The sequence below is a fragment of the Gouania willdenowi genome, chromosome 19, assembly GCF_900634775.1.
Source record: "Gouania willdenowi chromosome 19, fGouWil2.1, whole genome shotgun sequence".
Classification (NCBI taxonomy): Eukaryota; Metazoa; Chordata; class Actinopteri; order Blenniiformes; family Gobiesocidae; genus Gouania; species Gouania willdenowi.
The window spans coordinates 23,136,313-23,203,747 of NC_041062.1; the positions used below are offsets into that span (position 1 = coordinate 23,136,313).

The 67,435-nt window shown below is 41.3% G+C and overlaps 4 protein-coding genes across 5 annotated transcripts; 3 read left to right on the forward strand and 1 right to left on the reverse strand.

Moving 5' to 3' along the window:
- The first annotated feature begins 1,486 nt into the window (after positions 1–1,486).
- On the forward strand, positions 1,487–27,543 carry tdrkh (tudor and KH domain containing). 2 transcript variants are annotated; one of them, XM_028475443.1, is made up of 14 exons: positions 1,487–1,549; positions 5,661–5,791; positions 5,869–5,960; positions 14,682–14,883; positions 15,084–15,223; positions 20,249–20,579; positions 20,724–20,890; positions 20,988–21,163; positions 23,741–23,805; positions 23,905–24,059; positions 24,140–24,250; positions 26,096–26,150; positions 26,931–27,010; positions 27,077–27,543. In XM_028475443.1, exons 2-13 carry the CDS (start codon positions 5,680–5,682, stop codon positions 26,984–26,986), a joined length of 1,662 nt encoding a protein of 553 aa, XP_028331244.1. In that variant the 5' UTR covers positions 1,487–1,549; positions 5,661–5,679; the 3' UTR covers positions 26,987–27,010; positions 27,077–27,543. The 2 variants fall into 2 exon arrangements, with proteins under 2 accessions (XP_028331244.1, XP_028331245.1); XM_028475444.1 differs by lacking the exon at positions 1,487–1,549 and having other exon boundaries at positions 5,660–5,795.
- A 5,153-nt stretch (positions 27,544–32,696) lies between these two features.
- Positions 32,697–36,600, reverse strand: LOC114481082 (nuclear RNA export factor 1-like). The gene is made up of 5 exons (XM_028475455.1): positions 36,480–36,600; positions 36,260–36,367; positions 36,113–36,171; positions 32,877–32,936; positions 32,697–32,742 (listed from the first exon to the last, which is right to left on the reverse strand). Exons 1-5 carry the CDS (start codon positions 36,581–36,583, stop codon positions 32,714–32,716), a joined length of 360 nt encoding a protein of 119 aa, XP_028331256.1. The 5' UTR covers positions 36,584–36,600; the 3' UTR covers positions 32,697–32,713.
- Positions 36,601–45,892: 9,292 nt separating this feature from the next.
- Positions 45,893–47,124, forward strand: LOC114481885 (forkhead box protein J1-B-like). The gene is made up of 3 exons (XM_028476946.1): positions 45,893–45,921; positions 46,066–46,540; positions 46,660–47,124. The coding sequence occupies exons 1-3, from the start codon at positions 45,893–45,895 to the stop codon at positions 47,122–47,124; spliced, it is 969 nt and encodes a 322-aa protein (XP_028332747.1).
- A 3,589-nt stretch (positions 47,125–50,713) lies between these two features.
- Positions 50,714–53,308, forward strand: LOC114481886 (forkhead box protein J1-B-like). Its single transcript, XM_028476948.1, has 3 exons — positions 50,714–50,808; positions 52,155–52,724; positions 52,844–53,308. The coding sequence occupies exons 1-3, from the start codon at positions 50,791–50,793 to the stop codon at positions 53,306–53,308; spliced, it is 1,053 nt and encodes a 350-aa protein (XP_028332749.1). The 5' UTR covers positions 50,714–50,790.
- The last annotated feature ends 14,127 nt before the right edge of the window (positions 53,309–67,435 follow it).

The following is a 67,435-nucleotide window of genomic DNA, read 5'->3' on the forward strand; positions in this document are numbered from 1 at the left end:
ATATTTTGTATTTTTAAAAGTCTTTATGTTCAAGCCTTTTGACAGACTTGTTTGTGTATTGAGTCGTATCAATAAATATGATTTTATTTATAATGCTATTGTGTCAAATTACAATCTTTCAAAATAAGGGTTCATGAAGTTCCAATATCAGAAACCTCCTTCACAGCTGTTTGTGGTCACTTCAGCCCTGTTTTTAGCAGACATGTCGGTCGTTTACCAGCAACTCTTTTATACACTATTATGACTTGTGCAGAATATGTGCATGTTAGTACGCAGATATTGATTTAAGGTGCGTTCCATGTTATTTCAACATATTCCACGGACTAAGGTCTCAAAAAATTCTGAATTTTTTACCAATTGTTTCATGATTATTCAATAGTTGTCTATTTTGGTGCTTCCTTAATTTGTTTCCATTTTCACCTTCCAATATCTCAGGAACTATATCACATAGGAAACTGAAATGTGGTATAGTAATACAGCTCCACCTACTTTCTCAGAATATACAAACAGATGTGCTATTCACCCTATCTGGTGGACATGCCAGCCATTAACCATTAGTGATGTAAACAATCTATGTGCATAGCTGATCACAGGCAGATGAGGCATTAGCTAAGTAGTTTACTGAAGGCCCAAACATGTTCCAGACCCAAACCCTGACAAACTGTTTTTCCATTTTTGAGGGTCTGGCATGTCCACCAGATAGGATGTATAGCAGATATTTTTATATATTCTGAGAGTAGGTGGAGCTGTTACTATAGCACATTTCAGTTTCCTATGTGATGTAGTTCTTGAGATATTGGAAGCTGAAAATGGAAGCAAAATAACCTCCTCACTAAACTGGCCATATCTCAAAACATATTCATTCAATCAAAGTAAAAAATGACGTGCTTATTGAATAATTATTGAATAATCATGGAACAATTCCTAAACATTTCAGAATTTTTTGAGACAAGTGCGTGGGATATTTCATTTGTTGGAATGACTGGATTTATCAAGTTAACTCACTTTGTTTTGGTTTTTTCATTTAGAAAATAAAAACATGTATTTCATTAACCTACAGGTTTACACGTGGTGTTCAGGTTGAAGCACCGTGTTATTGTCATGTAAAAAAAATCTGCATTAATTCAGTTTAAAGATACTTTATGGATCTATGAGGAAGATTAAATAGAGGTAAAAAATTTGTGATGATGTTTATTTCTTTAATTCATTGTTTTTAATCCACTCAATTTTCTGTGTATTTCCTTTAATATTATCACACGGGAATGTAGACCCAGATTCAGGAATAAAAACCCCAGGAGTATTCCGGTAAATCCTTCACAATAAAATATTTTTTTAAAAAGTAATTAATTTTTATGCGTATTATGTTTTTGCAAAAATGTTAAATATTGAATAGATTTCATGGAAATTATACGTGTACAATATTTTAATCAATTTTGTTACACTTTTTCCTTGTCCACGATAGTTGTTTACGCGCACGTTATGCGTGTTTTGGGGGCTTCTTCCGGGTAACTTGACGCCCAGTGTCGGTCGGTGTGTCAGTGAGCAGCGGGTAAGTCTTTCTCATTGTGTGTCCTTCAACTTTTAGTGCTCTACACCGTGACAACGTGTTCATGTGTTACAAGCATCGTGTGCGCGCCTTCAAACGGGGTTCTGTGGAGGTTTGTGGATGTCGGACGTCCCTTCCCGCGGTAACCTAATGCTAGCCTATATGGCTAATGCTAGCTTCCAGAGCAGCAGCAGCAGCAATGCTCCACTGTGATGTCAGGCAGGGTGTTTGCATGTGTTCAGATGTACGGGCCACTAAACGTTAATGTTTATCATAACGCTTAGTGTGGGATGCTGAGACGTGACGCAAAGTGTTGATGTTGCATTAAAATCGGTGACCCGTTAGATTCTGTGACCACAGGTGGCGACAGTTCTCTGTTTGAGCGTGTTTTAGAGCCACATACATAAACATACGATGCATTTTCTTTTTAAACCTCCAAAGTAAAGGAATAGTACGAATATAAACTTGTTTTCTTACGAGAAGAAAAGTTGTAATATAGAGGGTTTTTACCTACATCACCTTCTGGGTAGTAACCCGGATGCGCGGCCATATTGGAGGCACACGGAGGTAAACACTGCGATGGATAAATGTCCGAAACCACAGAAAAGCTCCTTAAAATGCATTATAGAAAGGCATACAGGGAAGGAATTGGTCTCAATATTTGGAAAAGTTAGCGTTTATTCATGCAATTTACAAATAATATTAAACAAAAGAGCAGGGTATTATAATTACAAAGATTCTCATTCACACTTGGGTTTTATAGATTGTCCATTTCTGATCAAAATTAGCAAAGTTCAGTTTTATGTAGTGAATTATTTTTTTCCATCGCATAGATTTCTTCCATTATTTCTTCCCATTGGGACAAAGTAAAGTGAGACTCTTCAGACGGTTTCTTGTTATGGTTTTTTTGCTGGCCATCAACATAACTTTGTAGAGGTATAAATCCTCAGATCGTATAGCTGAGTATGATAGTAGTCCAAGCTACATAGTTTGTGAGACATTGGGAATCACATAGCCAAAGATTTCATCTATTACTTTTGCAATGTTTACCCAGAAGGGTCTGACATTAAGACCAAAATACATGGGAATGGTTGGCATTCACACCACCACAAAGCCTCCAGCATTGTTGAGGGCTTTTATAGCTGCCTATTTTTGATATGGGGTGTAATTAAAAAGCCTTATAATGTTCTTCCAGCCAAATTCTCTCCATTGTCTTGAGCTGGTGGACGTGTGTTGTAAAAGACAGAGTGCCATTCATTCACTGACAATTTGAGTTGTAATTCAGATTCCCACTTTTCTTTTTTTATACAATGAGCCAGTACCATTTATAGTCTAGATACAATTTTTGAAGGTAATTTTTGGTATGCTCCCATCATCATTTCCACCAGCTCACAGCCTTCTTGTGAGAGATGGGTCTTTATTTCAATTTGTTTCCATTTGGAATAAAGAATAATACATTGGTGAGCAGCAGTGGGGGCCCCTACGCTCAACAGCTCTGGCGAGAACCTTAATATTAATATCTTCATTTAAGGAAGGGAATTCCATATTTTCCAGCCATTTTTCACGATCACATAAAATCAGAGGCAATTACTGCACTACAAATACCTTGTTGCCAGATGCCACTGCACACTTTCAGAGCTCCAAGGGCTGTTTTTGGTCTAAAATTCAGGGACATTAACTATAGGAATCTTAATAGTCATGGTTTATTCATGCTTTAGTCTGAAATGCTAAAAGCTTTCATTGGAAGCGTGTCACTTTTAACTCCACTCAGAATAAAAGGGAAATACATTCACAGAACTAGATTAAGGATTAATAATAATTATAACATGACTACAGTGACTAAAGTTAGATTTCTTCTTTTTTTTTGTTGTTGCTGTTTTCATTTCAGGCATGTTATTCAATTTGTGAATTTGAAGGGCCTGATAATATCTCTGACACAATGATTATCATGTTGTCATTTTAACTTTCTACTGCAGGCCAAATTACAGTAAATACTGTAAAATGCTGGATTTGGTTCCCGGGCCTTGAGTTTGACCTGTGTGCTTTGCTTCTTTTTTTGTAAGACTTTTTTTTATTGTTTCTTTTAATAAAAATCAAAAAAATATTTATATTATCATTTTTTAAATTTATTTATTTTTTTACCTTTTTTGGTTTAAATGATGATTTACACATCACTACACTTAGTTTGGCTCATCTATGCATCGTTTTATCAGAACTGTCGGAAATCACAGCAATCAGTAGTTTGATGAAGTCCAGATCCAGTTTTTAGGAATCCCTGTATCAGTCCTATGATCACTCTTGGTCTGTCTGTGAGAAGTAGAGGTGGGACCTCACGATACGATACGATACATAGCTCATGATAACGATTATCTCACAAAATGACGATACTGCGATTATCGATATATTGGTCAGAAATCAATCTACGATAAATCTATGACATAACAAGGAAAAGAAAAGATTAAGTGAAAAAATACTAATTTAATTTTAGTGCAACATTTCTGTAAATAATTGTCAACTAGGGAGGGGCGATATGGACTAAAAAAAATGATCCCGATAATTTCTGGTATTTATCACGATAACAATAAACATCACGATAAATAAAAAACTATCAATAAATAAAACAATTTCCAACTTAAAGTGTAAACGGTTCATTAAAAACACAAATACATTTGAATACATCAACACATTAAAAATCAGTGCATGTGGATCACTCCATTAGTGTTATTATACAAAATGTATTTATTTCCTCATTTAAAATGAAACTATTTTCTAAAAAAAAGCACATGAAAAGCACAAATTACTCCATCAGTGTTTTTACTGTTGCTGAATCTTGTTTCATTTATCTGATAATGAGTTACATAAAGTTATGGTTCATGAATATTTCTCTGATTTTCTATAATTAAACCAGATCAAGCTGATGATTTAATCATTCAGTATATTTAGGTGTAATAATCTCAATAGTTACATTAGTCTAATAAGACCAGCTTTGTCTGTGAACACGTGAAATATCATTAAAAAACATTGCGTTTCACAAGTTTGGACAGATGCATAATGACTTTATTATTTATGCTAACATTTATTTCACACAACGTGTGACATGTTTAGTTTTTATTCTTTCATACAAGTGTTAAATCTGACCATAAACAGATCAGTGGCTCTCTGTGGTTTTATGACAGTAAGACGTGTTCTTTTTATTTGGTCTGTTCCTTATTATGGAGTGGTTAGCATTACCTCTTAGTCCAGTCTGTGTGTCGGTGGGTTAGCTTAGCATAGTTAGCTTTAGTTGAGTTTCCAGTTCATAATCGTTGCTACAGGTTCATCTCTGTTCCCGTGTTTGTGGAACTTTGAGTGGATCTGATGGAGGAACTTGAATAGGTTGACTTTGTTGGATGGTTATCTGGTCTTAACCAAGTAGTGGTCCATGATGTATCATAGCACGGCAGCTTCAGTTGGCCGTGACGAGCACCGCCGTCTGTGTGTGAGAGAGCTGGGGGCGGGAGGCGTGGTGCACATCGCGGCCGCGGAGGCTTCGCTGCGGACCTCCCGTAAACAACGTTCCACTCCAGAGAATAATAAGTTGACAACAAACGGGCAGTTTTGGCCTGTGGAACAAGGATTTTATAGGCATTCTTGGCTAAATTGAGGGACAAATGGCCCGTGGCCCTCGCTAATTTCCGACATGGTAATTTTTTGTTTATATCGTGGGATGACATTTTCTTACCGGTGAGAATATTTTTGACGATAAATCATAAACAATAGAATATCGCACATTCTTAGTGTCAACATACCAATGTAAACGAATAAGTATCTCCAATATCTCCTTCTGTCAACAAAAAATAGAGTCTTTTCTTACCAGTGACACCATTATAATGCAATATTCCAGTAAACAAAATATTGGTTCCTTCAACAAACAGTGTTAACATTTCTGTGAAGATCTACCTGCACATTTTAGTGAAAAAGCAGAAAAGGTTTTGAAAATAATAAAACAAATCTTAAATCTAAGAAAAATATTGTCACACATCTTGTGAGAAGAGTGAAGAACACTACTGTGCTGCATGAGTTACACTGTGCACACATTGATGGAGCGTACAAACACCTGGTTCTGTGTGTTCAGGTGGAACATCCTGCGTGCCATGGACGCTCATCACAGCAGCCTGGTCTCAGGAAAACTGGTGGCTCTGGCTGCAGGTCTGTCCGTGGGGGCCACGGTGGGCTACATAGTCTATCGACACATCAGCAGCAACAGGAAGTATTCTCTGCTGAAGGGGTTAAAGGTCTCCTGAGACATGGCGTTTTTAATGACATCACTTGTGAATCCACAGGTGAGGAGGCCGACACCTCCGTCTCCAGGATGAAATTCCCTGTGGAAGTTTACAAGAATCTGCACAGGAACCAAGCTGGCTTTTTAGACATGGTGAGTAGTTCAGGAGCAGTGAACAATTCCAACTGAACAATTTCAGCATGTACGGTAATCCCAGTTTGACGCTGCTGGTTTCTGAGGTCGTTGAGATGATTCTGAGTGTGTCAGGGTTTTAGTCTCTTCACTTTCACTCACAGCTATAAGTGACATGAGTTTATAATGTAGTTTATACAAACTTTATCCAACAAGGAATGAATGAGGTCAGCACGTAATCCCATGATCCACAGCAGGGATTCTCACACTTTTTCAGCATGTGAGCTACTTATAAAATTACCAAGTCACAATGATCTACCCCAGATCTACCCACCACAAAAATGCAAAACATATATTTCACATATATTTATTTTCACATATATTGAGGGTTCTTTACATGTACAATGTATGTTGATGTACCTTGCATAACCGCTTGAGCTAATTTTGCACAACACAACATAATTAACTATGAACATTTTTTGTAATTATCCAAGTTTACTTTGATGGCTCGCACTGAACTGAATCAGCGAGGGATGCATAGTCCGGACAGTAGCTGCTGACAGCCAGCCTCAAGCATACTTCCAAATGTTCATCAGTCATGGTGGAACGGTACTTGGACTTAATGATCTTCATGTGGGAAAAGGCTGACTCACATAAATAAGAGGAGCCAAATAAGGCAGTCAAGGAGGTAGCACAATTCCTCATGTTGGGGTACTTTACCTCTGTGAGTAAGTTCCAGAACTGTCCATGAGCTCCTGACTTCAGCTCAATGTCAGCTTGTAGAGTCAAAATCTCATCTTCCACTCCAGAAGAGTTCAGGACAGTGTTGCATTTTTTTTTTATTGTTACTTTTTCAATTATACATACATATAAACAAAAACATTAACATCAATGATGTTTCAATTAAGAACAGTGAAACATCCCCCTCCCCCCCCATAGCTCCAGCTGAGCTATTCTCATGTTTTATAAACAATAACGGAAGTTCAAACATGCTGTGAAAGGGTAATAAATAGAAAGTATATAAAATATACAAAATGAATATATGCATATGTACACATACACAATACACATGCCAGACAGTACAACATTTCTGGGCACTGCCCCTTGTGGTGTATCATATTTTCTCATATTTCAAGAAATCAACAGTATCTTTTACCCATGATTGAAAACTCAGAGGATGTTTGTCCTTCCATTTACACAATATCAGTCGGCGTGCCAAAAGAGAACCAAAAGCAACCATAGTTTTGAGATGCAAGTCAGGTGGTATGACCCCAAATATTGCCGCTATGGGAGTGGGTTTTAATGACGTTTTTAGGACATCTGTAAATGTTGAAAATATCAGTTTCCAAAACCCATCCAATTTTGGGCAAGACCAAAACGTGTGTAAGAGTGCGTGGTGCTTGCCTACAACGGTCACATAAAGGATCAATACCAGGAAACATTTTAGATTTTGATTTTTTTGATTTTGGACCAGTGGAGGCGATGCATAACCTTGAATTGGATCACGGCGTGTCTTAAACAAATGGAAGAAGAGTGTATATTTCCCACAGCTTCTTCCCAGATTCTCTCAAAGTCCTAACCCCAATTCTTCCTCCCAACAGTTTTCCAACCTGATCAAAGGTTTCAAGTCGTGAGTGTTAATTAAAGAATAAACAAGTCCAATTGACCCTTTAGAAGATGGGTTCAGTTTCAAAATCGAGTCTAGGAGAGAGCTGGTCGGTGTGGATGGAAAAGAGGAGATAATTGTTGATACAGAATTACGAATCTGAAGATATCTGTAGAAATGTGACCTTGGAATATTGAATTTTGATGTCAATTGATCAAAAGATGCAAAAATTGCGTCCATATCTTAAAAGAGTGTTTAATTATTGGATTTGAAGAATATTCAGATATACGTTTAAGTAAAGGAAGATTTGTATTAAGCAATGCATCTAAAGAGGTAGAATGACGGGGCAAATGTTCCAATTGAAACCATTTAGCGTTTGAGTTTTGGGATTCTTTCCAGTTGAGTATATTTTGTATGTTGGCAGCCCAGTAGTAGTATTGAACGTTCAGCAGGGGAAAGTCCACCATTTTGACAATGGCGTATTTTTACGTATTCTAGGTGTTTTCTTATTCCAAATGAACTCCGATATTAGTTTATCAATTGATGTGAAAAAAGATCTTGACAGGAACAGAGGAATGCTCTGAAAAACATGTAAAAATTTAGGCGGCACATTCATTTTAATTACATTGATTCTACCCCCTAATGATAAAGGCAGCAGACCCCACCGTTCCAAGTCTTGCTTTAAATTACACAATAATGGGGGAAAATTAGCTTTGAAAATGTCTTTAAAATCATGTGTGATCCAGATTCCTAGATATTTAAATTTCCATGTGTTAGTTTTCAGAGAAAAAAGGTCAAAATTAATTAATTTTGCAGTAGTATTAAGTGGCATGATTTCATTTTTTTGTAAATGAACTTTGAACCCTGATATTTTGCCAAATTCTCCCAATGTGTTCAGTATGATCGGTAAACCAGTCAAGGGTTCAGACAAGAAAAAAAGTATATCATCAGCGTAAAGGGATATCTATGTTCTGAACCATTTCGCCATATCCCCTTCATATCAGCTCTACCACGTAGTGCAACAGCTAGTGGTTCAACTGCTACAGCAAATAATAGGGGCGATAGTGGACATCCCTGTCTGGTGCCACGTAACAGTGGAAAATAGGCAGACAGATTATTGTTCGTATGTAGAGCAGCTGTTGGAGAGGAGTATAACACTTTTATCCATGAGATAAATTTGGAGCCAAAGCCAAATTGTTTAAGGGATTGAACAAATAATCCTACTCCACCCTGTCAAAAGCTTTTTCAGCATCCAAGGATAAAATTGTCTCTGGGATGTTGGATGAAGTGGGGTCATAGATGATATTAAATATCAGCATCTTCATATTGATCCTTACAACGACAACCAGCGTGTCTTTACTACTCACCAGGTCAGATGATAGCATTAATATTTGTAAGGTAAATTGTCACTTATCTTCATGACATGTTCAGTTTTGTGATGTCTCTGGTAGAATTTTGGCTTTCACAAATGCCAGGGCTTCCCCAGCATTTACAAACTGTTTCTCCATCCCGTTGTGTGTGATCCGTAATCTCGCTGGGTAGAGGAGGTCGTATCGGATGTTTGGGCATCCCCTCAGCAGCCGCTTCACCTCTGTGCATGCTGATCTCGCCTGCACCACGCTGGGAGGTAATCCGGGAATATATAGACAGTAGCTCCGTTGATTTGAAGCGGGCCGGTTTCCCGAGCACGGCGGAGAACCTCCATACAGTCCTGATAATAATGTAGCTGAGCTACAATGGCACGGGGCTTATATGATCTCCTTGCATGCAGACCCCGGTGAAACCGGTCGATCAGAATGTCTCTGTCCAAGTTCAGCACCTTTCTCAGCCGACTGGAGACAGCAGATGGACTGCTGGAACTGGGTGTTTCAGGCACATTCAAGATCCGAATATTGGAGCGTCTCATCCTTCCCTCAAAGTCGAGGCATTTCAATTCAATCTCCAGCCGTCCCACTTTAGTTTGCAGTGAAGTCACGTCGTCAGAGCACGCTGACAGTCCACGTTCTATTTCGGATATGGTTGTTTTCATCGTGTCCACGTCGGAGCGGATTGTAGCCACCTCTGATTTCACAGCTTGTAGGTCATTTCTAATGACTTCTAGCTCCTCAACAAGCACGGTTTTTAGCTCCGACTTAAGCAGCACGACTATTTCATTCTTCAATGAACGAAGTATTTCAGCTTTCATGTCTGCCGTGTCCATTTGGTCATGCGGTCGCGGTGACTCCTGTCCACCAGCATCAGTAACCGAGGCCCAGGAGTAGAGGATCCTCCGGCGAACTTGTATTTTCTTAAGTTATTAGCCATTGGTGCAGCAAGTAATGAGCAGCGACGGACAAAGCAGACACTTAAAGCGATATAACGTCGCCAAAGATGATAAAAAAAAGTGCCGAGTTACAGCTTTTAAAAAAAATTTTCAGTAGAGCTTGGCAAAATACGTGTTACTCTATCGCCTGCTCGCTAGCGCCCCCGTGTTGCAATTTTTGATGCGAGTGAATCAACATCAGCATCTTCACAAAAAGGATAGAACATGAATGTAGCGACTGGCTCGAGCAAAGAAAAGACAATTGTCAATCTGCTCCATGTAGCATGCACTGTCAAGTTGCACGCAGGCCTTCTCTTGCGTCTCCAGCTCTGACGCCAGGCTCTGGAAATTTGCCAAATAATGGCGCTGCAGCTTTGAGGAGAGATGTTGCGACTTTCGTTTGAAAGCATTAACTGAGCTGATCATATTGATCACTGTTTTGTCTTTTCCTTGCAGCTCTAGATTAAAGTCATTCAACATGTTTGTCAGATCGGTTAAAAATGCCAAGTCTAACAGCCACTGATCGTCATTTAGTTGCTTGTATTCTACATGTTCAGTGACACAGAAAAGCTTCTTAATCTCCAGACAGAGCTCTCAAAATCTTTACAGGAATTTCCCTCGACTAAGCCGTCTCACGTCAGTATGTAGCAACAACTCAGAGTGGTTGCAGTCAGCCTTCTTCAGATGTGCATGGAATAACCGTCTTTGAAGAGATCTGGCTCAAATAGAACAGGCGATCTTCGTTGCCACATCCATGATCTCTTTCATGTTGAGCATTTTAGCTGATAACGCTTGTTGGTGGATTATGCAATGGTAATTCAAGAAGTCTGGGAAAGCATCGTCCTGCCTGCACTTGGCAATAAATCCATTCACGCGGCCAACCATTGCGGGTGCTCCATCCGTGGTGATAGACAACAATTTGTAAACTGGGAGCTGAGTTTTCTCAAAAAAGTTTTTAAACTACTGAAATATGTCCTCTCCTCACATGTGTTCTTTCATTTCTGTTAATAGCTCCTCTTTTACAGCGACATCACTAAACACTATACGAATGAAAATGCACATCTCGGCTGTTTCACTCAAGTCAGTAGATTTGTCCAACTTCCACATTTGCTGGGTTACATCCTTAGCCATGGCTTCACAGCACTGTGTAGCTGTACTTCTTGACAGCTTTGATTGAAGATAATATTTTTGCCTTATTTTTACGGTCTCGAAACAATGAGTCAGCTGCTTCAATGAATGCCTCTTTTACCACCTCTCGTCTTGGAAGGACTTTGTGTTACTCACCTGGAACGATGCTTCGATGGCGGCTTTTGCTTTTGAAGTATGTTGTGTGAAAAATGACTGCTGTCCGGACAACTGGGATTTTAGTTCATTCACCTTTCTCTTTCTCAGCTCGCTTTTTGGCGGGAAGTCGGTGTTGTACTTTCCATGAACAGTCCGGAAATGCCGCTCCACATTTCCTTTTTTTGGTATTGCGATGGCAGACTGGCAGATGAGGCAAACGCACTTAGAAAATGACATTGTGAAAAAAAAGTCCAATTCCCATTCCGTATGAAAGTGAGAAGTTTTTGTCTTCTTACTTGGTCCAGCATCCCCACTCATTTTTGATGAATATAGGCTTTCTTTAGCTTAAAATCGAAGGTAACTCGCTGACTAGCTTGTTAGCCTTGCTGCACTTAGCGCCGTTGTTTGCGCATGCGCGGTGACCTAAAGGTCAGAAAAATTCAGTAGTCATCTGACTGGCTGCCCTGTATGTCAATCAAGTGACGGGATGGCTGATAGGCTGACCTTTAGGTCACCGCGCATGTGCAAAAGCTAACAAGCTAGTCAGCGAGTTACCTCCAATTTTAAGCCCTTTTTTGACGGGATGGATGATAGGCTGACGTCTATTTTTTTAATGTCATGCGATCTACCAATACTACCTTTGCGATCGACTGGTAGATCGCGATCGACGTATTGAGCACCCCTGATCCACAGCATATGAGGGTTACTATCACTTTTGTAGCATTTTTCTTAGTGATGCACCAAAATTCCAATTATACAGGATGTTGTGATGATGCCAGCAAACACCATGGTTAAAAAGCGCGCTTGTCTGGAAATGGGCCAACTTGTCCGTGGACTTGCAGAGCGACTGTATCTTAATGCTTCTGAGCACTAGGGCTGAACGATTTTGGAAATTAATCTAATTGTGCTTTTTTTCCTTATTGCGAATGCGATTTAATTTGCGATAATTTTCTCAAGGTCCTCTTCTCATGTATTTTTCAACAAACATAATGAATCAATCAATGTAATGTTCTAATAAACAATATTTAAGACAGTTTATTTATCTACTTCGATTACAGTTGTAAACCTAAATACTTTGACTTGCAGTCTTGTAACATTTTTCCAAACAGAATTAAATTGTGCTTAAACAAAGTTTTTAGGTAAATCAAAGTCCCAATAAACACAAAATAAACAAATGTATGTTCTTATTAAACTTTAAGAAGGAAACAAAACTTTTTGATCACTAATAAAAATATTATATTAACTTAACACAGCAGCACACAACACACTAAACTTATTGATCACATCACAGTGAAAATATTTCCTTTTTATTTCACCCATATCCCCTCCCGGATAGTAGTGGCTGCCACAACATTGTGGAGGAAGGAGGGGGAGGGAGGCCTGCTGGGTATCCGGGGCAGCGTCGGATATTTCAACGACCAGTGTGAGACCGCCGTGCTTGCCAGCGCAGAGTGGGGTTTTGGTTTTGAGCGAAGGACCCCTCATTGGAGCAGGCTACGAGACGCGTTTCTTGGTGGAGGAGCGCAGCATCTTCTTTTTTTATAGCCAAAATAATTCCACACAAGTGACGTGCTGCTCCTCTTTGGTTCTAAACTTTGTGCAGTATCGGCTTCTGTTGTTCAGCAGGTTAAAGCACAGTCACATGTCCAGAATTTAAATCGCAGCCTTTGCGGTTAGAAAATCTTGTTTTATCATATTGCAAAATTATCGCAAATGCAATTAAATCGTTCAGCGATACTGAGCACTAAAGCTTTTACTAATCATTCAGTCTGTCAGCGCACATTTCTCAGAGATGCTCTGGACTTTATCACAACTGTACTTGATCCACGTTATGAAGACCATTACTTGGATGGGATTAAAGCAGCGCACACAAAAAATTATGCTCGCTGCAATGAAAGCTTGGATAAGCAATAAAGCAGGGAAAGCTGATCGTCATCATACTAATGTATGAGTGGAGTCAAGTTAAACATTTTATTTTTGTATTGTTGGAACGTCAGTGCAAAATATGTATTTTCATATTTTTAATTGATTTATGCTTTGAAGTATTAATATTAATTCATACTTTTGCACTGTTTTAATTTTTGTTGTTAGTACACATTCAGAGCTAGGGATATAACGATTAATCGTAAGGCAGTTAAAAATCGATTCATAGGTATCACGGTTCATATCGATACTCTGAATATTGAATCGCAGTACTTTTTTAAACAGCAGATGGCGCTATATATTTATTCTTCTCTTGTCCAGAAGCGTAGGTGGTGGGCAGAATCGTCTTCTACTCTTAAACATGTTCATAAATGATTCTTTACCCCTTGAGCACAGAAAGAATATCTGTAATATTACATGAATATCTGTAAAAGTCACGTTTTTCTATTAGCTCTGTCTGCTAGCATAGCATCTCTTCTTCACTGCTAGAATAGCTGCATGCCAACCGACCACTGGGTTAGCAGCATTCTCTGCTGGTCCAAACAAATATCTGACGTAAATACAGTACAATGACTGTTTTTTTAAAGTCCAATTGTTAAGGCACAAAATACATTTTCAGTTGCACTTTTAAAAAGAAAAAAGAACTATTATGTAGAACCAGAATTTAAATTAATAGGCTTCTTCTTCATTTGTATTATTCCTTTATTTATTTCATTCAGGATTATATTTTTTGTTAAGTTGCATTGTTTTGAATAGTTTATCAAGGAATTCTTTTGACAATGAAAAATAAAAGGAAAATAATACAGTATTTTCTAGTTTTTTCCCGAAAAAAACAAAGAAATATTTTTCAGTCATCATTTGTCTACAGTCCTATTTTGTAAAATAAATTGTGAGAGAATCGTATCGTGAACCCAGTACTGTGAATCGAATCGTATCGGGAGTTGAATGAATCGTTACATCCCTATTGAGAGCCATAAATGCGATGGGTCTCATAGTTTGCATAATAATTTATTTCGGTATTCCTGTTTCGGCCTTGGTTTTCTTTTTTTTTCAGTTTTCAGTTTGGGTAGGTCCCTGATTTTTATCCGTCATTGTTTTTGTCAGATATGCAACATGTCCCTCTAACCGGACCTGTAGCGGGTCATAGACTGGACTACTGTAATGACTTGTATTTAGGATTGTGAGAAATACATAGCTCACTTAAGCTTGTGCCATAATGGCTCTGCACCTAATAATTATATTATAATTGACTTCCTGTGAGCCGCTCAGTCTCAGGAAGTGGGAATGCAGTCTCAGCAAAGACAAGAATCTTTGTAAATTTTTTTTAGTCCAGGTGTTTGAGTTGTGGAACTCTGTTACTGAGAATCACTTTATTTATTTATTATTTTTAACAGTGTCTCGTTCTTTTTGTTTTGTGTGTTAGTTGGTGTTATTTATTCCGAGTTCCCTTGTTCTTTGATATCCTGTGTTTACATGATGTAAACATTCTTCTATAAATGTTAAATCACTGTTTAACTCTGTTATATAAAGAGAACAACTGCTCACACTAAGATGAGTGTAGAAGTCAGGATGTGGTCAGTCTGTGTGTTTCTGTGACCTCTCCGTGACCTCTCTACCTGTGCTTCAGGTCTCCCAACAGTCTGGAGCTCACGTGCAGGTCTCGACTGATTCTGAGGACCTGGGCCATAAGACGGACGTGTGCTTCGTGCTGCAAGGCTCAAAGGACCAGGTGTTGCTGGCTCGTTGTTTCCTGGAGAACCTGGTCACTGACTGTGAACCAGTGACGGAGGTTTTGGAGATCCCTCAGACCTCTTTTGGACGTATTATAGGTAGACGCTCTCACACCCGTTTGTTTCAATTTTCTACATTTCACAGTTTGTCCCTTTTTCTGAAAGAGGAACAAAACAATGTTGTAGGAGAAAATTAACTACGGTTACAAATGTGTTTTTTTCTGCACAGTGCTCAGATGCTGCCTTGTGGATGGATGACATTCATATGTGTGCATATGTGTGTGTTTCTCTCTTTGCAGGTCGTGGTGGTGAGAGTCTAAAGCAGATTACCAGGACCACAGGAGCCAAAGTGGTCTGTTCCAAAGAGAAGGCATGTGGTCCAGGAGCTAAAGGCACTGTGACCATCACAGGGAACAGACACGAAGTGAAAAAAGCAAAGGTGGGAGGAAGAAACACACAACTAACATGTTTGCTGTTTCTAGCATTCAAGTCTACCTGTAGTGAAAATGTATATAACAATATACCAATAAACAGAATATGTGCACCATTTGATAAGAAATGCATTAAAAGGACTTTTTAGAACAACTGGTACAGTGCCCAAATATGTATTCATATAGTGAGAGGAGCTTAAAGGTATTGTAGACGATGTTTAGCTTCCAGGTGGATCATCAAGACTATTGGTCCTCCTAATTGTCAATCATGTTTACGAAAGGCTGTCGTATGTGCTCGTGCCCGGTGCGCACCGGGTCCTTTGAAAATGGATTTTCACTTACTGGTGAAAAACAGAGCTGTGCACGAGGGAAACTGGGCTCGTTCACGCTCTCCCGCACACGTAGGCGTGTTGCGCATGCGCGTTTTTTTTTTCAAAATGGGGAGAGCGCGTTTCCTTTTAAACATCGTCCACAATACCTTTAAGTAGAGTTGTCAATTATGGCCAAATGAACAGGTGTATACACTCTACTCCAGTGGTTCCCAAATGGTGTGCCGCGGCACACTGGTGTACCATAAGGCAAGTCCAGGTGTGCCATGGGATTTTGTGACAACCGTACTGTTGCGGCGATCTGCCTGAGTGCTCCAAACGCGGGGTGTGTGGTGACGTCATGTTTGGCACGAGCACCTTGCGACATCCCACACCCCTCAAGCATAAACCAGCTGGGTGGTGCTGGGTGCATGTGCCGCTTCAAGCGCATGCCGGCGCGTGCTCATACTGCTCCGTGTGCTCGCATGATTCTCCGCGGCACACCTCTACAGGTGAGCGCAATCACACTGATGAGAAAGTCACCCTATGAATGGCCTTTGGCTGTGAGCAACGAAGCTGAGAACATCTGAAACATGCTCTGCACAATACGCACGGGAAAAAGACTGAAACCAAAGAGCTACCGATGAGCTCATGAAGACTAGACTGTTAAAATGTGAACTCATCCTTGTATAATTCATTTGCTGAGTTAATTAAGTTTTTTATATGAGAAGAAGAAAACAGATTAACATTAGCTTAAAACCTTGTTTATGTATTTATGGGTTAAAATAAGTAACTATTTAAAATATAGCAAATTTCTTTTTAATAAAATTCAGAGTGAAAATATTGAATTTATGTATGGAAATAGTATAATTTAAAAGTATTTGTGTTGAGAAATGGTTCAATTAAAATTTAAATTGTAATACTGTATCTAAAATTGATATAAACATAAGGAAAATACTTTAAGGTTATAAAAGACCTAGTTTTCTGTTTAGTTAATGCCTAATTTTACTGTTTACTACCTGCATTGATTTAATAAAAAAGTTTTGAATGTACTTTTACCAAATTAAATGTACTTACCTGAAATTGTGTTTATTTGTACTTATCTTAGTTGATGAAAAATTATGAACTAATTTGTGTTTTATGTTCAAAGGTTTTTCACATTTCTTGTCACTGGAAAGAATAAAAGTAAGAACGAGTGAAATCCTGAGTCTGGTCAATTCCTTCCTTTTTTAAGTGTGAGAATCCATGATGTTACAAAGACACTTCACACATACATTATTATTGCAATATACAACTACGCAAAAATAATTATATTTTAATTTACTACTTTGTATACACTCATTTCACAATACAGTGGCAAACTCTATACCTAAAAACAATTCTTTAAAAAAAAAAAAAAAAGAGAGAGAGAGAGAGAATGCAATATAACGCTTTTCCCACGGTTGTGTGGGCAGGAATTATAAGACTGACAAAGGCTGTAGCACAACATTAAAACAGAGAAGCAGAAAGAAAAATGGAGCGCTTTCTTGTACGGTCGCCTATGATATTATACATGATATGAGTGATAACACATGTTATAAAGGCTATTTTCCACAATAGGTGTGCCTTCAGATTTTTACTTTTCCTTTTGTGTGCCTTGGGCACAAAAAATTTGGGAACCACTGCCCTACTCTGTAATGTTATAAAGGGGTATATGTGCGGGTGTGATTTCCGTGGTTTAATTCTATGGGACATGCGCACGATAAATAAAATTTGTACCAATGCTGCGGTTTAGGTCGAATCTGATAAAAGACGCATACATTTGCACAAATAAAGCTATTTATTTAGCATTTAACATTTCTTAGTGCAGGGGTGCTTATCATCTAAGGTTAGTAATTAATATACAAACGGATGTAATTTAGCGAGCAGACTGAGATTAACTTTATTTATAAAACGTGTGTGGCTGACACTTCCAGAGAAAGAGTGTGCGCGCGTGTGACTTGCTACTCCTCCGTGGGCTCACACACACGCATGCGCTTGTCACGGCAATTTTGCGGTTGACCTCATTTGGAGACATGATTTATGCTGTGGTTGAATGATGGAGTCCAGTCGAAGCATGATGATTTAAAAAAAAAAGATTTATTATAAAACTAAATAAAAAAGGAGTACAAAAGAAGCTTCCATCCTGTAGAATCAAAAGCAGGCCCCAACAAGGATGGTCAAAAGGCTCCTGGAAGAGCAAAAAACAAGACCCACTCACATTTCACAGCTTAAGCTTTTATACAGATAACAGAATAAGTTCCACCCTGAGGTGAGTAGAAGGAGGGGGTCAGATGCCCAACAGTGGAAATGTTTGAGGATGATGAAGACGTGTATATAATGAGGAAGGTTGGACGCCACTCTTATCTGTCCTTGATAGTGTGTGTGCGTGCGTGTATATCTGCATGTGAGTTTGAGTTTGGCCTTCAGCAGAGACTTTGTGTTGCACTGTGGATACAATATGATCTGTACTGTTTAATCTAACATGACTCAGCTGTTCAAAAGTGCAAAAAGTAATGCAGTCATCATGTATTAAAACATGACAAACCTGAACACACATTTGACGATATGATGATGAATATAATAATTGCCATAACATGCTTCAGCCGCACACATGCACGCACACAGTAACTCACATCAGGTTGAAATGCGTGTGTCTCACGCCCAATGCGTGAGACTTGAGAGCTTTGCTAGTATATCAGTGTGAGTGCAGCTGCTCAGACGCCCCTCCCCCCTCTCCGGTCTCCGTCCGGTGTAACCCGCGTTGAATCCACGGTGATTTCACAGTAAAATGAAAATAAACGTTTTGAAACGTAATCACCAAATAAGGAACAGTCAAAAAGTATGTTTCCTCAAAAGAGAAGTCTGCAAGAGCTCAAAATTTGTGAAAGACCCTTAAACTATCTTCCTCTCTCTCTCACTCGTGTGTCTGCTTGGCTGTGTGCGCGCATGTCTGGTGCATGCGCAGACGTGACTCTAGCTCGCCAATGTGATTGGCTCTGGCACGCACCAGAGCGGAGCTGTGCAGTGATTGGCTCTGGCCGCAGACATGACTCTAGTGGCTGTGCTTGGTGCATAAACTCTGAAGAGCCGCCATTTTGGTCAGGATATGACACAGGTTCGTTGATCAGCATGGCCTGTCGCTTTAAAAAAAATGGTGCATTGTGGGAGGTAGAGGTGTAACAGGTGTGTTTACATTGTGGGAAGTGTAGTTTGTCTGTTGGCTCTTGGCTTGAAGCAGCCGTGTGTAACCTCTGCCTCAGTGATAAAGTGCAGCCTCCAGGTTGTATGTTTAAAGCGGCTTGAAGCAGTCCTCGCATATCACTGAATTTAATCCAAGCATAAACATTTTTAGTGTGTATCTTATACCGATATTATGGAGCTAACGTCGGGATAACTCTGACTTAGTGTCGTTATATGTCTTAGAGACGCAAAAGAAATGTTTCTGTGGGTTTTTTCTCTTGTTGTTAAAGCAACCATTGGCTTTCCACTCCACCATTGTTCAGAAACTGGACCAACGGAAGTACATCACATTCTGTCCAAAATGGCGGCTCTCCAGAGTTTATGCCCTAAGATATAGAATCGTTCTAAAAAGTGCTTTTAATGTGTTTTTTTCATATAAAAAGGTGCACATATCAGGGTTCTCGCCAGCGCTGTTGAGTGTAAGGGCCCTGGACCTTGTTATTTTGCTCCCCTACGGAGCAATGGCGCCCCCTACGCTTCATTTTCAGCAACTTAGGGGGGATTTTCTGTAGTTTTTTTTTTCTTTTTTAATTGGTACAGTCATAATAAGTGTTGCACACTTGGACACAAAAGGCACTTCCAGGCGTGCATGGGTTGTTTGAACTCTTTTTAATCTGCATATCCACACCGTCTATTTGATACAGGCGATTAGCTCGAATGCTCCCGTCTTTACCTGAGGACCCCGAGGACCCCTGCCGCTACTTAGCTGCCCCCGATGCTGCCTGTGTGCATCTCCGCTTGGTAACCGCAATTAACGTTCAATATAAACAGTGTAGCTTCAACCAGACGTAGCATGTAGCAACACATGAAGCTGCTCATCATGTTTGTAACTCCAACAGATCATTCTACATGCGCACGCACGGATGTGAATAGTGTCTGGTTGAAAAGTGTTTGGGCTTAAAGAGTGTGTATGTGTGGGTGCGTCCTCTGCGTGTGTGCGCGTGCACGTTCTCCGCTTGAGTGTTTGTGCGTCCTCCGCGCACGTGTGTGCATGTGTGTTCCAATTTTGCTGCTGTTCCCACATAAACCCTCATTTAAATTTGAAAAGTGTGTCTTTAAATCAGTCTTTTGAATAAAATGTTGTGTGTTGTGAGTGTGTGTGTGAGTATTTATTAGTGGAGGACCTAAACCAAGTATGAATAACTCTATAACTACATTCATCATCACCTTCACCAATTCAAAAAATAACATTTAGCTTTAAAGTAAGGCTGGAACAAAGACTAAAAAAACAACAACAAAAAAACTAGCTTTACTTTCACTAAATTTGGCCCTTATACATTTCTAAATTTTCCATGCCAGTGGCGCTCACTTCCACTCCACGCGATCCCCCTATGCTGTGAAAAATTGCTGGTGAGAACCCTACACATTCTGTTTATTGGTAATAATTAAACACATTTTTTGTTTTATATATTTCTTCTTCAGGTACCATTTAACACTCACTTTATCATGAACATGTGTTTGCAGAATCTGATTTTAGAAAAGGTGGATGAGGATGTAATGGTGAGAACAAAGATCTCCCAGTCATCTGCCCTGCGTCAGAAACGTGGTCACACCGCAGCCAACCAGAAGTCAAACAGTGCAGAACTTCATCCCCTCGGCTTAAACAACAACGGCCTCCTACCTCACACAGACAAGAATGGACAGGTTCACATCAACAGGACCGCAGGAGAAGCAGTAGGAGACGTTCTCCAGGAGGAACCTGAGGAAATGAGGAGCAGCACCACCGACAGCAGGGAGGAGGAAGAGGAGGAAAGCATCTCCACCAAGTCACACACTCACATGCCCAAGTTTGAAAGTAAAAACACTTCCTCAGATTCTCCTCAAATCAATTATTCTCACTTTTCTAGCTGCTAAAATCACTGATTATTGTAAACATTTAGATTTGATAGTAAACATTTTTTCCCAGATTAGTTGAGCACAGCAATGGTTTGTGTGTCAGTTCCCAGCCCAGACCTAAGTTTCCAACCTGACGAACACCTGGAGGTTTATGTGTCTGCAGCTGAGAACCCAAACCACTTCTGGATCCAGATCCTGGGTGTTCGCTCTCTGCAGCTGGACAAACTGACAGAGGAGATGACTCGCTTCTACACAGATGGAAACCCCGCTGTAAGGATGTGTCCTCATTAATGTGCATGTGAAAATGTTCATATATTCACTGAGTGGTGTGAGAACTATCCTGACCACCTGGTTTTTGACTCTACAGGATCAGAAGGTGGAAACACTAGTGGTGGGCGACATCGTTGCTGCTACATACAGAGACCACGGAAAGTGGAACCGTGCCAGGGTGCTGGGCGTGCTGAGCTCTGGGCTCGTGGACCTGTACTATGTTGACTTTGGAGATAATGGAGAGATGCCCAAAGAAGCTCTTCGTCGTATGAGGTAGAGTGAAGATAAGACCACGATTATTACAGCTGATAAAAATACACGAGCTGCGGTAATACATAATGTGGAGTGAATCAATGAAATCATACCTGCGACAGGTAGAGGTGTAAGAATACACCCAAGCAACAATTTAATTCAAACCCCAATTTAAAAAAAAAAACTCAAATCAAAGGTTAGGATGCAATGATGCAACTGCTTTCAGTTTGAATACATAGAGATCATATTTTGGGGGAAAAAAACAGATTCGTCAAAATACACGTGCACGGATGTGAATAGTGTCTGGTTGAAACAGGTTTGGGCTTCATTCGGGTCGGACGGGTTTGGGCCGTGTTCTTTTGGGCTCGGACCGTTTAAAGCTTGTGTCCCGCTGGCCCCTGCTCTCGGTTTAGCAAAATGTACGGGCTGAACGTCAAAACAAGCGTTGCTAAAACAGTGCACAATGCACATACTGTCATGTATCCATTTTAATCCCCTCTTATTTGCATCAATTTTTAGCTGATTTAGGATTTATTTTATTTTCACTTTTCCGTGAAATAATAATATTTAAAGTGAAAAAATGTACTTTTTTAAGCAGCCTGTGACCAAAAGAGCCGATTGTAACTTCAAAGGAAGAGCAAATATCCCTTAAAGACTAACTAAACCTTGAAAATATGCCTTGATTATGGGCGTGGCTCCTGGAGCAGTTAAGACACGCTCAGTCTAAACTATAAAAAAGGATGATCTATGCTGTGCTAACTAACTACTCAGCACTTACTATACCTCTCTATTCACAATCCTCTCAGTCCAGCCTACTCACCACAGATTCACAGTAGGGCTGGGCGATACGGACCAAAACTCATATCTCAGTATTTTTTCTCAAAATGGCAATATACGATATTCCAATATTTTAAACTCAATAAAGTCTGTCCAGAAAGACAATCCACGGTTAAATTGGCTGATGGAAAAATTTCACGCCAACACATACATTTACAATTTGCATTTAATTACATTGTAATTAAAGGTCCCATGTCATGCTTTTTTTCACACTTGTCCATTTGTTCTAAGAACTCCAAAAACATAGTATTTAAGGTTTATTTTCCAAACTCGCTTGTTTTCCAGAGTTTTAGCCTCTTAAAAGTCACTTTCTGATCAACTCTACACAATCAGGCTGATTTGCAGCCTACTTATGCATATTCATGAGTGGGCGTGTCAATAGATGTGACACTGACTTCCTCCTCTCCGCACGATGACGTAGGGCCAGAGGACGGCCCGCCCTCCTCCCACCCACTCCGTAGCCGAGCTCATGCTGCTTTATAAACACGAGACAGAGCGTGGGGGCGGGGCGTTCACCGGGACATACATAGACTGTAGAAATTACATACATGGCCGCATCATCTTTCCTTCAATTGCAACCAGTCGTCCTGTCCCTGCAGCTGAAAAACACCCCCATAGCATGATGCTGCCACCACCATTTTTCGCTGTTGGGATTGTATTGGGCAGGCGATGAGCGGTGCCTGGTTTTCTCCACACATACCGCTTAGAATCAAAGCCAAAAAGTTCAATTTTGGTCTCATCAGACCAGAGAATCTTATTTCTCATAATCTGGGAGTCCGTCATGTGTTTTTTGGCAAACTCTATGCGGGCTTTTCATATGTCTTGCACTGAGGAGAGGCTTCAGTCGGGCCACTCTGCCATAAAGCCCCGACTGGTGGAGGGCTGCAGTGATAGTTGACTTTGTGGAACTTTCTCCCATCTCCCTACTGCATCTCTTGAGCTCTGTCACAGTGATCTTTGGGTTCTTCTTTACCTCTCTCACCAAGGCTCTTCTCCCATGATTGCTTAGTTTGGCTGGACGGCCAGGTCTAGGAAGAGTTCTGGTCGTCCCAAACTTCTTCCATTTAAAGATTATGGAGGCCACTGTGCTCTTAGGAACATTGAGTGCTGCAGAAATTATTTTGTAACCTGGGCCAGATCTGTGCCTTGCCACAATTCTGTCTCTGAGCTCCTTGGGAAGTTCCTTCAACCTCATGATTCTCATATGTTCTGACATGCACTGTGAGCTGTAAGGTCTTATATAGACAGGTGTGTGCCTTTGAACACAGCTGGACTCCAGTGAAGGAGCAGAACCATCTCAAGGAGGATCAGAAAAAATGAACAGCATGTGAGTTAAATATGAGTCACAGCAAAGGGTCTGAATACTTATCACCATGTGATATTTCAATTTTTTTTTTTTTAATAAATTTGCAAAAAAATTCTACATTTCTGTTTTTTTCTGTCAAGATGGGGTGCTGTGTACATTAATGAGAAATAAAATTAACTTTTTGATTTTAGCAAATGGCTGCAATGAAATAAAGAGTGAAAAATTTAAAGGGGTCTGAGTACTTTCCGTACCCACTGTATTGCCCAGCTCTATTACAAAGTCAATTATCTGATCACAATTGCAAATCAATCATGATTACAACAGCAAAATGTTTTCAATTACATTTACATTTTTAATGACCTAATAATTGTAATTAATTTCCCATTAAGTGATAACAATTGTAATTGCTTCTTTGTAGCGGGCTCTGACTCATCTCTCCTGCATCCCTCTTTCAGGAGCGACTTCCTCAGTTTACCGTTCCAAGCTATCGAGTGCAGCTTAGCAGGAGTGAGACCTAACGGTAAATCCTTGTTTTAATATCATCTAAAACCAGTGTGGAGGAGTTCCCCAGAGTCACTGCTCCTCCTTTTCCTCCTCCTCCTCTTCTCATGTGTTCCAGGAGGAGAGACGTGGAGCGAGGAGGCCCTGGATGAGTTTGACCGGCTGACGCACTGCGCTATGTGGAGGCCCCTGCAGGCCAAACTGTGCAGCTACTCTCACTCTGAGTCCTCCTCCTGGCCCAGTGTTCGTCTCTATGACAGCAGCGGGGGCTACGTCAGACATTCTCTCTAGTTCCTTTCTCATGTGTGTGTTTGTGTGTGTTTGTTACTGAATCAGTCTTTGCTCCCACACAGACTGTGGATATCGGAGAAGAGCTGGTTCAGCAGGGCCATGCTGTCTGCTTCCAGGAACTGACCAATGGAAAGACTGAAGGTGAAGGTCTGGGCAGTCTGCAGAGGATGCTGGTGAGGGTTCACACACTGGTTTTTGATAGGGCTGAATGAATTTGGAAAATAATCTAATTGCAATTTTTTTTCCTCAATATTGCAATTTTTTTTTCCAAGTTTCTCTTCTCATATATTTTTCAACAAACATGTAATTTGTTCAAATAAACAACATGATATGTATTACATACATTGTTTTTTCTTATAGGCTAGGCTTATGTTAAGATAAAGGAAAATGAAGTAATAATTAATATTAAAGACAGATTATTTATCTGCAGACATGTAAGCATTCACCATGACAACCTACTCTGCATATTCATTTGAGGGAAATGTGCTAAATGGATTGAAAGCGCTATGCGACATGCAGCAGCCACTCACTCCTGATTCCCTGGGGTTTGTACTGCATATTTGCGTGTGGAGTAACGTTTGCACACATTTTTAATACCCCTAAACCTTTAGTGAATCCGTCCCATACGTATTGATCACATAACAGCAAAATAATTTCCTCTGCATTTCACCCATATCAGCAATGGCTGCCACAACAATGTGGGCGGTCCAGGAAGCAAATTTCGGGGGTGGAGGAGGGAGAGAGGGAGGCATGCAGGGTAGGGATGTAACGATTCACTCAACTCCCGATACGATTCGGTTCACGATACGATTTTCTCACAATTTATTTTACAAAATGGGACTGTAGACAAATGATGACTGAAAAATATTCCTTAATTTTTTCCGGAAAAACTAGAAAATACTGAATTAATTTCCTTTTATTTTTCATTGTCAAAAGAATCCCTTGACAAACTATTCAAAACAATGCAATTTAACTATAAATTCTGAATGAAATAAATAAAGGAATAATACAAATGAAGAAGCCTATTAATTTACAGTAAACAATGCAAAACTACATAATAGTTCCTTTTCTTTTTAAAAGTGCAACTGAAAATATATTTTGTGCCTTAACAATTGGACTTTAAAATAAACAGTCATTGTACTGTATTTACGTCAGATATTTGTTTGGACCAGCAGAGGGCGCTGGTAACCCAGTGGTCGGTTGGCATGCAACTATTCTAGCAGTGAAGAAGAGATGCTATGCTAGCAGACAGAGCTAATAGAAAACCTGACTTTTACAGATATTCATGTAATATTACAGATATTCTTTCAGTGCTAAAGGGGTAAGGAATTATTTATGAACATGTTTAAGAGTAGAAGGTGATTCCGCCCGCCACCTACGCTACTGGACAAGAGAAGGATAAATATATATTAAAAAAAGTACTGCGATTAAATTTTCAGAGTATCGATGTGAACCGTGATACCTATGAATTGATTTTAACTGCCTTACGATTAATTGTTACATCCCAAATGCAGGGTACCCAGGGCGGCCTCGGACAGGGCGACGGTTAGCGTAAGACCGCTGCCCCCGCCGGTGCAGGGTGGGGATTCGGTTACAAGCGACGGACCGCGCACCCGCCCGGACGCCGACACATCCACGACGAGTGCGACCGCAAGAGTCCGTCGAGGCCCTCAGGACGGGCTGCGAGAAGCGTCGCTTAACGATGGAGCTCAGCATCTTCTTTTTTTATAGCCAAAATAATTCCACACAACTGACTTACTAAACTTTGTGCAGTATCGGCTCCTGTCGAGTCTGAGGTCATTGTGCAAGCAGCGTTTACATCTTCATTCCCCTGCTTTACGCTGCTCCGCTCACAAGTCACATGGCCACAAGTGTTTTTTTGTTTTTTAAACCACAGCCTTTGTGGTTAGGAAATCTTGTTTTATCATATCACAAATGCAATTAATCGTTCAGCCATAGTTTCTGACCCTGTTTGATGGTTCACACTGCACAAAAACATCTTTGATATCTGCCCACAGGACGATGTCATCGGAGCATCATCTGAGCTCAGCCTCTCCTGTATCAGCCTCTCTGGTAATCACACGCTCACAAACACATGTCATACATTTGGCTACACTTTATGAAATCTCTCATATCAGAAAAATCTATAAAATGAAATAATCAATAAAATATTTGCGACAGTAATCTGAGGTTTTTAGAATCTAAGTTTAACTGCACATGCCTCTCTTCATCTAAACACTGATTAAAATACTTCAATCCAACACAACAAGTGCTTCATGAGAACAAAATATTGTATAGAAAATAAATCCCCCCCCCAAACTCAAGGTATCATGGATCAGTCATCCTGGTCCCTTTGCAGAGAAACAGCCCCAAAGCATGATGTTACCACCTCCATGCTTTACAGTAGGTATGGTGTCTTACTGCATCAGCAGTAACGCCCATACTTGGAGAAGCCCCTGACTGCAGCCTGAAGTTTGGGGCAGCGCTCAACGTTCAATAAACCAATCGCTTTCAGACTTACTCTAACCCAAACCCATATCTATTTTGTATGCCTATATAATTATGTAACATATAATAATATTTATATGGCACGATTTATTTATTTTGAGGTTGATTACTATCAGAATCACACAGCACAATAGCATGCCTTATTGAGCCCCGCCCCCAACTGTGGACTGCAGTCAGGGGTACCTCCATAATCAAGGCATTTTTTTTAAATTTCCCCCCTAGTGGCAGCTCAACAGAAAGCATGGGATTAGTTACTTTAAAAAAAAATTAAGAGTAAGAAATGAACCGTTTTTGTAATGCTATGAATGCACTTGTTTATTTTTGGGGAATGTTTTCTACTTCCAGAGGTCGCCTCAATCTCAGGGAGCGTTGATGATGTCATCGAGGACGAGCTGCTCTGAGAGCAAAGACACAGACATACGGAGGTAAGAACTCCAGCCCAGTGAGAAACTGTTAACTATTGACTCTGAATAAACACTCTGATCCCTCAGCTCCAACCGTCCTTTATTCTGGAGGGGTCCAACTTCCTCCTCATGAAGCCTTACCTCCTCCACTGATATACACATTCATGTTTTATTTTTCTGTGATCTGATGTTCTTTTACCATCATATATTTTAGTTCTATCAGCTGGTTGCTGTTGTTATATTTACTAAATATGAGAGCGTTGTGGAACTAAACATGAAAGCCAGTATTTAGACTGTGGAACACTGTGAGTTAAGCTGTGAAGTAAAGCTGTGGAACCTGACAGCAGCTGGTTTGTTGTGCAAAGTTATTTAAAGCTCATTTTGCTTCAAAGTTTAAATATATTTTGAAAAAAAATGATATACATATATATATTCTTGAATGTGGGTCTATTGTTTGTCTTAAACATCAGGATTTGACATTGGTCTTGTCTAATGCCTAATTTGAGAATGCACTTCATATATATATATATAAATAAAGACTTTATTTTATTTCACATCTGTTGTTTGTCTCTTTTATTTTGAAATGCCCAGCTCTGGAACAAAAGCAAGCAGTAGATTGAATAGATACAAACCAACTCGCCTTTACAATGTTTTATTTAGTGACAGTTTCACAAAATCTACCACAGACAGACTGAGATGAAACACTGAACAACAAGTGCAAAAAGTCAATATTTAGTGCCAGAATCAGAAATACTTTATTGATCCCAGGGGGAAATTAGTTTTTTTACAGAGGCTTGTGAAATATTACAGATAAAAAGAAGAAACACTAAACAAAACTTACTTAGTAAAAGACTGTTAATTAAATAAGAATTAAATACAAGTGCACATATTACAGTAGATAAAAATAATAATACAAATATTATTACAGATACAGTATATTCTGGTACAAGAAGCTGTTTGGATTAAAAAGTGGAGTTGTACAGTTTCAGGTCCACAGACAAGAATGATGTCCTACATTGTTCTGTGGAGCACCGTGGTGAATAAGCCTGATGCTGACCAGCACAACATGGAGGGTGTGGAACGTATTGACCAAGATGGACTTTACCTTGGACAGGGTCATCGTCTCTGTCATCACCATCAAAGAGTCCAGTTTAATCCCCACAATGTCGCTGGCCTGGCGGATCGTCTGTTGGTGTCTGTGACCTCAGCAAACAAGACCATAGAGATGTGATGGAGAAGTGGCAGAACTGGGAGTAATGTAGCAAAAATGCATTAAAAGGAGCAAAAATATGGCAATAAAAAGTGATGAAAATAGGTTAAAATATGGCAAGTTTTGTGTAGTTGCAGAAAAATGGTAAAAATAAGCAAAAAATGGGCTTTAATTGTTCAGAAAAAATTCTTCATTTCTTGAAGGCATCTGGTGACCCTCTCCCAGTGACTCGTGACCCCAAATGGAGTCTTGATCCCGAGGTTGAGGACCCCTGGCATAAAGGATCGCACTAGGAACCACAGACTCATAAAACATCCTGAGTATTTCTGCCTTTAGAAAATAGAGGGTGTTCTTCCCCAGTCCAGTTCATGGTCTGTAACCAGTTCAGTTTATGTTCTATAACCAGTCCAGTTATGGTCTATAACCAGTCCAGTTAATGGTCTATAACCAGTTCAGTTTATGTTCTATAACCAGTCCAGTTAATGGTCTATAACCAGTTCAGTTTATGTTCGATAACCAGTCCAGTTAATGGTCTATAACCAGTTCAGTTTATGTTCTATAACCAGTCCAGTTCATGGTCTGTAAAAACTCCAGTTTATGGTCTATAACCAGTTCAGTTTATGTTCTATAACCAGTCCAGTTAATGGTCTATAACCAGTTCAGTTTATGTTCGATAACCAGTCCAGTTAATGGTCTATAACCAGTTCAGTTTATGTTCTATAACCAGTTCAGTTTATGTTCTATAACCAGTCCAGTTCATGGTCTGTAAAAACTCCAGTTTATGTTCTATAACCAGTCCAGTTTATGTTCTATAACCAGTCCAGTTAATGGTCTATAACCAGTTCAGTTTATGTTCTATAACCAGTTCAGTTTATGTTCTATAACCAGTCCAGTTCATGGTCTGTAAAAACTCCAGTTTATGTTCTATAACCAGTCCAGTTTATGTTCTATAACCAGTCCAGTTAATGGTCTATAACCAGTCCAGTTAATGGTCTATAACCAGTTCAGTTAATGGTCTATAACCAGTCCAGTTAATGGTCTATAACCAGTTCAGTTTATGTTCTATAACCAGTCCAGTTCATGGTCTGTAAAAACTCCAGTTTATGTTCTATAACCAGTCCAGTTTATGTTCTATAACCAGTCCAGGTGTTTGTCCTCTCCACAATGTCCACACTGACCCCCTGGATGGAGACAGGACTAACTGGCCTCTTGGTTCTCCTCAGCTCACGCCATGTGACTAAGCTGTCAGGATTTCTCTTCCTTCTTTCCTGATCTTTTAATTGAGCAGCTGATGACAGATAAGATCCATCCATCCATCCATCTTCTCCCGCTTAGCCGTTTCCGGGTCGCGGGGGCAGCATCCTCAGTAGGGAGGCCCAGACTTCCCTCTCCCCGGCCACTTCCTCCAGCTCTTCCGTGGGGACCCCGAGACGTTCCCAGGCCAGCCGAGAGACATAGTCTCTCCAGCGTGTCCTGGGTCTTCCCCGGGGCCTCCTTCCGGAGGGACGTGCCTGAACGCCTCACTAGGGAGGCGTTCAGGGGGCATCCTAATTAGGTGCCCGAGCCACCTCATCTGGCTCTTCTCGATGCGGAGGAGCAGCGACTCTACTCTGAGTCCCTCCCGAATGACTGAGCTTCTCACCCTATCTCTAAGGGAGAGCCCAGCCACCCTACGGAGGAAACTCATTTCGGCCGCTTGTACCCGTGATCTTGTTCTTTCGGTCATGACCCAAAGTTCATGACCATAGATGAAGGTTGGAACGTAGACCGACCTGTAAATAGAGAGCTTCGCTTTTTGGCTCAGCTCCCTCTTTACAATGACGGACCGGTGCAGACTCCGCATCACTGCAGACGCCGCACCAATCCGCCTGTCGATCTCTCGCTCCATCCTTCCCTCACTCGTGAACAAGACCCCGAGGTACTTGAACTCCTCCACCTGGGGCAGAACCTCATCTCCAACCCGGAGAAGGCACTCCACCTTTTTCCGGTCGAGAACCATGGACTCGGATTTGGAGGTGCTGATTCTCATTCCGGCCGCTTCACACTCGGCTGCGAACCGATCCAGTGAGAGTTGAAGGTCACGGTATGTTGGAGCCAACAGGACCACATCATCTGCAAAAACCAGTGATGCAATACTGAGGCCCCCGAACCGGACCCCCTCAACGCCCTGACTGCGCCTAGAAATTCTGTCCATAAAAGTTATGAACAGAATCGGTGACAAAGGGCAGCCCTGGTGGAGTCCAACCCTCACCGGAAACGATTTCGACTTACTGCCGGCAATGCGGACCAGACTCTGACTCCGGTCATACAGGGAACGAACAGCTCCTATCAGAAGGTTCGATACCCCATACTCCCGGAGGACCCCCCACAGGAATCCCCGAGGGACACGGTCAAATGCCTTTTCCAGGTCCACAAAACACATGTGGACTGGTTGGGCAAATTCCCATGACCCCTCAAGGACCCTGCTGAGGGTGTAGAGCTGGTCCACAGTTCCACGGCCAGGACGAAAACCACATTGCTCCTCCTGAATCCGAGGTTCAACTATCCAGGTGACCCTCCTCTCCAGTACCCCTGAATAGACTTTACCGGGGAGGCTGAGAAGTGTGATCCCTCTATAATTAGAATAATTTAAACTAGGTTTATTCTAGTTCCGGTCTCTATTAAAAAACACACATTAAGAAATCTATGTCTCTCCGTCTATCTGTGTACATCTTCATGACTAGACCTTCTCCTTGGTACCCAGAGGTGTCTGGTACAACCATGATGTAGCCATGTATCACAGGGCAGTCAAGCTCTCCTCAGATATGCAATGACCTTGAGGTGATGCAAAAACAGTTCACAGTTGTGTGAGTGTTCAAACCAAAGCAACAGAGTGTCAGGTCCTACAAAACAAACGTTGAAAAGTACAGAAATGAAATAATCTTTTACAGCTGTTGACAGCAGCCCTTACTTGTATCTATGGTGGGTTTCTCAAGCATCTGACCACAAGTGTAAGTGTGCATACACTGCGCAAAAAGCCCAAGAATCGAACCCCGAATATTCCAAGATATGAGTCAAATACGGTGATATCCACATGGGATACTCTCCGAACAGCAGTTGAAGTCGATGTCATGTTTGGAGCATGTCAAACTCCGGATATGGGAACACTTTCATACTTGCCATATCCCGGAGTTCAATTCTTCCCGGATACTCTCCCCGGTCATATCTGAAGTCCGAACACCACTAGTATTTTGATTCCGAAAACTGCACCGATACTCTCCCCGACCATATTTGAAGTTCTACAAATTATTTCAGCAGTCTGCATATTTCAGTATACAATTCATGGCCCATAGGGTGACTCACCATACCCAGGACAGTTAAATGCAGTGTCCCTAACTCTATACTAGGTCCACTTAAACCTTTTTCCCCTCTGTACCAATTGTCTCATCAAAAATGGCAGATGTACTTTGAAGATAGAGACTATCAAGATAAATATTAAAAACAAAAATCACTTAGTGCACATTACATTTTATTCTATTACAATAAAATTAGAATGAGGTAGGAAAAGAAACACATACACACATATATCACACAAACAACATTTTAAACATCTCTATCTGAGTCTTCTTCCACCTCACTCACATGCAGATAGATAGATGTTTTATCTGAATTAGGGCGGAGCCTTTTTGAAAAGTGTCCACAGTCATAAGTGAGTGGATCTTGGCTCAACACTTTTTTTCTGTTATTGCCCAGTGCTTTCTGGCAGGTTTCCTTCATCTCTGACAGCTGTGTTGCTTTGGTAGAGGCAAATTTGTAAATAGTTTTTTCTTCTGGAGAGAGGATCCTCTGTCCCACTTTGACCCATTCCTTGAAAAGCTGTGTGACAAATGGGAAGAGAGGTCAGTATCCTGAGCATTTTTATTTCAGCTGTCCTAACATGAACACAAGACCCACTTTAAATATTTAATCCGATACATTTCTTGGCTAACACAATGTAACAAAACAATTATGGGTCCTTAAATTATGACAATAAATGATAACAGAAAAAAATCCATTGCTGTTATTAATTGTTGTTCCAGTTGGTTTATTGATGCATTAAACTTAGCTCAACAGCTTGTCGCAGGCAATTAAAATGTCTTAAAGAGTCACTTTAGAAATAGCCTTGTTTACAGGTGATTGATAAATACCATGATCAATAAATGCAGCAGTATGGAGCACGGCAATAACACTGGATCTCTCCTGGTGGTAAGAGTCTTCCTACTCTTTACATCCTCCTTGGTCCCATTCAGGTCCTGCTCCTCAGTGGCCTCGTAGGATTCTAAAGCCATGTTGCAGCTCCTAGTGAATGAAAATGACAACACAAATACTATGTCATGAATTCATACTAAATGTATTATTTGAAGGCATCTGAAAAGGATAATGATCACTCAAATACATTAAATTAGGTCCCCAGATGAATGTGATCAGACTTACTTCTATCTTGGCTTGTGCCCCAGTGTGGCTCAGCATCTTAAATGGCCCCATCACAGCAATGGTCACTTTTTCATTGTGATCAGAACAGAATCTGTGGTGGTGGTGGTGGAGGTAGAAGATACTCATCATTCAGCAAAACATGTTACAAAAAAAAAATCTAACTAACTGTGTTTTGTAATTTTCACAAACAGTGGAAATTCAGAGGGAAAAAGACAAAAAACATACTTGTCCTCTGGCTAGACCTTCCATTGCAGCTCTGTGTGTGTATGTATGACGGACCAAGCCCTGTATGGATATAAATACAGTGGTGATCAAATGTGTGCAATGTAGAGGAGAGACATAAATACATGCTTGGACATACAATCTAGCCATAGTACATGGATTCTTGGACATACAATACACCAGTGGTTCTCAACCTGTGGGTTGGGACCCTTCTACTCTATTAGAGTTTTTTTTTTTTTTTTCCCCATTGCTAACAAGTATTGGTTGAAACTGAAATCACATGTTCAAAACTCTAAACACAGCCTGCATATCCATCAGTCATCGCAGCTCAACAGTTACTCTCATCTCCAAAAGTGTTTCTCACCAACAAAACACTTCATAAACGTCTCAAATGAAGCTCATTCAACCACAACACTAACAAATAATCTCATCTTAGAAGGCTGTTTAATTTGATCAACATGGCACAGAACTCTAAAAAGAAAACAATAATCTTGTCACTAGACGCAGAAAAAGCATTTGATAGAGTCAACTGGTCATTCCTCCTTGCTGTCCTTGGCAAATTTGGCTTTGGAGAATCATTCATACAATGGATCTCCACCCTATACTCTAAACCTAAGGCCTCAGTAACCACAAACAAAATAACATCCCAAAGCTTCACACTGCAGAGGGGAACCAGACAAGGTTGCCCACTCTCACCTTTGCTTTTTGCAATATTTGTTGAACCTCTCGCAGCAGCTGTTCGTCAGAACTCTGTTATTAAAGGAATCCACTCATCCATCTCAGAACACAAAATTAATCTTTATGCGGATGATATTTTACTGTTATTTGGAAGAACCCCAATCCTCATTAGAAGAAGTATTTAAACTAATAAACAGCTTCTCTAAATTATCAGACTATTCCATTAACTGGTCAAAATCATCAATCCTTCCTTTAACAAAAAATTCATGGAACCCAGCAACCCAAAACCCACAATACCCCTCCCCCACAAATATAATTAAATATCTAGGCTTAAATATATCACCAAACCTAAATGAATTAGTTAAACTGAACCTAGATCCACTGTTGGATAAAGTCACAGATGATCTGAAGAGATGGAACAATCTCCCCATCTCACTCCTTGGCAGAATAGCCTCAGTTAAAATGAAAATCTTACCTAAAATAAACTATCTGTTCTCTATGATCCACTGAAACCACCAACACAATGGTTCAAAAGATTAGATTCTGCAATTACAAAATTCTATGCTAGGAATAAAAAACCAAAAATAAGCCTTTCAACTCTTCAAAAAAATAAAAGCGAGGGTGGGTTGGAAGCCCCTAATTTCACGCATTATTACCTAGCAAACCAAATTCTATATTCAACAGAATGGCTAAAACCAAAAGAATACCACAACACCTGGCTAGAAATAGAACAGCTAGACTGCAAACATATTAAACTCTCTGATCTCCCTTTTATCACTGTGACCCTCAAACGTCATAACTGCTTTAAAAACCCACTGATTGCCTCCACCCTGACTGCGTGGTGGAAAGCCCTGGACATTACAAATGTTCAATTAAAAACTAGTAATTCAACACAAGGTCCTCCACAGATCCCACATTACCCAACAGAAAATGTATAAAATGGGCTTCTCCCCAACAGACATCTGCTCTCAGTGCACCCAGTGAACAGCTGATTCATATTTACATGCTGTATGGCTTTGTTCGCCAGTTCAACAGTTTTGGTTTCTAATCACTGAAAAACTGTCCTCCATTTTGGACTGCAGGGTTCCTCTATCTCCAAATCTATGTCTGTTAGGAGACCTGACTATGCTTGATATTCCAGCAAACCAATCACAATCCATCCTTGCGGCACTTGCCATAGCAAAAAAAAAAAACAATATTAGTGAATTGGAAAGATAAAAAATCCTTAAACATAAACCAATGGCGAAATCTCCTCATAGAATTTATTTTCATGGAAAAGATGTCTCCGGTTGTGCTGCCCGGCGCGTCTCTGGGGCCCGCGGTGCCGTGTGCCCGTCTGCGCCGTCTGCCCTCTCCGGTGGCCCGCCGTGCGGACAGGTCGGGCTCCTACCAGACAGGTCTCCTACATGGACACTTCACATCACTCACTCCCAGCTGGTCTGGCTCACCCACTTGTTGCACCACACTCACATACCCAACCCTTGGGGGGCTGGATGGTGGGGCTGGGGGTGGAGGGGGCCGCCGCCTGCGCTACTAAGTAGTGGCGCGGGGGCGGCACTCCCACCTCTGGCTGCCCTACTAATCCCTCCAATTTTAATTACACCTCAACACACCACCCCCCGGAGGGTGGGACCATCACTTCCACCCTCCGGAGCTATTGCACCACATACACATATATACACATAGGCTGGATGGGGAGCACCGCTCCCCTCCATCCACCCTTTTTTAATAGCACTTCATACATTCACTAAACACATACATTCACTCAGGGGATAGGGAAGTGCCTCTCCATTGGGGAATGGAGAGGCACCATAACAGGGTGGTGGGTAAATTCACACATTCACACACAGCCCCTTCCCTGCGGGTGGGGCTTGGAGCTTGTCTCGTCTCCTGGTTGCCTTGGGGCGCGCCTCGCGGAGTGTGGGTCCGGGGTGGCTTGCCGCACCGGTGTGAGGGGTGGGCGCGCTGGGGGGTGCCGGCGTCTGCGCCGGGGTTGGGGCGGGGTTGCTTGGCGCTCCGGGGTGGTGCTCTTTGCTGGGGGGCGGCTCTAGCTGTTCCGGGGGTTGAGGCCGGTATCGGCCACTTGGTAGGTCTGTCCTGCTATCTGCGGGCTGGCGGGTGGGTGGGTTCTGCGCCTTTGGCTGGGGGCTGCTGCTCTGCATCGGTTGTGTGCCATTGGGGTCCCTCTCTCCTGTGGTGGCGGCCGCCGGTCACTCTTGCGCCGGGGGGCGCATTGAGTCAAATTTAACACATTTAACTCAAAACAACAAACAAATAAACTGTTATTAGATGAACTTCACATTCACTTATTTGTGGCGGATAGTGTCACGCACCTTCTTTCAGGCCGTGTTTTGTGCATGTGCTACTGTTAGAAATGAGGTCATTGATCAATGATCTGATCAGCAACAACAACGTCATGTGTATCAAGTAATGTGTGGCACCGAAATCTTTGTTCTTATTGGTTACTAGCGTTTCCATGGGAACTGGTCCCATACTCGTTCCAGGTTTCGGCACCCAACCCTAATCATTACAAGTCATACGTTGACTTCAGGAGAACTTACTGGAGTCTTTGGTCCTCTTCAGGTTTCTACTGTCTTTGAAATATTCTCTCAGAACGCTCCTGAAAAACAAAGAAATCAGCAGCACGTGTATGTGTGTGTCTGTGTGTGTGTGTGTGTGTGTGTGTGTGTCTCTGTGTGTGTCCTTACCCTGATGGATTCTGGATGTTGTACGGTGTTGTTATTGAAAATAATGCCTCATCATGGTAGGCACCCAGCAGTGACTGTCTGTCTCCAGAGTCGTACACACTGTAGTACCTGTGAAACAAACAAAACACACTCTGCATATCAACACCAATCACTGATGTCATTTCCTACTTATTGTTAGAAACGCTGTGAAGCAGCAGCGAGAAAAATGTTAGAAACTCACTGTTGCAAAAAGTGCTGAATGTAGACTTTAGCGTCATCAGAGCCAAAGCAGCTTCCCTGTGTGATCACATGGTCAACATTTAGCAGGAGAAATGAGACGTTCATTACAGAAAAGAAAAGGCTTGAATATAAAAATATAGTGGCTTCTATAATTGGAAAAAGTGACGTTTTGAACACAACAGACAATTCAGCATCACACTGACTAACCTTGCAAGGTGGGAGAGTGGTGGTGTTGCGCCCTCCGCTCCAACAGTGTGGGAGAGGTAAGGTGGTTGCTTTGGAACAAATAAATGGACAGAGAAGCAGTCGACTTCCAACTTCCTCGTTGCTTTATTCCAAAGAGCACACACACTTTTTTGCGCAGGCGCAAAGAACACACCGCTATGCACGTCAGAAGCAATCGATTTACAAACCATCAAACACTCAAATTGCAAATTACACAGTATTTACCCTATTAGTAATATTTCAGCAATTCTAGAAATATGAAAGATATTCTTTTAAACCGTATAGAACATACTTACAAAGTAATTTGAATAATAATTCCAATACCTTACCATTTCCAATATTAACCATTTTTAACCATTTTTAACCTGTCACATACTCCCCCTCAAAATATATGTTGTCCCCAACATCAGCATTGTAGCACATGAACCACTGGCTAATCACTTGCTTTGTGCAAAGTTCTAGTGAACAGTCAAACTTATTAAAAAAAAGGGATACAAACTGGAACTCTTTTCATACAGTCTATTTGAGTTGGAACTCATTCATAGTCTCAAATTTCCACTTCACTCACAAAAGTGAATCCAGTGTAACACAACAACAGAGTCCAAGTCTGCTATACAGTTCTCCCCCATTCATTTTTCATAACCGTGAGCAGGCATATTGATATATAATCTCAATGTCAAGCCCATTAAAGTGAGCGTAATGTAAGTACACATTCTCAACTTATAACAGAATAATTGTATCAACACTGACCATGAAACTCCTGGAAATAAGGATACACACTGTATACCCATGGCATAGTCTGTTCCGGATAGTAAGGTAACGGCTGAACGTTGTAACAAACGGGTGTACCCAGTCTATCATAAGTGAATACCTTTGGTCGTCTAGATTCACGTCTAGGTCTCTGATTGACTGCATCATTAGGATCACAGTAAGTAGGAGAAGGAGGTGGATGAGGTGAAGGAAGGCGCACCTCCACAGGCTGATCCTCCACCTCACTCATGTCATTCTCTGACAGCCTATCTGATTCTGGTACCTCTTCATGGTGCTTGTCATCCTGGTAAGCTGGTTCTGTGGTCCCCTCAGACTGATAAGACACTGGATAATACTCATCTCCATCATGGCTGTCTTCCTCTTCCGAGTGAATCTCTGGTACCTCCGCTGATCTTGAAGTGAGTCTTTTCTTCGACCGAGGCTGCAAAGAAGTCTCTAAGGGCAAATGGTCACACGGCAGCAGAAGATTACGATGCAAAGTTCTGGACCTGCCCCTACCCCTCTCAGGTTTCAGTTCATAAACAGGAATTTCCTTGCTTACTTGACGAACCACTGTATGTACAACATCTTCCCAGTGGTTTCTCAGTTTGCCTGTACCCCCACGTGGGGTCAAGTTCCTGACTAAAACACGATCACCAGGAGACAGGGTAGAGTATTTCACCTTTTTGTCATACAGTCTCTTACTCCGAACTGCAGCCTTACACGCGTTCTCTCTGGTGATTTCATAAGCATCTTTCATACCCTGTTTCCACTTCTGCATGTAATCATGATGGTTACTGTCACCCTGACCTGTGTTTGGGGATAAACTGAACAACATGTCCACTGGCAATCGTGGTGACCGTCCAAAAAGTAAGTAAAAAGGGGAAAACCCAGTCACTTCAGATTTAGTCGCATTATAGGCATAGACAAGCTTGTTTAGTGAGTCTTTCCAGTTACTCTTCTGTTTCTCAGTGAGTGTCTTTAACATTTGAATCAAAGTCCGGTTAAAACGTTCAACTTGCCCATTCCCCTGTGGGTGATATGGAGTGGTTCTTGAGCCTGCCACGCCACAGTACTCTGTCAGTTGGGCAAAAAGCTGGTTCTCGAATTCACCACCTTGATCATGGTGAAGTCGCAGGGGAAACCCAAACTTTAAGGCAAAATCATTAAAGATTTTGTTTGCTGCTGTTTTGCCAGACTTGTTTGTGGTAGCATAAACCTGAGCAAAACGCGTAAAATGATCCACAAGAACAAGTACATACTCATAGCCACCCTTACATTTGTCCAAATGTAAAAGTCACAGACACAAGTTCAAAAGGCTGAGTAGTAACTATGTTTGTGAGCGGTGTTCTTGTCTCGTGGTTTGGTCTCTTGTTTTTAAGGCACACACATTTTCTCATGACATAGTCCCTCGATTTCCTTTTTGCATGAAGGGCCAGTAAAACGGTCCCGTACCAGAGAAGTAGTCCTTTCGACACCATGGTGACCCATTTCATCATGCAGTTCTTTAACACTGTCAACTTGTGTTTTCAGGTAGCACAAGTTGTTTTCTGTTTGTTGTTTGTCTGTATAAACACCTCTGTCATCAAAGTACAACTTTTCCCACTCTCTTAAAGAACACACAACTGGTGACTAAGTTGTTTCAGGCTGTGAACCTGAGGGTTTTTTCCTTCTAGTTTATATTTCACCAGTTGTCCAATAAACGGGATCAGGTCTCTTGATCTATTTTAAGCTGTCCAACATCAAGTGGCGCTATGGCCGTTCTCACAGACACCGTGGCACACTTAGCTGAAATACCCATAGACCAGGCTGCACTAGACTCGTCCTGCTGGTTAACCGCCTGTATAGCTGCACTCAAAACATCGTATGACATTTCTTTTGAACATTCATCCATGTAAGTCTCCATGTCCAAAGGCATTCTAGACAGACTGTCTGCATCTAGGTTCTCTCTTCCAGGGCGGTACTTCACGGTAAAATGGAAATCGGCAAGTTCTGGCAACCCATCTACACCCTGTAGCATTTAACTTTGCCGTGACAAAACATACGTTAGTGGATTATTGTCCTAAACACAGTGAAGAAAGGTGCGTAATACAGATAGTCGCGAAACTTCTCGGTGATCGCCCACTTAAGTGACAAAAATTCTAGCTTGCCCGAGTGCAAGTTGTAATTTTTCTCTGCCGCAGTTAGAGTTCGAGAGCCATATGCAATCACACGGAGTTTGCCAAGTTGTTTTTGATACAATACAGCTCCTAATCCCTGGTTAGATGCATCTGTATGCAAGATAAAGGGCTGTGTAAAGTCTGGGAAACCGAGAACAGGAGGCTGGACTAAACAGTCTATCAACTTTTCTAAAACTGACTGATGCACATCACCCCAACGAATACGTGTACTTGAGGGCACACTGTTATTCTGTTTCAAAGTTATTTTTCTGGTGTTATACTGACTCTGTGCATTAGGAGGGGCTTTAAGCAAATCATACAAAGGATTAGCAATGCGAGAGAAATCCTTGATGTATTGCCTATAGTAACTTAACAGTCCTAGTATTGCTCTGAGCTCACCAACAGTACCTGGTTGCTTGGTTTTCAACGCTCGCACTGCAGCTGTATCTGCCGGGTCTATTTTGCTTCCCTCAGCAGAGACAATTCTGCCAAGGTACCTCACCTCTGATTTAAACAGGTCACACTTTCTTGGTTTCAGTTTAATACCATTGCCTCTGAGGCATCGTAGTACTTTCCTAACATCCTCTATGTGGTCCTCAAAAGTCCTGCTGAACACGAGAATGTCATCAAGATAAGGAACACATATCTCATCCCGCAGTCCTTCTAAGCATTGCTCCATACACCGCTGGAACGCAGCTGGCGCGTTCATAAGGCCAAAAGGAATCCTAATCCATTCATAAAGGCCCCAGGGGGTTACAAAGGCGGTTAGATGTCTACTGTCTTTGACATGAACCCTGGTGATATGCCTTACCCTGATCCAGCAATGAGAAAATGGTGTTTCCACCCAGGCTGTCCATCACGTCTTGTACTCGTGGTATCGGTGTCGGTCTGGATGTGTTTTTGCGGTTCAGCTCTCTGTAGTCAATACATAAGCGCAACGAACCGTCTTTCTTTCTTACACAAACTATGGGAGACGAGTAGGAAGAAGTAGATTTTTCCACCCAACCCTGAGCTATTAAATCTTGTAAGTAGTCTTTCATCTCCCTGTACAGTGGTTTTGGTACTGAGATATATGTTTTTTGAGACTGGCTCTGTGTCTTTTAACAAAATGTCCATTTGTAAGTTCTTTACACACCCTATGCCATCATCTGTTTTTGAAAACGATTCTGATTCCTCCCTTAGCATCTGCTGAACAATCTTTCTTCTGTTCTCATCCAGATGAGACAGGTCAACAGTAGGGCTCCATTGCTCACTGGTGGGGATGTACTCTGTAATGTCCTGAGTTTGGATAGTATTGATAGCAGCAGGCAGGGACTCCTTGAAAATATTGGCTGGATAGACAGACCCCACTGACTGCACAGTGCCAATTGCTGTTCTTCCTGATAGTATAATGTCATGGTTGGTCGGGTTTTGTACACTTACAGTAATTTTCCCAATAGATCCTGCTTTCACTAAAACCAATGTGTCACAAAACTCGAGTCCGTCTGGCCACTGTGGATTTTCACAAGGTTCAAAAATCAGTGTCATATCCTCTTTAAATGTCTTAGCCTGTAGCCGACAGTCAATAAACAACGAACTCTGGCTAGGCACAGTCACTCTTTCCTTCGTTGTTTTTACGTTGCACTCATATGTTTGACCCACACTAAGAGCGTGTATAAATGTCGCAGCTTTGTTTTTCCGAAGATGTGGAAAAGCCAATTTCACTGCTCTCAGAAGTTTCGTTTTTTCTCCTGAATTAGTCTCATCTTTCATACTTTCTGAAACGAAGTGCTCAATAACATTAAACCCAATAATTGGACACTTCTGCTGGTCACCTTTCAGCACTAGAACAGGTATATGCAACTCTGAGTCGTTGGCTGTGAGTTTAAAGGGTATCTCCACCCACCCCACATATGGCATATCTGTACCATTAGCAGCTTCAAGATGGAGGGGCTCGTTCGGGTTAATAAGCTCATTTACACTTTTAAGTTGTACCTGAGGTAAGTTAGTGTCTTTCCATGACTCATCTATAGCACAAACCTGTGAGCCAGAGTCCCAAAGTGCTTCAATCTTTTTGTTGCCTAAAAAGCACCTAATAACACATTTTCTCCCCACTAACTGCCTGACTGTAGGTATCTTATTTTTTTCACTTGGGTTTTTTTTGACTGATCTTTCAGCGGACTTCTTACGCTCCTTCTGAATACTACCACATGTGTAGAGCTTACATTCATTTTTGTGTATGGACCAGTGCTTCTCTTGACACCTTTTGGAGCAGTATAAGGCACTCTTACATATTGAACAACATTGTAAATTCAGAGTTTCACTTCGTATAGCACAACCATGACAACACTGGGACCTTCCTATGTCATTGGTCACACCATGTCCCATTGGAGTGACCCCTTCTAGTTTAAATGGTTACCCCTGGCTGGTTTCAATGGTCTCTGTGCTTTACAGCCTGCTCTAAAATGCTCACTGCTCCCACATCTAAAACAGTGCTGACACAACTCTTCACCTTCCTGGATACAAGCATGACACCTTGGTTGCGGGCGGGGTGTGTAGTACCGCTGAGGGGCGAAGCGCTGCTGGAACTGGGTAGTGCCTCTCATCCGTGCTGGCCCGTGTGCTGTGTAGTGTGGCTGAGCTGGGGAGCGCTGAGTGTAGTAGTGCTGAGTAGATGGGTCCAGCTGGTACGGTGCATATGGCGTGAAGGTCGGTGCTGTGTAGTGGTCCTCTGGTCTTCCGCTGATGGTTGCTGCTGTAGCTGTAGACTTCTGCAGAGATTCTCTGATTTCTGACACCTCAGCTCGCAGGTTTTTTAGAAGCACCATCCCAGACCGCATTTCTTCAATCTCAGATAGTAGATCAGGTGACGGAGTAGATTTGTTTTGTTTTTGGGGAATCTTTCTCTCTGCTGGTGCTGGGGGATCACTGGGGTGGACAGCGTTCAGAGTGGCCGCTCGCAGTGGGACAGCATGTTTCTTCTTATCTTGTCGCTCTTTTTCGTTTGCATGTGCGATGTTCACTTTCTCTAACAAAACTTCATCAGAAGTGGTGGATTGAAGAAGGTAGGGTTGCATGTCACTCTTTATATTGTCACTCTGCAAACCTGTTAGGATAGTATGCATGAACAAATTTTGGACCAGGTTGGGATCATATTTTAGACCCGATTCAGCCTCTTGGGATGCAAAAAGGATCTTCTGACGAAGGTCCATGGCTCTCAACAGGAAGTTTTGTGGGGTCTCCTTACTGCTCTGAACCTCAGATGAGAGCTGCTTATAAAGTTCAGTTGCCCCTCTCTCCTGGTAGTGAGACCTTAGGATCCTCCGCAGGGCAGGAAGAGTAAGATCATATTTGCCTTCCAAATAACTTCTCAGCTGCAGACCTGGTGTGATGGCATGAATCACTGCATCGATTATTTCATCTTCCTGGTAACCTTTACTGAGCCCACTTTCATTCTGCCTGGCCAAACTAGAGAATGTGAGCCTGTCTTTTTGTCCTGGCTCCCCTATTTGGCCTGATATCTTAAAGTCTTTGCGCCACATGGAGTTCTCTGAGGGTGCCAAAGATTGTTTTTGCATTGGTGTGCTCTGTAAGCTCAGTTTTTTGGTTTTTAACTGGTTTATAGCTTCTTCTTTGGCTTGAAGTGTGGTTCGTAACACATTTACTTCTTTCTGTATATCTTCTCTCTCTTTATCCACTTTTGCCATTTTTACACTTTCAACCAAATCTTTAATACTGAGCAATTGAGACATTCCCTCATCTTCAAGCTCAGCTAACTCATCTCTTTCAACATAACTTGTGACAAACGTGATTAGCTGACCTCTAGTTTTATCTGAAAGTTGCTCTTTTCCCAGTCCATAAATTTGTAGTTCATTGCATATTTTTGTCAGTTGTTCAACATTCAGTTCATATAAAGCACCCTTGATTTCTACCTGTACTTCCTCCAGTTCTGACTCCATTTTCATCAGTGACACGCAAATGACAGTTCAATGTGGGCTTCAATCAGCTTATGGTATGCTGGCGCCCTCTAGCGGTGGTTGTGCGCACTACAGATACAACCTGCTCCATGCGCTGACAGCCACGGTGAGTGTCGGTGGTGCCTCGTGTCTTCGATGCACGGGTTCGATGGGGATATTCGGCTTGAGCTTCCACTTACAGCTGGCTTCTTCTCTCACCAAACATCCCCGTACGGGCCACCAAAATGTTGCGCCCTCCGCTCCAACAGTGTGGGAGAGGTAAGGTGGTTGCTTTGGAACAAATAAATGGACAGAGAAGCAGTCGACTTCCAACTTCCTCGTTGCTTTATTCCAAAGAGCACACACACTTTTTTGCGCAGACGCAAAGAACACACCGCTATGCACGTCAGAAGCAATCGATTTACAAACCATCAAACACTCAAATTGCAAATTACACAGTATTTACCCTATTAGTAATATTTCAGCAATTCTAGAAATATGAAAGATATTCTTTTAAACCGTATAGAATATACTTACAAAGTAATTTGAATAATAATTCCAATACCTTACCATTTCCAATATTAACCATTTTTAACCTGTCACAGTGGGTGTGTCCACATCAAAGCCAATGTGTGGGGGGAGGTCATTTCCATCCTGATGAGGGACAATACACAGTTTAGTACAAGTTGTAAAATATCAGTTAATTTGGTGATTATCTGGTGTTATATGAAACATGACTGACACTGGCCATAACATTATCATTAAAAACCACTGGACCAAAACACAAACTAAACTCAAGGAACCAGAACAAATCTAATCTGTGACCTCTGAACTAATCTGGTTGGTCCATGTGGATAAAAACAAACTCAATGAACCAGTCAATAAATATATACAGTATGTGACTGGTACATCGTACTCAGGCCCAAAGCTGTAGAACTCATGAATCACAGAACTTAAAACTATATCTGAGTTTAAAATGTTCACTTCTAGGGTTCAGTCTGAAAACAAACCAAAGTAAATAACACTGAGTCTGTGTGAATGTACGTGTAATCGTGTGATTGAAAAAGTTTCATACAAATGTTGTATTAATGTATTTTAATAATGTAAATTGTGTAAAAAGGCCCAACCAGGGACATGAGCTGTGAATTAGCATTAGCTAGAAGCTCTTCATGCGTCGCATCAGCTGTAAACCTTTATTGTAACTATGTTGATTGCATCGTCCCTAAAAATAAATAAATACATATTTGGGGGGAATAAAAGTACTTATTTATTTGATGATTTTACATCTTGTAAACAATTACAATAAACTGTACTTATAGCTGCTAGATATGATCTTTTTATTTATTTCTTTTTTTTAATCAGATAAAGACATACTGTAGACCTCAGATTAATATATGTTAGATCACTCTAAATGTAAAAGGTTGAAATTGTTGTTTGAAAGTTTATTTAATTTATATCAGGATTTCTGAGTGGCTCGACTCATTTATGTTGTAGTTTGTCCCCGTGACATCACATCACTACGTGAGGTATTCAATTTCGGCTGAATATATAGAACTTTCTGTGTAAATAACTTCCACCACTGTTTTTACTGCAACGTGTGAAAACACCAGAATTGTGTTGGGAAGTTTATTTGACAGAATTAAGTACACCTCTATTCTATTCTATGGGACTCCACATCCCACAATGCAATGTGCAAAACTCTCAAGCTCTCAAGAAAAAACTTTCAAGCTGCAATTTCAACTTTTTTTATTATTTTGTCGTGCAATTGATGTTTGCGTTATTGATCTATGGAGGTTTACACCATGTCTTTTATCTGATAGATAATTATTGTTCACAGCAGCTTTAACACAACTGAGAATTGACAAAAAGACTTTAAACACTAAGGTCCTCTAGTATCAAAACTATGGTGGTAGAAATGAAGAGTGAGTGACCATAAACTGCTGATGAGTGAGTGAGTAGACCTACCAACTTCAGAAGCTGGGGAAACTTCTGGCACACAGCACTGGTATGGAAACAAAATAGAAAAGAAGAAGAATTAGTGTGAGAATTCAAAGTTGACACAATAAGTTAATCACTGTAAAACTCAGTAAGACCTGCTGCTCCACTAACACATTCATTTTGTTCACTGCAACACTACGCTGTGCTGTGTAGAACATTATATATATATATATATATATATATATATATATATATATATATATATATATATATATATATATATATAAAACACCTTAGCAGTTTGCTTGTAGCAGCTAATCAGATCAGGAGAGCTGGGTAGAGCTTCATGGGAACCAAAGCATAAAAAGAAAGATTGAGAGACTGAGTGACAAGAAAAATATGGATCAATGACGACCCAGAGAATCTTCCGTCTATTGTGTATCCTGATATGATCAACTACCTGGTTTTAATTCTAACCCAATCTGCGTCATCCTTTTGATAAAGGTCAGACCTTTAGCCTGGAATACATTGACAAATACAGCACATTAGGTGTAAAAATGTAATAAAGTGTCAATATTAGGGTTGTGCATTGGTCCACACCTGCCCCCATTGATGACAGCCTGACCAGCCTCGACTGGCTCCAGAACTTCTCCATCTTCAGCTCAGACCCGGAGGGGCCCAGCGGCCCCGGGTGTCCCTCCTCCCAGGAGAAGCTCTTCCTCAGACGCCTTGGCACCGACTTTCCGTCCAGCCCCGCCGCAGGAGACACCGCAGCCACCGGGATGCTTGGGTACCTCGGCAGCCCTGTCACTTCCGGCAGCGACTCCACCGTTGGTCCCCTGTTGTCCTGGTACCCTTGCATCCCAATGCAGCCTATCCCTCTGGTGGAGGTGGACTACAAGACCAACCTCAAAGTCAAACCACCTTATTCCCAGGCCTCTCTCATCTGCATGGCCATGCAGGCCAGCAAACAGCCCAAAATCACTTTGTCCACCATCTATAAGTGGATAACAGAGAACTTCTGCTACTACACACACGCAGAGCCCAGCTGGAAGGTAAGTGACACCCACTTTTATTATTTATGAGTATCCATCTCCCTTCATTTCTCATCACTTACTCATATTTGCTCAATGGCTTTGTAATAAATCTTGGTTTTATTGTGTCTTTGTTACAGAACTCTATTCGTCACATCTTGTCCCACAACAAGTGCTTCAGGAAGGTCCCTAAACAAAAAGACGAGCCCGGGAAGGGTGGTTTCTGGCAGATCGACCCGGAGTATGCAGACATGTTTGTCAATGGCATCTTCAAACCCAAGATCAGAATACAGAAGAGGAACAAAGGTTTTCAGGGCTGTCAGGAAACTGTAAGCACTTCTGCTAATGAAGGTGTGAGTCCTGACCCGAAGCCCCTGTTGTCCAAAAACAACAGAAGTACCACCAAGTCTACAAAGACACCGCTGCTAGCCACTAAACCAGACTCCATGAGGAGAGACATTCTTGCAGCAGCGTTGGATGATGTTCTCTGGGCAGAGGTCACAGTGGACACAGTGACCGTACCCCCAACCTTTGGCTTTGGTCTGAGTGAGGACATCACAGCTACATGTGACCATCCACCACCAACAACACTGACTGTCCTATAACCCACATGGACATTTCTCTTTAATCTGTAAATAAAAGGATAACATTAGTTGTGCATTTTCTCTTCCATAATCTGCTTTGCTCCCTGGGGCTGAATTATTTTTTTCACTAAAAGTCGATTCGAACCAACACATCTCACCCTAAAAAACAACACAATGAAGGACAGGCTGAGGCACAGACTTCATTATCTCAATGATATTGTATTTAAAGCTGATGTTTTCTGAATTGTGGGATTAAATAACACATTACTACTGAATGGTAATAATCACTGAAAGAAAAACTTTACTTGTGAATATTTTGGGCTTAGACACATAAGAGCCAGTGATGTGGCAGTCCAAATTTAAACAAGATATTTCATTTAGAAGCTAGTAATACTTGAGATGGGATATGATTTGTGAGGCAACGACACGTTCCAGAACCTTTGAAAGGAAGAGGAGGTTGGAGATGGGTTGGAAGTTGCTCATGATGTCGTGGTTGAGACTGGGTTTTTTGATGACGGGGTAACGGCTGCCAGTTTGAGTGATGAAGGGACAGAGGGAAAGGTGAGGGAGGAACTGACAAATTTACAATTTAGCTTCCCTGAAACTATAGTTACACATTTTAGCTGCAACTGTACATTTCGAGCAGCAGATGTTCTCAATGAGTGTTGTGTGAGTTTTTACTTTGGAAAAGTTGTGTAGCATCATTTAAAAGTGTGTTAGTGTCTTGTTTTGTGCAGTTATGGATGTTAGTTTGTCTTGTAAAACTCAAAAGTGATTCCCCTTATCTTCGATTAACTGAAAGCAGTGTTTACCATGTAAAACATCTTTTTTCGTATTCTTGAAGCCTTAGTGTGCATTATAAATGTATCAAACACTACCCTGCGCCTTAAGAGGGATATTGTTGTCTTTATAATATATCATTTGTTATTTTAACATAGGCAACCAGATTTGCACAATGTCATATTGCAACCTTTTTTTTAAATTGCAAGTCTATCTCAAGGAGCTTGTAGTGCCATACAATCCCCCCAGAACACTACGCTCTCAAAATGCTGGACTACTCGTTGTTCCATTTGTCTCTAAAAGTAGTATAGGAGGAACAGCTTTCAGTTATCAGGCCCCACTTCTCTGGAACCATCTACCAACCACGGCTCGGGGAGCAGACACCCTCTCTACCTTTAAGGTTAGGCTCAAAACATTCCTCTTTGGTAAAGCTTTTAGTTAGGAACCAGCTCGTAGCTCATAGTTAAGATGCAATAGGCATAGACTGCCGGGGGGGGTCTGGCATGCTCGGTTGGAGAGAGGTTGGAGAGGGCGTTAAGAGAGAAGTCATTTAGGTTAGAGAGGGACCGGAGAGGGTCCCATTCCTCTCTCTGACACTCCCTCTATGTCTGCTTCTTCCCTTGTGTGTTTGCTCCTGTACTCCTTCTGGCTTAACAGAAGGTTTTCCTTGCCACCATGATGAATTCATGTTGGGTCTGGGATACATATGTATGTGTATATACGTATATATGCATATGTGTGTATCCATGAAATGAAGAGTCCGTCCTTAAGACTGCTCTACTGTAAAGTGTCTTGAGATACCATTGGTTATGATTTGGCGCTATACAAATAAAAGATTGATTGATTGATTGATTGAGATTGATGAATTTCATGAAGATGTGAATTAAATTGTGAAAGTTAAAGGCCAAAATGTTTTTGCAATTATAGCGCCACCTAGTGGGGCAATTTTTGGTATGGGTGGTCTGTGTGGTCTTCTATATTCACCCTGTAAATTTCACTGCCCTCAACATAATATTTCAACAGAAATAAATGTTTGTTTACTTCTGTGTTATTATGTCATTAGCCACACCCACTTTGACCAATCGTAAATAACTTTGAGATATCGCCTCAGGGACCCAAAATCATGCTCTCCAAATTTGGTAACAATTGGTCATGCCAATTAAGAGATATAAATATTCATTATTTGTAGCGCCCCCTAGTGGTCTGCATCATTCAAATTTGGCGCATACCCTCACAGTCGCATGCCAACTAAGGATCTCAGATTTGGTGTTAGCATTTATTTTGACCAAGATATGCGCCAGTTTGCATTTTTATAGCTAGCTAGAAAACTTTACTCGCTATAAATTTGCGCATAATTTACCCGAACAAATTCATAGGGTTAACTGGAGATTACGTCCAACTGAAGACTCTATGTGCCAAGTTTCACGCTGATTGGACAAAACCCCAAGGAGGAGTTCGAAAAAGTAGGTTTTCCAGTTTTTGTGATTTTGCTCCATGAGTGGTCTATATATATATATATATATATATATATATATATATATATTTTTTTTTTTTTTTTTCATTAATGTTATTATTTATTGGTGTTAGAGTTGGTCTCAAAAGCCTATCTTGCTACTAATTTTCTATGTTGTCACCAATAATATGAAAATGTTCAAAGAGCCTATGGGATATTTAAATGTTTTAATATACAACCAAGGGAACCAAAATATGACCTTTAATCCTGAGAGAATATCACCTTCTTTAATAACCTTATTATCATCACAATGTAACAACTGGCAACAGTTTGGATGATAGATTTGACCACTCATGCATCTTCTGTCTCTTCCATAGAGAACCAACCATTGTTTAACTCTACTGTAAACCAGGGTTCTCAACCACTTGAATTAAACCAACCAAATTTAGTTTTTATAAAATAGCTGTTGAAAACAAGTCCAACATGAGAGATTTTAAGTATTAGTTTATTTTTGACCAGTTGTCTGGGACCCACCCAGTACAGGTCAGTGACTCACTTGTGGGTCCAGACCCACCAGTTGAGAATCCATGCCCTAAACCCTTGACAATTATTTATTTATTTATTCATTTATTCATTTATATTATATTATTTTATTTATTTATCTTTATTTATGTATTTATTTTTCATCCATTTTCAGACCTGCTTGTTCCTGTTTTTCTGGGTTTATTTTTATTTCATTTAAAAAATAAAAATAAATAAATAAACCCTCAATATATGAAATAATTTGCGTGGCGAGGTAAAAAGATGACTGGTAAATATAAACTTGATTTTCCCATTTATTTTTAAATCAACATAGATGAATTTAATGAATAAATGTTAAATTCAGCATTGTTCTTAATGACTGAAAGCAGTGTTTATCATGTAAAACATGTTTTTATGTATTCTAGAAGCCATTATTATGCATTATAAATGTATCAAACACTATATATGCCTTAAGAGGGTTATTGTTGTCTTTGTTATAATAAATAATTAGTTATGTTAACATAAGCACCGCTGTTTGGCTCAGTGTAACTAAAATCCATGACGTCATTTTTATTGCAAGTCTTGCATTAATTTATTTATATTTATCAACACTGCCCATTGACTTCTACAGAGAGAATATTTATTTATATATGTTTTTTTTTTTTTACACCAAAACAACTTTTTTAAAGCTAAAAACAAAAGTATTAGGGTATTAAGTAGTCCTACAGGAGCCCTGCTCATAATCATGCACTTTTTAAATTTCCCACAAGTGGCAGTTGAGCCAATGTTTACAGGTAGTCATGGTAACGCAGGCTAAAAGATGAAAGCTGATTAACATCTACCGCAGTGAGTTTTGCAGCAGGATCTACAACAGTGACTGACTAAAGGAGGTCTAATCTCTTTAAAAGCAGCCCGTAAACATTGACCAGCAGATGTCAGCAGTGATCAAGGTTTGTCACCAAAGATAGAAGTAATATTGTAAACTTTAATGATTAATTCAGTGATATTCCTGAATCAAGTTAGTAAATACCAGTGTTGGTTATAATCCTGTTTGAATGAGCTGATATTATAAAGCACTTTGTTATAAAAACACTACTTAAATCTAATCCTTTTTAACATTTACTATTTAGTCAAAATTGTTTTATTTGATATTTCATTCCAACAGTGTGGAAGCCTTTTTGTGAAACTTTTGCTACTTTAATTGATTGAAAACAAACGGTATTGACTTATGTTTAGCATCAATTCAATAGCAATGTGAATACATTAATATATAAATACTTACACATTTAAATTCTATTCAGGAAAATATTGACGTGTAAATTGTATCAATGTTTATTGATTCTATTCTGTTGACCTTTGTCCATGCAGGTCGAGGTTTAGTTTAGTTTTATAGCTTCATATGTTGAATGTGTGGAATCTGTGTTTCCAGGACATTAAAGCTGTTTATATCTGACTAAAATCTCACTGATGTATTCTGGACCAAACCCATTCACACATTTATACACCAGCAGCAGAACTTTAAAGTCTGTTCTGAGGCTTAATAGGAGTCATTGTAAAGACTTTAAAACGATGTGGTGCCAAATGTAAAAACTCTTGTAAAACAAAATTTTCAATATCTATGTTAAAAATGTGTAAACATGAAAAAAAAAAAATGTAAATGTAAATGTTAGTATATTTTAACAGCCTGGGTCACCATGGATTAATCTTAAAGCTGATATCCAGAGTTTCTGAAAAATCTATGTTCACGTATCATTCTTTTGAAATGCAAAAAAATACCTAACAAGTCTTTACTATAGTCTACTGCCGGTGGTCATTGGACCCTGATTTGGTGACATTTCTCATGGACAAGTAATAAACATGTTTTAATCAAACTACCATAATTGTTTTATTAGTGAAAAACAAGTCTACACGTGTGTTGGTGTGTTAAACATTGTTGTTATGTTCCGCTATGCGCGTGCACAAAAGTAGAGGCGTGGCTTCTGGTAGATTGGCAGAGGCAGAGGGAGGAAGTGGAGCTGTTTAGGGCGGGACATTGAGACGTCTCTCTCTTTTTATCCTCCGGATAATCGCTTTCAGGATAAAGTGTTAAGTTGTTAGAGAGAAGATCAGACTGTAACAGGTGCACTGACAGCATGTCCTGCATCAGAAGTAGGAAAATACATCATCAGCCACACAAGGGGCTGCTTTGAAAAGAATAATCTTTAAACATTTATTGTTTATTTAAACAGGAAGTAGAGGGGGTTTTTTTTATTTTTATTTTGTGTTGATTTTTCCACTCTTTCATTTTCCATGCCAGTTGAAGCATCTTCAGTCTCAAACCAGGATGCCGGTCTTGCCAATGCCTCGAGCCAAAAGGTTTAAGGCGGACAGGTTGGAGATGTACCCGGAGAATCAGATCCAAGGGTCCACACCTGCCCCCATTGATGACAGCCTGAAAAGCCTCGACTGGCTCCAGAACTTCTCCATCTTCAGCTCAGACCCGGAGGGGCCCAGCGGCCCCGGGTGTCCCTCCTCTCAGGAGAAGCTCTTCCTCAGACGCCTTGGCACCGACTTTCCGTCCAGCCCCGCCGCAGGAGACACCGCAGCCACCGGGATGCTTCGGTACCTCGGCAGCCCTGTCACTTCGGGCAGCGACTCCACCGTTGGTCCCCTGTTGTCCTGGTACCCTTGCATCCCAATGCAGCCTATCCCTCTGGTGGAGGTGGACTACAAGACCAACCTCAAAGTCAAACCGCCTTATTCCCAGGCCTCTCTCATCTGCATGGCCATGCAGGCCAGCAAACAGCCCAAAATCACTTTGTCCACCATCTATAAGTGGATAACAGAGAACTTCTGCTACTACACACACGCAGAGCCCAGCTGGAAGGTAAGTGACACCCACTTTTATTATTTATGAGTATCCATCTCCCTTCATTTCTCATCACTTACTCATATTTGCTCAATGGCTTTGTAATAAATCTTGGTTTTATTGTGTCTTTGTTACAGAACTCTATTCGTCACATCTTGTCCCACAACAAGTGCTTCAGGATGGTCCCTAAACAAAAAGACGAGCCCGGGAAGGGTGGTTTCTGGCAGATTGACCCGGAGTATGCAGACATGTTTGTCAATGGCATCTTCAAACCCAAGATCAGAATACAGAAGAGGAACAAATGTTTTCAGGGCTGTCAGGAAACTGTAAGCACTTCTGCTAATGAAGGTGTGAGTCCTGACCCGAAGCCCCTGTTGTCCAAAAACAACAGAAGTACCACCAAGTCTACAAAGACACCGCTGCTAGCCACTAAACCAGACTCCATGAGGAGAGACATTCTTGCAGCAGCGTTGGATGATGTTCTCTGGGCAGAGGTCACAGTGGACACAGTGACCGTACCCCCAACCTTTGGCTTTTGTCTGAGTGAGGACATCACAGCTACATGTGACCATCCACCACCAACAACACTGACTGTCCTATAACCCACATGGACATTTCTCTTTAATCTGTAAATAAAAGGATAACATTAGTTGTGCATTTTCTCTTCCATAATCTGCTTTGCTCCCTGGGGCTGAATTATTTTTTTCACTAAAAGTCGATTCGAACCAACACATCTCACCCTAAAAACAACACAATGAAGGACAGGCTGAGGCACAGACTTCATTATCTCAATGATATTGTATTTAAAGCTGATGTTTTCTGAATTGTGGGATTAAATAACACATTACTACTGAATGGTAATAATCACTGAAAGAAAAACTTTACTTGTGAATATTTTGGGCTTAGACACATAAGAGCCAGTGATGTGGCAGTCCAAATTTAAACAAGATATTTCATTTAGAAGCTAGTAATACTTGAGATGGGATATGATTTGTGAGGCGACGACACGTTCCAGAACCTTTGAAAGGTTGGAGATGGGTTGGAAGTTGCTCATGATGTCGTGGTTGAGACCGGGCTTTTTGATGATGGGGGTAACGGCTGCCAGGTTTAGTGATGAAGGGACAGAGGGAAAGGTGAGGGAGGAACTGACAAATTTACAATTTAGCTTCCCTGAAACTATAGTTACACATTTTAGCTGCAACTGTACATTTCGAGCAGCAGATGTTCTCAATGAGTGCTGTGTGAGTTTTTACTGTGGAAAAGTTGTGTAGCATCATTTAAAAGTGTGTTAGTGTCTTGTTTTGTGCAGTAATGGATGTTAGTTTGTCTTGTAAAACTCAAAAGTGATTCCCCTTATCTTCGATTAACTGAAAGCAGTGTTTACCATGTAAAACATCTTTTTTCGTATTCTTGAAGCCTTAGTGTGCATTATAAATGTATCAAACACTACCCTGCGCCTTAAGAGGGATATTGTTGTCTTATAATATATCATTAGTTATTTTAACATAGGCAACCAGATTTGCACAATGTCATATTGCAACTTTTTTTTTAAATTGCAAGTCTATCTCAAGGAGCTTGTAGTGCCATACAATCCCCCCAGAACACTACGCTCTCAAAATGCTGGCCTACTCGTTGTTCCATTTGTCTCTAGAAGTAGTATAGGAGGAAGAGCTTTCAGTTATCAGGCCCCACTTCTCTGGAACCATCTACCAACCACGGCTCGAGGAGCAGACACCCTCTCTACCTTTAAGGTTAGGCTCAAAACATTCCTTTTTGGTAAAGCTTTTAGTTAGGAACCAGCTCGTAGCTCATAGTTAAGATGCAATAGGCATAGACTGCCGGGGGGGGTCTGGCATGCTCGGATGGAGAGAGGTTGGAGAGGGCATTAAGAGAGAAGTCATTTAGGTTAGAGAGGGACCAGAGAGGGTCCCATTCCTCTCTCTGACACTCCCTCTGTCTGCTTCTTCCCTTGTGTGTTTGCTCCTGTACTCCTTCTGGCTTAACAGAAGGTTTTCCTTGCCACCATGATGAATTCATGTTGGGTGTGGGATACATATGTATGTGTATATACGTATATATGCATATGTGTGTATACATGAAATGAAGAGTCCGTCCTTAAGACTGCTCTACTGTAAAGTGTCTTGAGATACCATTGGTTATGATTTGGCGCTATACAAATAAAAGATTGATTGATTGTTTGAGATTGATGAATTTTATGAAGATGTGAATTAAATTGTGAAAGTTAAAGGCCCAAATGTTTTTGCAATTATAGCGCCACCTAGTGGGGCAATTTTTGGTATGGGTGGTCTGTGTGGTCTTCTATATTCACCCTGTAAATTTCACTGCCCTCAACATAATATTTCAACAGAAATAAATGTTTGTTTACTTCTGTGTTATTATGTCATTAGCCACACCCACTTTGACCAATCGTGAATAACTTTGAGATATCGACTCAGGGACCCAAGATCATGCTCTCCAAATTTGGTAACAATTGGTCGTGCCAATTAAGAGATATAAATATTCATTATTTGTAGCGCCCCCTAGTGGTCTGCATCATTCAAATTTGGCGCATACCCTCACAGTCACATGCCAACTAAGTGTTACACGGCCGAAGGATGAAGCACAGTCATGAAATAGGTGAATTACAATGTTTATTTCATGACATGTAAACAACGGTTTTCCCAGTACTGTTTCCTCAACCCTAACCGACAGTAAGGGCTCAAGACCCTGAATGAACACCATTTAGGGCGGAAAGGAACCGCAAGACACTCTGCACTGACACAGCAATCTTAAAACCCACACTCAACCACTACACACAAACACCCCGATGGAGGATGATCAGGTTGGCCTAACTGTGGGTTAATAAGAGTACATACAATAGTAGGGAAGTGACCGAAACAAACAAACAAAACATAAAAAATTAAGTTAGTCTGCCCGGGCAATGTATGCAGACCAACCGGGCAGACTAAACACAAAGAAAACTACCAAAAACAAAAGGACAGCAGGCAGTGGGTCTAACTGCAAAGAAAAACACAACAATGAGTACACTATAATATAACATTTAATATTCAAATGCTAAAACCCAATTAAAACAATGTACCTGCGACGTCGAATCCACACGCCCAGTTCTCACTTTAAAAAGATCCTCAGACCCACACTAAACAGTCACCCAATAACAGCCTCTCCTCCCTCAAAGAGGGCAGCAGGTTTAAGGCCTGTTGGAGACACATGAATTTAAAACAAACATAGCAAACATCTAAAATGCATACAGAAAAAAAGCATTTACCGTGATACCTCAGGCTTCCACGCATCCAGTGTGTGTGCACAGAACACACTGGCAATCCATGGGAAACTGGCACTTCCTGACTGGTGACCACTTCCTTTATATAGCGCCACCAATGAGGAAAGCGTGCCACCTTGTGGCTGCACCTGCCACATTCCTCCCCCTCAATATGCATCGGCGACCCGACGATGTAATAAATTTAAAAAAATTAAAACCCCACTAAAGAGTTACCATTCCCAAATTTTAACCTGCAGATTTGGGCAGCCGGTGTGGATTAGAATGCTGCCCTGCTGTTTCTCTTGCCGACCTCTGTGGCTCAAAAACTAAGGATGTGCCAGTTTCCTCAGTGGATTGTTGGCCTGGAAGAGGTTCTCCACTTAACATGTCATTAACCTCTGCTCCTGCTGGTGAATTAGGTCCAGGCATTGCATTTACATTGTCATTTTCAATCAAAGTGTGGTCCAAATGTTCTCCACTTTCTGTCTTTTCTGCCCCTCTAGTCTCTGGAACACCCCTCAACTCAGCTCTGTGTACTTGTCGCAGGGGACCCTCCTGACCGGCAGGCGCTATAGAGTACACCACTCCCCGTGGAGGAGGTGGCCGGATGATTTGATAAGGAGTTGAATCCCAAAAATCCTGAATCTTAGCTCGACCCCTAATGGAGTGATTGCGTGTATACACAAGATCTCCCTGCTCAAAATCAGGATCAGTGCACTGGTCCAGATTCTGAGAGTCCCTCTGAGCTATTCTTCTGTCCACTCTATTCAGCACAGTCTCAAAGGCTACAGCTAGAGATTTTTGATGTTCCTCTACCCACTCCTCCAAAGGCAGGCCTGCCTCGGTTTCCACACCAACAAGGAAATCAACAGGTAACTGTGGCTCTCGCCCAAACATCAAAAAGTAAGGCGTTCTATTAGTCGTCTGATGGACTGTTGCATTGTACGCAAAAGTGACCTGTGACAGATGCTGGGGCCATTTGCGTTTCTGTTCAGGTGGGAGAGTTCTCAACAAGTCATGCAAAGTGCGATTAAACCTCTCATATTGTCCATTTCCTTGGGGATGGTAAGGAGTAGTGCGGCTTTTGTCTACCTTATACAATTTACACAGCTGCTGGACTAGCGTGCTTTCAAAATTTCGTCCTTGATCAGAGTGGATGCGACTTGGAGGCCCAAATAGCTGAAACCAATGCTTCACCAAAGCCGCTGCCACTGTGCTAGCCCGCTGATCTTTTGTAGGGACAGTCTGTGTAAACTTTGAGAAAATGTCAGTCATTACAAGGACATTTTCTCTCCCGTCTGTAGAAGGCTCTAAAACAGTAAAATCTATTGCTAAGATTTCATGAGGCCGAGATGCTCTAATCGTCCCCATGAAAGTTTTCACTTTTGGCTGCATAGCCTTTGATAGAACACACCTCTCACAACTTTTACACCACTTTTCTATGTCTGCATACATATTTGGCCAGTAATATCGGGCCCGAATTAACTGTAGTGTTCGCTCCACCCCCTGATGACCCTGTTCATCATGCAGAGAGCGAAGAATGTTTTCTTGCAAACAATGAGGGAGAACAAGCTGCTCAACCTCAACCTGTCCATCCGAAGCATGCATAACTGACTCTCTCTGTCTGAGACGGCCCCACTGCCGCAGCATCTCCCTGGAGCCTTTAGTGAGTGCATTTCTCTCTTCATGCTCTGGCATCCTACCCCTCTCCCAGTGCTCCAAAATAGGGCCAATAACAGGGTCCTGATGCTGTAGGGTACAAAGGTCAGAACTCATTAGCCTTGGTAATGTGCTGATCTCTTCCTGCATTCCAATAACCCCTCCACCTGAGCTAACTTCGGACTCCTGAATAGCGCCATGCTGGCGGGATAGGGCATCCGCATTGGCATTTTGTGAACCTGGACGATATTTTATAGTTATATCAAACATTGCCAATTCGGAGGCCCACCTCTGCTCTGTTGCTCCAAGTTTAGCCGTAGCCAGATAACTCAAGGGATTATTATCTGTAAAAACTGTACACTGGTTACCCAACAGATAATCTCGAAATTTTTCTGTTACTGCCCATTTAAGGGCCACCAGTTCTAATTTCATCGAACTATAGTTGTTCATGTTACGCTCTGTAGGTTTTAAACTACGGCTTGCAAAAGCTATGGGTCGTAACTTACCCTCCTGCTCTTGGGAGAGAACTGCTCCCAACCCTCCATGGCTTGCATCTACTTCCAATACAAAAGGCTTCTGGAAGTCTGCATAGGCAAGAACAGGCGTGGTTATTAAAGCAGTTTTAAGATTTTGAAAACTCTGCTCACATTCGGGGTTCCAGAATTCATTTAATGGTTTCTTTGGTGTCTTGCCCTTTTTACCCGAAGGGAGCAGCCTAGCTACTAAATGATTTAAAGGTGATGCCCTTTTTGAAAATTCATTTATAAATCTCCTGTAGTAACTAGCAAACCCCAAAAATGAACGGAGCTCTGCAAGGTTGGTGGGCCGTCTCCACTCTCGTACTGCCTCCACTTTTTCTGGATCTGTAGAGACTCCCTCCGCGGATACCACATGGCCCAAGTACTTAACCCGTTTTTGAAAAAACTGGCACTTTGAAAGTTTCACCTTCAACCCTTGGGTTTGCAACCGGGACAAAACCTGATCTAAACGTTGCAGGTGTTGGTCAATAGATGATGAAAAAACAATAACATCATCTAAATACAGCAACACTGACTGGTATCTGCAATCCCCAAAAAGGCGCTCCATGAGACGCTGAAAGGTACTCGGGGCATTGCATAAGCCAAACGGCATGCGGTTAAACTCAAACAAACCGAACGGTGTGCAGAAAGAAGTTTTTTCTTTATCCTTCTCAGCCATCTCAACCTGACTGTACCCACTCGCTAAATCTAAGGTTGTAAACCACTGGGCCCCAGACAACGAATCCAGTGATTCATCAATCCTAGGCAAGGGAAACGCATCTTTTCGAGTTTTTGAGTTTAACTGCCGGTAATCTACACACATGCGCAAGGTCCCATCTTTCTTTGATACCAGAACAATGGGTGAAGCATAGGGACTGTTGCTTTCCCTTATTATCTGACCCTGTAAAAGTTGCTGGATGTGGGTACGTGCCAAATCATACTGAGAAAGAGGAATACGTCTATAGGGCTGCCGTACTGGAGTCTCATCCAACAATGGGATTTCATGTGTTAATAAATTTGTACTGCCCACATCCAGATCATCCTTGGCAAACACACCCCTGTACTTGAGCAACATCTCCTTTGCTTGTTGCTTCTCCCTTCCTTGTAGGTGTTCAAATTCAGGAAAGTCAAAATCCCTTTTACCCACATTATCTCCATGAGTAGAAACAAAGGCAGTACAACTTTGTGAGTCAACTGACATTTGAATCTGAGAATTAGACGATACCACAGTGGTGGTTTGTACAGTTGCTACCACCCTACGAGGCACTAGCCACACATTTGAATGACCAACATTTACAATGGGAATAAACGCTCTCCCCCTCTCAGCCTTCACTAAAGAAGGAGAAACCAGCAGTCCCTCGGGTAGGCAACCGTCTTCTGGGCTCAGAGGTTCTACACACAAATCTACTGCCTGATTAGTGTGCACCTGTGGACATGTTACTGCTACATAGCAAAGGCTGCCCGCTGTGACACAAAATGGTTTCTTACCCTGTACTCTGATAGGATGGGGGTTTGGGGAATTGGTGATAGCCTCCATTATCTGACAGCATCAAAGAGCTTTCCTCCAACCACGTGGCGCTGACTTCAGCACTGGTGACTCCCATAGGTCAGAGCCATGTTGTTCGTACAGCTCACAGAAAAGAGGGGTTAACACGTTCATACCAATTAACCCAGGTACATGCTTTTTCTTTTGGTTCATGAAACTGTCAGCTGGGTCTTCAACTATTAGGACCCCCCGACGTGGGAGTGTTACCCCTAGCAAAGTTATGTCCATTTCCATAAACCCAAGGTAAGGGATTTTTAACCCATTGGCTGCCTTTAAACTCAACCAACCACAGTCTTTGAGCTCTTTATCAGATAACTGAGAAAAATTATCTCTGAAGAAGCTCTCAGTCAGAGTCGTGTCCATAGACCCACTGTCCAAAAGGCAATTAACATCTACTCCAGCAAGATTCACCTCTACTTCGAAACATTCACTAACTAAGTTGTTAACTGCCAAAGATTTACTAATTGAGCCCTGCAAACCCCCCACCAATGTTTGGCTCTGCACACTGGCGGGTTCTAGTTTCCCGCAGGATTTGGACTTTGAGCAGACTCATTCATTTTGATCGATGTAGGGCAGTTTCGAGCAATATGTCCACTCTGTTCACATCTAAAACAAATTAGATGTTCTTCGGGGCCGATAACTGCGTGTTCTGTAGGGAGGAGCACTCTGTGGGGCCAAAGCCTTTCTGACCAATTCCAACTGGGTCTGCTGTGTTTTTAATAAGGATACTATTTCATCAAATCCTGAAGGTTTCGACACAGTGGTCTCACAGGAGACAGACATTTCATTTAAGACTGTGTTATATTTTGGTTTAGGAGCTTGATTTTCATAATGTGCCAACCACTTAATGGCTTCATTCCTAACATCCCTTATAGTATAATGTGGATTAGCACCAACCAAATCCCTCAGTCTCATTCTCAATGCCTGGTCTCTCACCCCATCACAAAACTGGTCACGTAAATCTCTGGATGATCTTAATGAAGCCCCTGCATCATTTTTGACAATTTGATCCATTAGATCCATCAAACCATGTGAAAAGTCAATAAATGACTCACTGTCTAATTGCTTCCGGTTATAAAACCTGCATTGTAATGAAGTTCGTGAGTGCATACAACCGTATACTTCCTTCAGTGCAACAAAAACATCTTCCACACACTCCCTTTGGATCACTGGGAGGAATTTCACCTCTGTCCGGGCCGCACCCTCCAGGTGATCAAACACCAGCTGGGCACGCTCTTTCTCAGTTCGTCCCCGTGTCTGAGCAAAGTCTCTCATGAGTCCAATCCACTCGTTGAGTGGCAGAGAGTCAGCACTGTCCAGATTTCCGGAGAAAACAGGCATTTTTCGATCCTGCTGCACATAAATCACAGGAGATTGTTCAACATTTAAGACACCCCCTATGGCTGCTGACGATGTGGAGGGCATATTGGAGTCTGTAGTAGCCATCCGTAGAGCAGCCAACTCTCTCTCCAAGTCCCGTATGCGCTGTGACACAGCCTGTTGCTCCTCGTCGTCCACAGCTCTGCTGCTCACTGCAACCGGCTCCATTGTGCTACTAGAGCCGCTGGTCCCACTCCCGCTGTCCTTAACTAACTAATAAAAATAAAAACGGTCACTTCCACCCAAAAAAAAGTATTCTATATTTTTTGTCTACAACGCCAAAATGTTACACGGCTGAAGGATGAAGCACAGTCATGAAATAGGTGAATTACAATGTTTATTTCATGACATGTAAACAACGGTTTTCCCAGTACGGTTTCCTCAACCCTAACCGACAGTAAGGGCTCAAGACCCTGAATGAACACCATTTAGGGCGGAAAGGAACCGCAAGACACTCTGCACTGACACAGCAATCTTAATAACCACACTCAACCACTACACACAAACACCCCGATGGAGGATGATCAGGTTGGCCTAACTGTGGGTTAATAAGAGTACATACAATAGTAGGGAAGTGACCGAAACAAACAAACAAAACATAAAAAATTAAGTAGTCTGCCCGGGCAATGTATGCAGACCAACCGGGCAGACTAAACACAAAGAAAACTATCAAAAACAAAAGGACAGCAGGCAGTGGGTCTAACTGCAAAGAAAAACACAACAATGAGTACACTATAATATAACATTTAATATTCAAATGCTAAAACCCAATTAAAACAATGTACCTGCGACGTCGAATCCACATGCCTAGTTCTCACTTTAAAAAGATCCTCAGACCCACACTAGACAGTCACCCAATAACAGCCTCTCCTCCCTCAAAGAGGGCAGCAGGTTTAAGGCCTGTTGGAGACACATGAATTTAAAACAACCATAGCAAACATCTAAAATGCATACAGAAAACAGCATTTACCGTGATACCTCAGGCTTCCACACATCCAGTGTGTGTGCACAGAACACACTGGCAATCCATGGGAAACTGGCACTTCCTGACTGGTGACCACTTCCTTTATATAGCGCCACCAATGAGGAAAGCGTGCCACCTTGTGGCTGCACCTGCCACATAAGGATCTCAGATTTGGTGTTAGCATTTATTTTGACCAAGAAATGCGCCAGTTTGCATTTTTACAGCTAGCTAGAAAACTTTACTCGCTAATAATTTGCGCATAATTTACCCGAACAAATTCATAGGGTTAACTGGAGATTACGTCCAACTGAAGACTCTATGTGCCAAGTTTCACGCTGATTGGATAAAACCCCAAGGAGGAGTTCGAAAAAGTAGTTTTTCCAGTTTTTGTGATTTTGCTCCATGAGTGGTCTATATATATATATATATATATATATATATATATATATATATATATATATATATATATATATATATATTTTATTTTTTTTTTTCATTGATATTATTATTTATTGGTGTTAGAGTTGGTCTCAAAAGCCTATCTTGCTACTAATTTTCCATGTTGTCACCAATAAGATGAAAATGTTCAAAGAGCCTATGGCAGGGGTCTGCAACCTGCGGCTCTGGAGCCTCATGTGGCTCTTTAACTCTTTTGCAATGGCTCCCTGTAGCTTTAAAAAAAAAAATAAATAAATAATGAATTGGTATTTCTTACAGAGGGTATTGATGATTAATGTCATTAACTTAAAATAAAAATCTGATAAAACAGTTGTTTAACCTAAAAATAAATCACATCCACTACAGACCATCAACTTTCATTGCCCCTGTGGCTAACCTAGGTTTTAAATTCCTTTTAAGATAACTAAACTAACAAAAAGACTATTCTGAAAGAAAATAGAGATTGTATTTGTGTGGGGAAAGATTTATTTAATTGCCAACATGCCATCTTATTATGTATGCTTGATATGCTGCAAGAAATTAGCAATTAGCATGTGTTGAAGATAGATGGATAGATAGATAGATAGATAGATACTTTATTCATCTCCAAGAGAAATTCACAGTTCCAGCAGCTTACAGGTATGGGAACACAGGGGCATGCAGGGAAAGTACAATGTAAAAATTTAAAACAGTGCAAAAAAAGTACTAAGGTAAAAGGTAAAATATAATGGTATAAAAACGAAATACAGTATAGTGTCTGCCAGTCCAGTTCAAGTGCAGTTGTGCAGATGACAGTGTGCAAGATACAGTTGCGTAATGGTCAGTTTGTACATACTTAGAGTCCAACTTGTAGATGTGTGTGTGTGTGTGTGTGTGTGTGTGATAAAGTGCGTGTGTGACAGAGGGTGCATGGTGTGATTAGCATTAAGTCCAGTGTTCTATGGTTGATTTTATCGCCCCCCACCCCTAGAGTTGTTAAAGAGCCGCATGGCGTGGGGGAGGAACGATTTCCTCAGTCTGTCAGTGGAGCAGGACAATGACAGCAGTCTGTCACTGAAGCTGCTCCTCTGCCTGGAGATGGCGCTGTGCAGTGGATGGTGTGGATTGTCTATGATGGACAGTAGCCTGTTCAGAGTCCGTTTCTCTGCCACAGATGTAAGGCTGTCCAGCTCTGTGCCAACAACAGAACCTGCCTTCCTCACCAGTTTGTCCAGGCGTCCAGCGTCCTTCTTCTTGAGGCTGCCCCCCCAACACACCACTCCATACATGAGGGCGCTCGCTACTACAGACTGGTAGAAGATCTGTAGCAGCTTCTTGCAGATGTTGAAGGACGCCAGCCTTCTGAGGAAGTACAGACGGCTCTGTCCTTTCCTGCACAGGGCCTCTGTGTTGGCAGTCCAGTCCAGTTTGTCATCCAGCTGCACTCCCAGGTATTTGTAAGCGTGAACCACCTCCACACAGTCACCTTTGATGTTGACAGGCTCAAGGTGCGGCCTGGTTCTCCTAAAGTCCACCACCATCTCCTTGGTCTTGGTAGCGTTGAGGAGCAGGTGGTTAGAGTCGCACCACGTGACGAAATCCTGGATCAGTTCCCTGTATTCCTCCTCCTGTCCACTCTTGATACAGCCAACGATGGCTGTGTCGTCCGCGAACTTCTGCACGTGGCAGAGCTCCGAGTTGTACTGGAAGTCGGACATGTACAGGGTGAACAGGACCGGAGAGAGCACAGTTCCCTGCGGTGCTCCAGTGTTGCTGGTAACAGTGTCGGACCTGCAGTCCCCCAGTCGGACGTACTGAGGTCTGCCAGTCAGATAGTCTGTAATCCATGCCACCAGGTCTGATCCTACTCCCATCTCTGTCAGTTTGTGCCTGAGGAGCAGAGGCTGGATGGTGTTAAAGGCACTGGAGAAGTCCAAAAATGTAATCCTCACAGCACCACTGCCTCTGTCCAGGTGAGAAAGAGAACGGTGAAGCAAGAAGATGATGGCATCCTCTACTCCAACCTTCTCCCTGTAAGCAAACTGCAGAGGGTTCGAGAGCGTGGTGGGTCTGTGGCCTCAGGTGATGGAGCAGCAGCCGTTCCATGGTCTTCATCATGTGGGACGTCAGGGCGACCGGCCTGAAGTCGTTCAGCTCCCCAGGATGTGGTTTCTTGGGGACTGGAATGATGCAGGATGTCTTCCACAGCTGGGGGACCCTCCCCTGTCCCAGGCTCAGGTTGAAGATACGCTGTAGGGGGTGTCCCAGTTCCTGCGCACAGGTCTTCAGTAGTCTGGGGGAGACTCCATCTGGACCTGTAGCTTTGCCAGGGCGTAGCCTCCTCAGCTCTCCACATACCTGAGCTGCTGTGATGGTGGGTGGGGTTGGGTGGGTGGGGGTTGCTGTGCTCGTAGGTGCAGGGAGATCAAACCTATTAAAAAACTGGTTTAACTGGTTTGCCCTTCCCACATCAGCCTCAATGGGGGCTCCTTTCTTTGAGCTGCAGCCAGTGATGGTCTTCATCCCCTCCCATACCTCCCTCATGCTGTTGTTCTGCATCCTCTGTTCTATTTTCCTTCTGTATTGCTCCTTCCCCTCTCTGAGCTGGACTCTGAGTTCCTTCTGTATCCGCTTGAGCTCCTGTGTGTCACCATCTCTGAAGGCCATCTTCTTCTGGTTCAGGAGGCCTTTGATGTCACTGGTTATCCAGGGCTTGTTGTTAGCGAAGCAGCGCACAGATCTTACTGGAACAACAACGTCCATACAGAAGTTTATATAGTCCGTAGTGCAGTCAACCATCTCCTCCATGTTGTCATTGTGAGACTCCTGCAATGTATCCCAGTCAGTGGTCTCAAAGCAGTCTTTCAGAGCCTGCTCAGCTTCAGGAGACCACTTCCTGAATGAGCGTGTGGTTATTTGTGACCTCCTCACTTTTGGTGTGTAGTGAGGTTTGATCAGGACGAGATTGTGGTCTTGTATCTCCACTTCTTTGCTAGCCGCTTAGCTTTTAGCAAAGCGCCGGCTCTGCAGCCTCGGTACGGCTTCCTTACGTCATCAGGTAAACATGGAACGACACCGTTGCGGGACTTTGCTCTCAGAGCGTGTAGAAAGTTCCTCGAGTAAACGAGTCTCGGCGTAGAAGAATCCATATCCATAGGATAGAGTAATACCTTTCCAGAGAAACCAAGAAAGTAACAGAAATACCACGAAGTAAAAAATAGAAGGGAGAAAAAGTGCGAGAATGCATGGAGCTGCTAGAGAGGCTGCCGCTCATGCCGGCGCCGGATCATGAACGACATGATCAAGTTATTTTTTGTAGCTCTTCAAATCCATTAACTCTAAAAATTATTCGATACTATTTTAACTGCATAGCATTTTATACACTATTGTTTTCCTTGAGAAGGTATTTTTTACGACTCCGGAAGGACTTCAATCCTGGCGAGATTAGGTAAAATGGCTCCTTTGAGAGTAAAGGTTGCAGACCCCTGGCATATGGGATATTTAAATGTTTTAATATACAACCAAGGGAACCAAAATATGACCTTTAATCCTGAGAGAATATCACCTTCTTTAATAACCTTATTATCATCACAATGTAACAACTGGCAACAGTTTGGATGATAGATTTGACCACTCATGCATCTTCTGTCTCTTCCATAGAGAACCAACCATTGTTTAACTCTACTGTAAACCAGGGTTCTCAACCACTTGAATTAAACCAACCAAATTTAGTTTTTATAAAATAGCTGTTGAAAACAAGTCCAACATGAGAGATTTTAAGTATTAGTTTATTTTTGACCAGTTGTCTGGGACCCACCCAGTACAGGTCAGTGACTCACTTGTGGGTCCAGACCCACCAGTTGAGAATCACTGCCCTAAACCCTTTTTATTTATTTATTTATTTATTTATTTATTTATTTATTTATTTATTTATTCATTCATTCATTTATATTATATTATTTTATTTATTTATCTTTATTTATGTATTTATTTTTCATCCATTTTCAGACCTGCTTGTTCCTGTTTTTCTGGGTTGATTTTTATTTCATTTAAAAAATAAAAATAAATAAATAAACCCTCAATATATGAAATAATTTGCGTGGCGAGGTAAAAAGATGACTGGTAAATATAAACTTGATTTTCCCATTTTTTTTTAAATCAACATAGATGAATTTAATGAATAAATGTTAAATTCAGCATTGTTCTTAATGACTGAAAGCAGTGTTTATCATGTAAAACATGTTTTTATGTATTCTAGAAGCCATTATTATGCATTATAAATGTATCAAACACTATATATGCCTTTAGAGGGTTATTGTTGTCTTTGTTATAATAAATAATTAGTTATGTTAACATAAGCACCGCTGTTTGGCTCAGTGTAACTAAAATCCATGACGTCATTTTTATTGCAAGTCTTGCATTAATTTATTTATATTTATCAACACTGCCCATTGACTTCTACAGAGAGAATATTTATTTATATATGTTTTTTTTTTTACATCAAAACAACTTTTTTAAAGCTAAAAACAAAAGTATTAGGGTATTAAGTAGTCCTACAGGAGCCCTGCTCATAATCATGCACTTTTTAAATTTCCCACAAGTGGCAGTTGAGCCAATGTTTACAGGTAGTCATGGTAACGCAGGCTAAAAGATGAAAGCTGATTAACATCTACCGCAGTGAGTTTTGCAGCAGGATCTACAACAGTGACTGACTAAAGGAGGTCTAATCTCTTTAAAAGCAGCCCGTAAACATTGACCAGCAGATGTCAGCAGTGATCAAGGTTTGTCACCAACGTTAGAAGTAATATTGTAAACTTTAATGATTAATTCAGTGATATTCCTGAATCAAGTTAGTAAATACCAGTGTTGGTTATAATCCTGTTTGAATGAGCTGATATTATAAAGCACTTTGTTATAAAAACACTACTTAAATCTAATCCTTTTTAACATTTACTATTTAGTCAA

Excerpts from the sequence above, each read along its gene's own strand:
- tdrkh (XM_028475443.1), top strand. The coding sequence starts at position 5,680 with ATGGACGCTCATCACAGCAGCCTGGTCTCAGGAAAACTGGTGGCTCTG. Across the intron at positions 23,806-23,904 it reads AGCAGGAGTGAGACCTAACG|GAGGAGAGACGTGGAGCGAG; the intron begins GTAAATCCTTGT and ends CATGTGTTCCAG. Across the intron at positions 26,151-26,930 it reads CTCCTGTATCAGCCTCTCTG|AGGTCGCCTCAATCTCAGGG; the intron begins GTAATCACACGC and ends TTCTACTTCCAG.
- LOC114481082 (XM_028475455.1), bottom strand. The coding sequence starts at position 36,583 with ATGAACGTCTCATTTCTCCTGCTAAATGTTGACCATGTGATCACACAG. Across the intron at positions 36,368-36,479 it reads ATTCAGCACTTTTTGCAACA|GTACTACAGTGTGTACGACT; the intron begins GTGAGTTTCTAA and ends TTTGTTTCACAG. Across the intron at positions 32,743-32,876 it reads AAGGTCTAGCCAGAGGACAA|ATTCTGTTCTGATCACAATG; the intron begins GTATGTTTTTTG and ends CCACCACCACAG.
- LOC114481885 (XM_028476946.1), top strand. The coding sequence starts at position 45,893 with ATGACGACCCAGAGAATCTTCCGTCTATT. Across the intron at positions 45,922-46,065 it reads CAGAGAATCTTCCGTCTATT|GGTTGTGCATTGGTCCACAC; the intron begins GTGTATCCTGAT and ends TGTCAATATTAG. Across the intron at positions 46,541-46,659 it reads ACGCAGAGCCCAGCTGGAAG|AACTCTATTCGTCACATCTT; the intron begins GTAAGTGACACC and ends TCTTTGTTACAG.
- LOC114481886 (XM_028476948.1), top strand. Across the intron at positions 52,725-52,843 it reads ACGCAGAGCCCAGCTGGAAG|AACTCTATTCGTCACATCTT; the intron begins GTAAGTGACACC and ends TCTTTGTTACAG.